Source organism: Lynx rufus, unplaced genomic scaffold (assembly GCF_022079265.1).
Source record: "Lynx rufus isolate CCGP_SWC_20201006 ecotype Redwood Valley unplaced genomic scaffold, mLynRuf1.p SCAF_5, whole genome shotgun sequence".
Taxonomy (NCBI): domain Eukaryota; kingdom Metazoa; phylum Chordata; class Mammalia; order Carnivora; family Felidae; genus Lynx; species Lynx rufus.
In genome coordinates this window covers 148,941,078-149,013,166 of record NW_025814867.1, presented here as the reverse complement: position 1 = coordinate 149,013,166, position 72,089 = coordinate 148,941,078, and the positions used below count along the sequence as shown (strand labels likewise).

General features: G+C 43.0%; 1 long non-coding RNA gene across 1 annotated transcript; it reads right to left on the bottom strand.

The window, feature by feature from the left end:
- Positions 1-63,066: 63,066 nt before the first annotated feature.
- LOC124526643 (uncharacterized) lies at positions 63,067-71,692 on the bottom strand. Its single transcript, XR_006965709.1, has 5 exons — positions 71,307-71,692; positions 70,497-70,576; positions 66,924-67,036; positions 63,815-64,722; positions 63,067-63,137 (listed from the first exon to the last, which is right to left on the bottom strand). It is a non-coding gene; the product is annotated as an uncharacterized LOC124526643 (long non-coding RNA).
- Positions 71,693-72,089: the final 397 nt, after the last annotated feature.

The following is a 72,089-nucleotide window of genomic DNA, read 5'->3' as shown; positions in this document are numbered from 1 at the left end:
AGGTGTTAATTTTGATGCTCTGCAAAAGTAGCTGAAGGAGAGAAAATAAATTTGCAATCATGATTTTCAAGGCCATATGTGTTCTTCCTTTTCAGGTTGCTTTTGAGCTCTTTGGTATAGACCCCGTCTCCTGTTTTACACGGTATTCTAAATTCATTTTCTCCCTGAATAGAGTCTACTGATCAGCCAGGTTTACTTGCACACCAATTAAATGGAAAACCTAGAGTATCCTGTCCAGGCTACAGAAATCCACATTACTTTTGTCTTAATTGTTTTGTATTCCCATACGATTAAGTTCAATAGACATCAGTGCACCTAGGAAAGGTCTCTTTAAAGTCATTATAATATAGCTTTACAATTGATTCTGTAATTTGAATGCAAGCTTTTATGCTCAATCATGTATTAAATACACCCCTCTGGTTTCCTCACTTTCAACTACTTTGGCTGAACAGGTGGTGAAGAGCAAAGTCCAAATGCTGCCATTTTGGTGACAAATTGGTTATACAAAGAAATGAAATGAATAGTCTCTGGTGAATATGATGCTATAATAAATATGGAGGTTGAATGAGTCCATTTAACAGATCCTTTTTTAAAATGAACTTTTAAATTTGAAATAACTTTAATTTTGCAAAAGTTTCAAAGATAGCTCAGAGTGTTCTTGTATACCCTTCATCTAGTTTCCACAACTATTAACATCTTATGTTGCTATGGTTTGTCACAACAAAGAAATCAATATTGGTTTATTACTGTCAACTAAACTCCAGATCTCAGGTGGATCTCACCTGTTTTTCCATAAATATCTTTTTTTTTTTTTTTTGTCTGTTCCAAGATCCAATCCAGGGCACCACAGGCATTTAGTTGTCATGTCTCTCCACTCTTCTCTGCTCTGTGATAGTTTCTCAGTCTTTCCTTGCTTATCATGACCTTGAGAATCTTAAGGAGTAGCCAGATATCCTGTAGAATGACCCCCAATCTTGGTTGTGTCTTGTTTTCTGCCTCGTGACATAGGGTTTTGGGAAGAATGGGTGAAGTGCCCTTCTCATCACATTCTATTGGGAGTACATGGTATCCACGTGACATCACAGGCTTTTTAATCTTCATCGCATGGCTAACGTAGTATTTCTTAGGTTTCTCCACTGTAAAGGTAATATTTTTCCTTTCTGTCTACACTACCCTCAAGGTTGAAGGGAGGGGAGGGCAACTGAACCTCATCTACTGGAAGGGGAAGTATCTACATATTTCCCTTTAAATTTTTCTGAAAAGACTTGATCTTTCTTTCTTTCTTCATCCATTCCACCATCTTTTTATTTATTTTATAAAGTTTATTTATTTTGAGAGAGAGAGACAGACAGAGACAGAGAACATAAACAAGGGAGGGTCAGAGAGAGAGACAGAGAGATTCCCAAGGAGGCTCCATGCTGCCAGCAGGGAGCTTGACATGGGCCTCTGTCTCATGAACCGTGAGATCATGACTTGAGCCAAAGTCAAGAGTTGGGCGCTTAACCGACTGAGCCACCCAGGCACCCCTTAATCATTTATTTATATCAGTATGGGTTTATGGATAATTTGGGTTTATAATTCAATGATATGTTATTTATTTTGTTGCTTAGACTATGTCAGATATAGCTAGTGGGAACTCTTTCAGGTTTGCTATAGTCCCTTTGACATGCCCCTATCCTATATATATGTATGTAGTATGTATGTAAATTAATACTTTTATATGTATATAAATAACTTTTGGTGCCCCAAGGTGCTCTTGGCATACCTTGCACATTTCCTTCCTCAGCCCCCAAATCAACAATTTCCCCGAGGAGCTCTGACTAACAGATTCCTTTAACATATTAATGAAAAAGAAAACAAGTTCTCCTTTCAAAATATGTTATTATAATTTGATAGACACATTATTTTAAAACTTTCTAGAAGTTAAAGGACTTTTAAAAATTCATGAATTTGCATTTGCCAAGATAACTATATAATTTTATTAATTCTTGTTTTATTAGGCTATAATGATTCAAAAAATAAATTTTTTTAACTTTAAATAATTTTTAACAATATATACTTCTAAGGAAGTTCTAAAGGAGTGCAAATGAAATAGTTGATCACGTTTCAGTTTTCATACAATTTCTCTTTAGCACATTTACCTCAAAGATTAACGCATCCGTCAGGACGTACCAGATTACGCTACAGTGACGGAAAACCCCCAATCTCAGTGGTTTGAGACAACGATGGTTTATTCACACTCAGGATCCATGCCCACCTTGGGTGAGTAAGAGGCTGTGCTCCATGGTGTCCCCCCCCCAACGCTCTAGGCTGAGCAAGTCTCTACCGGCTGGACTGAGATTCATCGTCTTGACAAGAGGAAGAAAACATTCTTGTGACCAGAAGTGAAACAAGTGACTTCTCAAGTCTCATTAACCAAAGCGAGTCACCTGGCTGTGTCCATCTCGCCATGTGTCCTGAAGGAAGAGAATTAGAAATATGAACGGACAGCTCAAATGATAACCATACTTGGGCGCGTGTCTACTGCTAGGTAACCCAGGTCTCCCCAAGCTTTCCTGACAAGTAAGAGTCACTGGAACGCCTGTGCCACAAGATGGGAGGGAGTCCCATATCTTTCCCCAGTATTTCTAACGCCCTCCCAAGGGGCCTCTACTTTCTTGGTTGTCACTTGTGACCTCTCATCATAAGCTGCTTCCTCAACTCCAAAACGCTGTGTGCTTTTGGAATTATTCTACCAACACAACGATCTTTGGAAAGAGTGCAGCTCAGGGAAGGCCCATTAATTTATCCCAGGTACAGGCACTGTCCACTACTCTAATTCTTTACAGGAAGTCTAAAGCTGGACAAAGGTAACTATGAAGGTTTACTGAAAAACCGTGGCACAAACTTGATAAGAGGTAAAATTAGATATTCGCCATTTTTAGTTGCCCATGCTCTTTCCAGAGACAAACACAATTAATATGCTACTGCATTTCTTTGCTCTATTACTGTATTTCTTCCATAGATACCTACTTTAATAACATAGTTTTGGATTCTGCTCTATATGCTAACATTATAGAATTTTTAAAAATCCTGCTCTAACGATTCCATAATACTTTATCATATGGAGATTCCACAATTTATTTATGTAATTTCTCTGATGGCTAGATCCTCATACTGTGAATATCTGTTTTTATACTGAAATAAAGTACTCTGTGATAGATAATTTTGTACATATATATTTATGTGTATCTCTGATTAATTTCATATCATAAATTCCTGGAAGAGGAGCTACTGAGTCAGAGAATTAACCATTTTCTGCTCTTAATACGTACTGTTAAGTTGGTTACCAAAGAGATTGATTTCAGTTTATGTTCTCACCAGCGGAGTATGTGACTAATTCCTCATAGACGTTGAATCATCTTGGGAAGATAATTGTTAGTTGTCCTTTGAACAACAAGCAAACCCTATCAGGGGAAATAAAAAATACAGAAACGGGCATGGATAGATTGTGAGCTAACATGGCATCATCTTGTATTTTCATGGAAGATCAGTAGAACACCTACTGGGCCGACAAATAGCTGTGATGAATATTAAACAATACTTTGGTTATAATAGACCTAATGTGAAAATAGCCACCTTTGTGAAGTCCCTGTAATGTTGTTACCTGTCTGCTGACATGCTAGTTTTAATAACCTGCTTTCTCAAACACACACAAAAAAGGCTTCTTTGTATGGTTTCACTTGATGTTAGAGGAAACTACATTTTTATGTAAATAAAAACTAATAAACACAACACAAAGGAACATGACAACAACATAAATCAGCAATTAAGAATCTGATAAAAATGTCTTGGGCGTGGAAAAATAATAAAGTTAAAGATAATGGAACAGTTAAAAAAATTGACACTGTCCTAAAAAAAAAAAAATCAGTCCATTTGAGTGAACTAAAAATGTCATAATTAACGTAGAAGAGTTGAATTTCACCCTTCATATAAAGGAGGAGATTTCCATTCTAAAGTTGCCATCATGGAAATCACCTCTGAAACTTAATAATGAGGATTTACTCTCTGTTTATAAGACTTGGAAACAGTTTCAAGTTCCTGCTAAGGGTTATGATTCATAGGACAAGATTTAAACCAGAAGTAGAAGTGACTTATATGATTCCCACATACAGGCTAGTTTCATAGATTTCTGTGGCTTAGTTACAAAGCCCTATAACTTGTGTGAAAATCACCTACAAATACACAGAAACACATACATACACACATAGCTGTTAAAACAAAACTAGACAATAGAATTTGACCACAAAATCCACAGTTCCTAAACACCAGTACAGCCCCAATTATTTAACCACAGAAATAACAGAGTAATTGAAGCGCAGTATACAATGCACATAACCAGAAATATTAATTTAATATTCATATCCAAAATAGTTCATATCATTAGAAAAATGATACTATATCTTCTCTTCCCAACCGAGCTATCTGGAAGATGCCCTACTACGTTGAATCCAGATTTGACAGACGACATTATCTACTGTAGCGGTATTCCTGTGCCTGTCCTTCTGCAATGTGACATATTTCAAGTTTCTTTCAGAAAATTTGAGGTGTCAGTACTTTGATTAACATATGACAATTCAGGGAAGTATTAAAGCAATGCCAAATAAGTTCATTTTTGCCATGAATATTTCATCTTGCCTACAGGGAAAAGAGTTGATGGGGAAAATACTACATAAGATAAGTGATACCGGGGCTATGCTATCTCAGATGATCGCTGCGTCATTGTTTTGGTGTCTCCAAAATAAGTGAATATAGAATAGGGGTTAACTTTCAAGCTGGTTATATTTGTGTTGAATGATAAGTACATAATGTCCTATATCCAGTGCCGTATCTTGTTTAGGAGTATGCTTTTAATAGGTACTGGTTAAATGGATGACAGAGTGGATAGTGTATCAGTGGTCTATTGCTTTGGAACAATCGTACCACAAACTTAATGACTTGAAAACAATACACACTTATTGTCACAGTTTCTGTGGGTCAGGAAGAGCCTGGGCACAATTTTCCTGGGTTCTCTGCTTCAGGGTGTCGCAAGGCTTTCCTGGAGGTGTTGGCTGGGGCTGTGGTCTCATCTGAGGCCATACTGGGGAAAGATCCACTTCCTAGCTCACATTGTTGTTGGCAGAACTCAGTTCCTTGGAGCTGTAGGACTCAGGGGTTTATTTCATTGAGGGTGTCAGCTGGAGGGCTTTGCAGGCCAGAGACCGCCTCCAGCTACTGGAGACTGTCCCTAGTTCTTTGATGTGTGGGGTTCCCCGACTTGGCTATTTACTTCTTCAAAGCCGGCAAGGAGAGAGAAGCTCCCACAAGATGGGTGATACAGTTGTATGTATTGTAATCACAAAGCACATGCATGTAATCCCAATCCCCTACGTCCTATCATCTTTAGTTCATTCTGTTGGTATTAGCAGCAAGTAATAAGTCTAGCACATTCTCAGGAGGAGGGGATCAAACCGGGATGTGAAAACCATGAGGCCGGGATCACGGGGCCACCTGAAGAGTCTTTCCATTTCAGGTGGGCATTCAGGTATCAAATGATGACTTTCGACATGAATGGCCGTATACTCTTCCAAAAGGAAATAGAATATATGTACCTTTTCAATGGTGCATTCTTGTTTGCTGCGTAAAGTGGCTAGTGGTGTTTTTGTTTTTAATGAATTTTGTATTTTATAATCCGCATATTCCATGCAACATTGGCCATGTGGAAATCAGAGACTGATGTTCCCGAACTGTGGTTGCTTCTTTAGGAAATCTTTGATGGTCTAACCTGGTGTCAGTTATGAACTATGATATCAATAGTAGGAGTGGCAGTAATAATGGTAACATACGATAGTAGTTTGCTGAGCGTCAACTTTATGTCAGGCGCTGGGCCAGGTACATAAACGTTCTAGTCCAGACAAATGTTGGGAATTGCTGAGTCCAAGGGCAGTCCCACAAGGACCCGCACACAGGTGGTCTTGGGTTGACCATCTGACTCTGACCCTCAGCCACACTTGATTGGCCCAGAGAGTCAACGTGTGCCTTCTCACCGCACTCTGGAGCTGCCTGGAAAGGGCAGGCGTATATTCTCCTTGGGCTTTTTGGCACCACAAAGAGAATATGTCACTCAATGAGAGCTGATGCTTAAAAGCTACCTTGAGAGACATTAGCACATAAGGAAGCAGAACAGGATAAGTAAGACGAAGAAACAGAAACTGAAGGAACAGCCTGTAACACTTTGTTCAACAAATGTTGGCCAAGCGCTTAAAGACGTGCCAAGCACTGTGGTGGATGTTAGGAGTTGAAAAGGAGGCAAGATAGATAAGTTTCAGCCTTCACAGAGCTTAATTCTACTAGGAAAGGTAAAAGTCAAGATCAGAAATTAAAAGAAAACTATTGATATCACCCGCGAAAGCAAAACATATGCCTGCCCTACGACCTAGCGATTTCGTATCTAGGTGTATGCTCAAAAGCAGAGATGAGTTCATATGACCACCAAAAGGTGCGTGCAGCTTTATGCATAATAGGCACAAACTGGAAACAGCTCGAGCGTCCCCCCTAGGTAGAATGAATAAATAAGCTTTGTTATAATCACACGGTGGCATATTGCCATAAGAAAAAAAGAGCAAATTATTTTACGCACAACTACATGCTGAATCTTAGAGTGTTCTGTTGAGTGAAAGAGAGGCCACACGCAACAGAGTACGTGCTGTGTGGTTACCTTTCTATGAAGTTCAAGAACAGGAGAAAACAATCCATGATTGAGAGAAGGTAGAATGCTGGTTACCTCTGGAAATGGGAAGTAGGTGCTGTAGGGATTGACTCGGAAAGGATATAGGGAAATCTGGAATTATAGTAATGTTCTATTCCTTGATCTGGGGTAGTAGTGACATAGAGAGGGCGATTCATCAAGGTATACACTTAAAAATTAGTGCACTTTATGTTATAATGCAATAAGAAATGATGCAGGTAAAAATATTGTTTCTGAAAGAAACAGTAGTAGGGCTGAAAGGGGGAGAATGCTGGAGCAATGGCCTGCTTTTGGTGAGTAATCTGCAAAATTATGGCCAAAAAAATGCCAAAATCCTGCAAAAAATGGAGGTGCCATTTGAAGGACCTTTCCATGAGGAGAGCAGGCAGGAAAGCAGTCCGGGCAGAGGGCACTGCAAGTGCAAAGGCCCTGAGGCAACAATGAACTAAGCATGAAGTATAGCTCAAAATCAAGAAGTGGCCTGATATGAGGTGAAGAGAGAGGCAGGGAGGGGATCTTTCAGGGCTGTGGGGGCTGCCATAAGGAGTGGAGTTTTACCCTAAGTGCACTGAGAAACCACCGCAGGGTTTTAAGCAGGAAAGTGAAATGAGCTCTTTTACAGTTTGAGAAACAGTGACTCTGGCTGCAGGGGGCTGCACGGATGCGAGGGCAAGGGTGAAAAACAAAGAGACCAGTGGTAAAAATACAGGAACCAAGAGTCTTGGGTAGTGGCAGAGGAAATGGGGATGGGGTCTTGACATGGCATCGACAGAACTTGCCAGCGAATTGAGTGTAGGATGATGGCTCTGGCTTGGATTGGCCAGATGGCCATGGCACCATTTTCTGAAAGATGGAAGACCAAGGAGGGATGGGGGTGGGGTAAGCAGGAAGCAATCAGGCCACTTGGGATATTTTCATTTTGAGACCTCTGTGCTTCAAGTGAAGGAGGAGCTGGGTGCATTAGCCTGGGACTCAGCAGGGAACCACGGCCATTAAGGCGGCATAGTCATCCTTGGGGATGGATACGCTCCCCCAGGGGTGTGTATGGAGGGAGGGGGGAGAGGAAAGGGGATTACAGAAGAGGAGGATAAGCATGATCATTCCATCATTTGACGGCGTGAACCTGCATCATCTAAAAGGGGCCCGGGGCAAACCTCGCTGCGCCCAATCTGGAAAGGTCCTGGGATCTGACTCCTGACCTCAGATGTCCCCTCATCGCTCTGGGTGAAGCCCCACCACCCCCGTCCCTCTGAAAGTGCTAGTATGAACACGTCTCCCATTCTTATAAGAGAACACCTTTAAAAAAAATGTCTCATTCAATGCTTACTACAGCTCTGAGATATTAACATGCTCATTTGACAGGTGAGAGAACTTAGTTTAGAAGCTAAGCGATATATCTTGTGTCAAAGAGCTATTAAATATCATGGCTAGCACTTGACATTAAGTTACTTCCAAAAGATGTGCACTGGGCCATAGAATGAAGCAAGCATCCGGTTACAGATTATACCTTAAGCAAAGAAAGAAAGCCTGTCTCCCCAAAGTGGGAATACAAAAATCACCCTTGCACTGAGACAACTGGAAAAGCAGAAAACCAACTCCTCTGGCTGTGCAGGCCAAGCTGGCTCCAGGTAGATGGACCAAAAGGATGGGAGAGTCCTTGGGGCACCGGCGTGGCTCAGTCGGTTAAGGGTCTGACTTCCGCTCAGGTCAAGATCTCATGGTTCATGAATTCGAGCCCCGCATCAGGCTCTGTGCTGACGGCTCAGAGCCTGGAGCCTGCCCTTGATTCTGTGTCTTTCTCTCTCTCTCTCTCTGCCCCTCCCCTGCTCACTCTCTGTCTCTTTCTCTCAAAAACAAATAAACATTTAAAAAATTAAAAAAAAAAAAAGATGGGAGCGTCCTTGAGTTTGGGTGGAAACAAAGGCAAAGCCTGATACAGGTTCCTGAGAAAGCGGACCGATTTCCTGGCCTAAGGACAACATGGAATGAAGGGCAGAGTCCCCAGACCAGCGCCAAGGTGGTTCTGAGGGTCACCCTGCAAAGGCGTCTCTCCAGCTCCTTCCTGGGGACGAAGCAGTGACTCATCTCAGAATCAGCCCCATGCCCTACAGAGACGGTTTCATGTAAATCTGCAGGGTGAATAATACACACTTCCCCTTGCTGTGTATTCGGTAACAATTATCCAAATCTTCTGTGATCTTCATAAATTTCTGAGTTGAAGAGCTCTGAGGGCTGTTTTATCGACATCTGAGTTGAAGGAAGTATTGTCAACGTGTGAGACTTGGGGTGGGGGAAAAATCCAGTAAGAACTTCTCTAAAACATGTTCTTTCTTAATGAGGCTTAATCCTATCAAGTATACCACATTTTACACACACACACACACACACACACACACACTATGTGATATTCGTTTTAGTAATTATAATAAATGATGGGTTCCATTTTGTGAATTATACTTTTTTTTTAATTAATCTATTTTTTTTTTTTAATTTTGAAAGAGAGAGAGAACGCATAAGAGGGGAAGGTGCAAAGAGAGGGAGAGAGGATCCCAAGCAGGCTCCGTGCTGTCAGTACAGAGCCTGACGAGGAGCTCGATCTCACAAACTGTGAGCCTGCCCTTGATTCTGTGTCTTTCTCTCTCTCTCTCTCTCTCTGCCCCTCCCCTGCTCACGCTCTGTCTCTTTCTCTCAAAAACAAATAAACATTTAAAAAATTAAAAAAAAAAAATGGGAGCGTCCTTGAGTGTGGGTCACAAACTGTGACCTGAGCCCCCAGCCTCCCCTTATAATATCTGTTTTGACTGAACCTTCGACATCTGTGCAGCAAGATTTATGTGTGGTTCCCCTGATTATGTCTGTGACGCCCGATTCACATGAACTGTTTTTCTCCGTATTTTGAATTCTAAGAAAATCAGAACAAGAAAGTAGGTGCATCATTAACTTCCCCTTTTTCCACAACACGTCACCTCTTTCCCATGTCATTGCTATTTCTCTTCCCCTTTCCTCCAGTGTATGCGATCATCCTCTTCTCCCGCAGCTCCTGCCCCTCCGCTGCCTGCAGCCTGAGCCCCCACATGTTGCTTTCCTGAGGCCACCATAACCGGACATTACAAACCGGGTGTCTTCAAACAACAGAAGTCTATCTTCTCCTGGTTCTAGAGACCAGACGTCCAAAATTAAGGTGACAGGAGGGCCATGCCCCTGTGAGGCTCTGAGTAGAACCTCTCCTTGCCTCTTCCAGCTTCTGATGCTTGATGGTGATTCCTGGGGTTGTTTGTTTTGCAGCTACTTAATCTCATCTCTGCCCGTGTGAGATCCTCCTCTGTGTCCGGATCTTCCTTTTCTCATAAGGACACCAGTCCTATTTGGATCAGGGCCCACCTTAGCGATCTCGTCTCTTATTTTTATGATTAACTATTTTTGAAAGACAAAGAGAGAGAGAGTGGGGGGGGGAGGGGCAGAGAAAGAGGGGGGCAGAGGATCTGAAGCGGGCTCCACGCTGACTGTAGCAAGCCCAGTGCGGGACCTGAACTCACAAGCCGTGAGATCATGACCTGAGCTGGGGGTGGACGCTCAACCGACTGAGCCACGCAGAAGGCCCAATAATCTCGTCTCAATTTGATCGCATCTGTGAAGACCCTGTTTCCAAATAAGATCACGTTCACAAGTACCGGGGGTTGGGACGCCCACATGTTTTGGGAGCCACGGTGCAACCCATGACACCCTGTGCCACTTATGTCTACTTGTAGTGTGAGTTCAAGACCCAAAAGAAACGTGGCTTAAAATTTCCTTAGGGAGCCGCCTATTGAAGGCCTTATAACTGATGTTCTCCCGAGAACAACTAATCACAAAAATTCCCTTTTCAAAGTAAAATGTCAGTGCTTGGAAGACACCTTGGTATTAACGTGCATGTGTATTACGGAATGCTCACATGCGCACATACATATAGTCTCTTTCTCTCTCTCTTTTATTCCCTTCTTAAGGCTTTAATAATGAATTATAATACATGTCTTGAATTATCATGCATTCAAGAATAAATTTGATTCCGGTTGTGCTCTTCTCCGTTTAAAATAAAACAAAGAAAGAAACTAGAATGTCTGGCCAATGAAGTCAGCCACCTGACGTGACCCGACTCCCCCTTATTTTCCATTCTGGCCTTCCTATCAGCGCTTGCGATCTTAAGCCAAGACACTTTGTAGGGTTCAATATTTTGTTGGCAGACTGGCGTATTGATTACGAGAATGACCTTTGGAGGCCAGAACAAGATAGTGGAGTTGGGTTCTCACTGACTCGTGGTATGTTTTGGGGTCTGTGGCTCACTCATCCTTGAGGGGTGGCTTATAAAGATGACATAAGGTGCTACCTGGAAAGTGCTTGGACCAGGGCCTGGCACCTAATCGGTGCTCAATGATTACTAGCTGGTTATTGGGGCACCTGGGTGGCTTTTTCAGTTAAATGTCTGACTCTTGATTTTAGCGCGGGTCATGATCTCACTGTTCGTGAGTTCTAGCCCCACGTCAGGCTCTGCGATGACAATGCAGAGCCTGCCTGGGATTCTCTGTCTTCCTCTCTCTCTCTCAATATTAAATAAATAAACATTAAAAAAAAAACTAGCTGGTTATCAAGCAGCATATACGTAATATGCTAATGGACTACTGGCCATAACTTTAGAAATGTTATCTATAAGTGTTATAGAAGGGGTTCTATAATTATGCTCAAAATCTATTTAGAAAACCTGTATTTTAAATTCTTGAGTAGGAAAAGGTTTGGGAGCTTGCCTTTAAAGAGTTTCTGGAAATTAGCACATTTTATTTTATTTTGTGTGTGTTTTAAGTCTTCAAAAGCTATAGACCTTGATTTGGGTGGGACGGTTTAGTATATGACACTTCCTAGTTAGAGTTTATGAAAAGCAGCCAGATTTGATATTAATCTTACTAGCATGAGACTTCCCTTTGCTTAGAAGGATTTGGAGGCAAACAGACATGAATTTGCGTGTGACGTTGGGCAATCACTGAACGTTTCTAAGCCTCAGTTCTTCATCCTGAAACTCGAATTGTTAAGAGCTGAGACGACTGGAGTTTAAATACTATGACTCAGATTTTTAGAAAAATAGAATGTTCCTTATTTTCCATAACTAATCTTGCTGTCTTTTGGAGCTTCCCTATTTCCCCATGAAAGAGGAAGAAAACTCAAACTGGTCAGTATGAAAACTCAGTCTCTTCTGGTTTAAAACATTTTCTTTCATATTAATTCAGTTAACTTCTGAATAAATTCAGTCAACTTGGGATTTCTCCGCAGGCCCATCAAAACACTCGCTGGACTTGCACATCATCCAAGTATCAGGGTGGAAAACGTGGGTGCTGGGACCACACTGGGTCCTTGGGATAGCTCATGGGTCCTTTCTGGCCTATGAAAGAAGCCTGGTACAAAAAGCCACACACTGTAGGATACCACAGGATGATATGACAGGCCCAGAGTAGGTAAACCCATAAAGAGAAAGTAAATTAGTAATTGATAGGGGTTAAGAGAAAGGAAATGGGGAGTGACTGCTAATGGATATGGAATCTCTTTGGGAGGTGATGAACATGTTTTGGAAATAGCGGTGATGGTTGCACATCTTCATGGACATGATCAACAGCACTCAATTGTGTACTTTAAAAGGATGAATTAAAAATTTTTTTTAATGTTTATTTATTTTTGAGAGAGAGAGAGAGAGACAGAGTGCGAAAGTGGGAGGGGCAGAGAGAGGGAGACACAGAATCCGAAGCAGGCTCCAGGCTCTGGGCTGTCAGCACAGAGCCCTACCCGGGGCTCAAATCCATTACTTTGAGATCATGACCTGACGCTTAACCAGCTGAGCCACTCACAGCCCTGAGATAAAAACCTGAGCTGAGATCAAGAATTGGATGGTTAACCGACTGAGCCATGCAGATGTCCAGGGTGAATTTTTGTCCAGGGTGATATGTGGATTATAACTCAATTTTTATTAAAAATCACTCATGATCAGAATTATAATTGCGATTATTAGTTCATGTGCATGCTTTATTACAATAGGAATTCACAAGTCACTTGCTCATATTTGTGTGGGTTTATTTCTGGATTTTCTATGCTGTCACACTGATCTAGATGTCTCTCTCTCACTGCCTTGATGCCAATATCTTGATTACCGCAGCTATACAGTAAGCCTTACCAGGGAGTACCGATTTCTCCCACTTTATTTTTCTCTGTCAAGGTTATTTTAGCTATTGTAGGGCTTGTGCCATCTACAAAAACCTTGCTGGATTTCGATGGGAATCACATTAAATCTCTAAAGCGATTTGAGGAGAAGGCTCATCTTTACTATGCTACACCTTCTAATCCATGGCCCTAGTAAGTCTCTCCATTAATCTAGGTATTGTTTAATTTCTTTTATTGGCATTTTGCAGCTTTCGGTACAGATCCTTTGCACATTTATAGCCAAGTATTTCATTTTCTTCAACACTATTGTAAATGGCCTGTTTTTTAATTTCAATTTCCACATGTTCATTTTGATGTATAAAATATGCAGTTGATTTTTGTATATTGATTATGTATCCAGCAACCTTGCTCAATTCACTTCTTAGTGCTGGGAGTTTTTCTTTTTCTTTTTCTTTGCTTTTCTTTTTTTTTTTTTTGTTTTTGTTTTTGTTTTCTTTTTATTTTCCTTTTCCTTTCTCTTCCTTTCTTTTCTTCCTTTCTTTTCTTTTCTTTTCTTTTCTTTTATCGATTCCTTGAGTCTTTCTAGATAGACATTCACGTCATTTGCAAACAGGGACAGCGCCATTTGTTCCTTTCAAATCTACGTGCCTTTTCTTTTCCTTTGCTTTTTTGCAGCAGCTAGAACTTCCGGTCCTATGTTGGATAAGAGTGGTGAGAACAGATATCCTTGCCTTATTCCCAGTATTAAAGAAAAAGCATTCAGTCTTTCACCATTAAATATGTTATTACGCATGAGCCATTTTTAATCACATCTTAGGCAGAACCATGTTGCTCCTATGCCATGCTGAATGATCAGGCTCTCCTCAGGAAGTTGATGTTTTTCTGGAATATGTCCTTAGAAGTAGAAATGAGGCCTCTTCCTTGGGGAAATTCCTTCAAATCTTCCTGAATACTTCAAACACCATGTTCTTACCTTGTGTCTCCATCTTGAGAAACAAGAGTAAATGAGCCCACCCTTTCTCTCCCCTCTTTGTTCCACACAGAAGAGACCAGAAGACCTACCCTCCTTCCTAAAAGCTACAGTGAATGCGGCACCACGTCTTTCTGATTACTCTAGGGCAGCAGTCTTGAAAGTGTGATACGTAGATCCCTCAGGGCTCTGAGACCCTTCGGGAGGTCCGTGAAGCATCGGACGATTTTAATAAAGATTAGAATATTGTTTCCCTTTAAAAAAAATATGTCGACATTTTCACTAATGTTACAAAAAAAACTTGTGGATCAAAATGCTAGCATTTCAACAACAATCAAGTCAATGGCATCAAATACCGGTAGTATTCATTGTGTTCTTCACCGCCATCTACTCACAGTAAAAAAAAAAGTCAACTTAATTAAACAATGTCCTTGATGAAGCAATAAAAATTATTAATGCTATTAAATTTTAACCCCTGAGTATACATGTTTTTAATACCTTATGTAACAAGACAGGAAGTATGTATAAAACACTGCTGCTAATTCCTGGACCATGGTGGTTTTCTCAAGGGCCAGCAACAAATTGTGAGTGTTCTGAACAAATTTCTTCTTTCATAAGACACCTCATTCACTCGAAAGACTGGCAGAGACAAACCCTGGCTCTTCAGACTTGAGTATTGAGAAGACATTTTCCCAAAACTGAACAAAGGGAGCCTGTCAGAAAAACAACTGAGAATATTTGTTGCTCAAATAAAATTTGAGATTTCAAGGGAAAATTAGAATTTTAGAAATCTTGTATCTACCACTCTGAACTCATTTCCCATTACTTTAATGCATTTCTGATGTGATGGCTAATATTAACAAATATTATTTTTTATTTATTTTTTTAATTTTATTTTTTAAGTAAACTCTACACCCAACCTTGGGCTCGAACTTACAACCCTGAGATCAAGAATCACATGCTCTACCAACTGAGCCAACCAGGTGCCCCCGACAAATGTGATTTGTTTAATATCAAGTAAGGAAGTGTGTCAATATTTGGAAGATATGCATAACTTAGTCAACTAATAATTTTCAAATGACCAATGTATGGTGTTCCAAAAATAGACATGAATAAAAGATCTATTCAAAGCGCCAAAAGGATCAATTAATTTTTATATAACAGAGAATGAAAATTCATTGATATGGCTTCAGATTCCATATTGTAACCAAACTTTGAGAAACTGTAGAATTTCACGATAATCTAAGATGCTTATTAACATACTGTTGCCTTTTTAAACTATATATGTATATGAGTCTACATTTTCTTCATATTCTTCGATCAAAACATTGGATTGAGAGGTGCCTGGGTGTCTCAGTCAGTTAAGCGTCCGACTTTGGTTCAGGTGATGATCTCAGTGGTTCGTGGGGTCGAGCCCCGCATCAGGCTCTGTGCTGACAGCTCAGAGCTTGGAGCCTGCTTTAGATTCTGTATCTCCCTCTCTTTCTGGCCCTCCTCTGCTTGCACTCTATCTCTGAAAAATAATAAATAAATGTTAAAGTATTTTTTTAAAACATTGGAATGATACAGATTGAATGCAGAAGAAGATATGAAAATTCAACTGTCTTTTATTAAATTAGACATTAAAGGGATTTGCAAAAATGTGAAAAAATCACTTTTTGTTTTGGACAATATTATTATTTTCATCAAAATAAATTATTTATGTTAACATGTATTGGGCTTAATTTGTTATTTTTAAATGAATTAATAAGCATTTTAAAAACTTCTAAATTTTAATTTATAAATATAATACCTACTGATAGAGAGAACTGATGGGACAAACCAACAACCCCCCCTTTTTGGAGGTCACCCTGATTTTTAATAGTACAAAGGGGTTCTGAGACCACAAGTTTTGAGAATCTACTGGTCATTCCAGCAACCTCTCTCACTTCTATTGAAGGAAATATTTGTGTATTTATCAAATGCTTTTCCTTCTTCACAACCTAGCTTTAAGGATCTTGTCTCATTCAGGCTCAACAAATCTAGTTTGCTCCACAAAGCTGAACAAAATTGTCTTTGTTTTAGTCAGTATCTACCTCCACCTTATGCAATAAATGTCTGATTCACCCTGTGGGGAACCATAGAGAAAAATGATTTGCAAACAATAAGAAAAAAAGTGCATTGGTTTACCATATCACAAATATTATCCTGGTTATGTGGATATTAAATGGGGTTTGTATCTTGAGTGGCAGAGTACTTTGTAGAGAGTAGCTATGAAATCCTTGTGCTTTCACTCTCCAGCCATCTTTCCCCAAACAAGGTACAGATCTGAATCCAACCAAGCAATATAGTATTGAGGTGTTTCCAGTGTACAAATTATTCTATTCGCTAAAAGTAGCATTTCCTAAAGCACTGCTCAAGAGATAGGGGTTAAGTCATTGAAATGGGCAAGGTACTGAGCTAGTGAGGTGCTAGCTAGGAACACAAACATCATTAGAAGGCAAACACTATTTTATATGCCTCAGAACAATTGTTCTCAGCTTTGGTTATACACTGGAAACCTCTAGGGAGCTTTTAAAAAGTGCCAATTCCTGGGCTCCACTCTAAGAGGTTCTGATTTAGGGTGTCTGAACATCAGTATTCTTTAGATTTCCCTTTTGGAATTTATTGGGCAGCCAAAGTGGAGAAGCATGGACCCAAACTTTAGGGTTTCAAATAGACCCCTTTATACTTCTTTATTTGTTCGTTTATTCAATGTATATTTATTGAGCACCTACCATGTTTCAGATACTCATCAAGGTACTAAGGATATAGCAATAAACAGAACAAGGCTTCAGCTCTCATGAAGCTAGTGCTCCAACAGAGGATGGACAGAAACTACACACATAAATAGTATTATGTCATTTGTGGTAAGGGCTCTGAAGAGAAGTAAAGCAGGGGAAGGGAATAAAGAGAGCATGTGGATGAACTTTTGAAGCTAAGGCCATTCAGAAGTCCTCTCTGACAAAGTGGCGCAAAGACATCGAGAAAACCGAAGGAAGCAAGGAAGAGATCCGTGCAGCCACCTGAGGAGGGCCGTGCCAGGCAGAGGAAGAGAACGTTCTGAGGTGGGGGAACGCTTGGGACATTCCAGGAGTGAGAAGGGAGACATGGCTGGAACAGTGGTTGAGAGCAGAGGAGCAGGGCCGAGAGAAGCCTGGGTAAGGACTTCACATTCCATTTCGAGTGAGGCGCTCGGGCCCCAGCGAGTTCTAATCAGATACCTTCTGATAAATGAAAGGTCACTTGTAAAGGGATCCTAGGTAGCAGCAGGTGAGGGCGGAAGCAAGGAGATGAGTCGGGGGGGTACCGCAACGTTCCAGGTGCGATGTGACGGGGACATGAGCCAACGCGGAGTTTCTGGACATGGTGGGAAGTGTGCAATCCAAGATGCGCGGCGGGAGGGAGCCAGCAGCTTTGGAGTTGGGAGTGAGGGATGGTGGAAAGTCAAGGGTCACCCGAAGGCTTTCTGCCAGAGCACGCACGTGGTCCTCGCAACAATTCTGGGAGGTAGCTGGAAAACTGTACCCTGCAATTTATTAATGAGAAACTGAGGCCAAAAGAGGGTAAGTGAATAATGCAAGCCTGATAGGAAGAATGGATAGTGGATAGCTACAACCACTCACCACCCGCCAGGTCCTTGAGCTTCAGGTCCAGTACGCCTACCTTGTCACATTGTGAGCAAATTCCTCTCTCTTGAGATTCATAATCTAGCTGTGGAGTCAGGACCTAGAGAGAAATACTGTCTTAACTGACTCAGGGTTCACCGCCGTCTCAAGGTCGGAGATGATCCCGGGTGAGCTGGGAGAGCTGGGGTAGGAAGAATATAGTGGAAGCAAGTTTTAATGGAGCAGTTTCAATGAACAGCATCATCACTCAAAGAGTCAAGGCAAGGAGCCTGATACACGTACGCGTCATGACCACACTTCAAAGTATAAAGCGATTTGGTTGCGCCACAGGGTTTCGAACGTGTGCGGCGGGCGGGGAGGGGAAGCAAGGAGGTGAACATGAGGTGAAAAGAATAATTTGGGACCAGGTCATAGGCAGCTTTAAATGCCCACTTAATAGTGAGTGAGCCCATAGCCTCTTACTAGAGATAATAGAGATTAGAAAAATATTAATGATATTTCAAGGCGATAATTAAGCTTATTAGGAAATCAATACTAAAATCTTCACTCAAACAGTCAAGAATATAGTTCTAATTTAATAACAAACTGGATTAATCAGCTCGTCCTTAGAAGAGGTTTCATAATCCAGAGAGCCTTTGAACTTGGTGGGTAATTATTGTCAATAAGAACAGAATGCTTTTGAAATTATAAGACATTAAAATAAGGTGTAAAAGCAGTTGAGTGGCTTTCATTTGCACAAAAGAGCAAAACAGCTTGAGGCCAAATGTGTGTCTGACTCGGGAGAGGCTGGAAGAGGAGCTATATTTGCCCACCCGGCTCTAGAACATTTTCATTTGTTTTGTGGGTGCAGCCAAGAAAGAACAACTGGGAAAATATTTGAATGGCAAAACTCTCTCAATAAAGCCTGACTGGTTTGGGGAGTTTGGAGGGTGTGTTCTCAATATAAACCGGGGGTATTTAGCTGGGCCTTCAATCCACCATAATATTCCGTTGGGTGTTGAGCAAAGAGAATGAGCCAGGAAAATGGTCTAGACGTTTCAGGGTATTTTTTGTCCCAGGAGACCGTAATATTTTAAAACCAAAACTTAAGAAAGCTGTGGCCACACTGAATATGTTTAAAAAACAACATATATAACAGGTTTTCTTTGGCCTTTTAAAATATATAAGTCTACTTGATACCTTTTCTGCTGCTTTAGAGGAACAGCCAACATGAGCAACATGGTTTAGAACTGGAAGTATCTTTAGCAGTTTAGAAATGCTCAGAGACAAAGAATATAAAGTTCAATGGGGTAAAGAGTAGGTGAGAGCAGGTGTAGCGTGAAAAAGAACGGGTCCAACAATTCTGACGCCTGCTTTTCCTAAGACGCTTGGGTAAGAGTATTGCATGTTAAATGTGAGTAAATCTTCAGTTGGCCAAGGAGAGTCTTAAGTGAAAAAAACAAACAAACCTGAAATCCTATAGATAAAGTGTAGAAACATCAGAAGAAGAAAACAAAAAAGAGGAGAAAAAGAAGAAAAAAACTTATCTTGGACTAAATAAATGTAAGACGACACAGAGACATCTAGATGTCGGTGTGTGAGATGAAGGGAGGGGTTGTTTTCCAATCACCAAAGTGGGTTGGTTACACACTCCTTGGGAATCCAAACTCCAGGTAGAAGGGAAGATACAGGAGTGCTTGGACCCGAGCACGATGTGCGGGATGGGAGAGGATTACTTTGCCCTTTGCCTCAGTGTACATTTCACAGACCCTCCAGATGGCTTTGAGAAGAGTGACCAATCCAACCAAGTGTTTCCCCTCTACAAACACCTCAATCTGGGGAGGGGGTGGGGCCGAGGAAAACAGACTAAATTGCAGCCTTGATGGAGGAAGGAGTGCAAGCAGGAAGGGGAGGGAGGCACAGACCCACCCCACTCATTCTGAGGCCTCTGGGGAATCCGGAAAGATTTTTAGACGGGGAAGAGAATCTTCAAATCCAACTCTCCCACTTACTTGTGATGTGATTGTGGGCCAATGACTAAATCCCCCTTGCCCTTTAGCCGCATCTGTGTATGTTTTTGGTTTATTTTCTTGGCATAAAAGTATGTGAGAGCTTTATGGAAAGGAGAGTGAGTTCGCCCTATTGAAAATCAGAGCAGCGTCCACGTGGGAGGTACGGTGGTTCTTTTCATTGGTGGTGGTTGGGCAGGTAGAGGTGAGGAGTGACCATAGGATCCCCGGGACTGGTTTACCCCCGGCTGGCAGAGTCTCCCCTTTCCTCATGCCTACGCCCTCTCAATGCTTGGGAGAAGGCAAATAGTTTTTTGTCCTCTGGAACTTCCTCTGGATTTGTCAAGGGGGTGAAGGATGCCAGGGAGATGGAAAGCTGTGAGCTTCACATGGTCTGCCTTTCTGGTCTGCTCACCAGGACCTAAAAATAATTTTTTGAGGGGCGCCTGAGTGGCTCAGTCGGTTAAGCGCCTGACTTCGGCTCAGGTCATGATCTCACAGTTTGTGAGTTCAAGCCCCGAGTCCGGGGCTGTGCTAAAAACAGCTTAGAGCCTGAAGCTGCTTCAGATTCTATGTCTCCCTCTCTCTTCGCCCCACCCCACTTGCACTCTGTCTCTGTCTCTCAAAAATAAATAAAACATGTTTAAAAATGTTTTAAAATCATTTTTGTTTATGTTCAACAGAGAAAACGGCCTACTTCTTCTAAGTCTCCACTGCAAATTGCTATTATATGTCATATTCTTAAAAAAAATATTAGTGTTTATTTATTTTTGAGAGAGAGACAGACAGAACATGATAAGGGAAGGGGCATAGAGAGAGGTAGACTCAGAATCCAAAACTAGGCTCCAGGCTCTGAGCTGTCATCACAGAGCCAGACATGGGGTTCGAACCCATGAACCACGAGATCACGACCTGAGCCGAAGTCAGATGCTCGACTGGGCCACCCAGGTGCTCCTATATTCTTAAAAGTCACAGTGTTGTAATAATATGAGAGAATTCATGTTGTTTCTTTGCATTTATAACAGAACAAAATGACTTTACTTAAATTCCACACAAGATATTTTGCTTTGACACTAGGAATAATTTCTTGGTGTTTTGGTTGAAGGCCCTATGATGAGTTCTTAACAGGTGGCTTGTCCGGCCGGAAAGTACTGAGAAATAGGGCAAATTTCCACCTAATGTTAAGAAGACAGATTCTATTTCATTTGTGCTGGTTTATCATGTTTGGTTTGTTAGTCAGTATAATTAATTGTTTTCTTCTGACAGAAATGGTACGTCACTAAATTGCTTTGTCACCACAACATCATCATATTCATATTGCAATGCAATCAAAGGACACAGTTGAAATTGATGACATGGTGAATACACGGGTCACACAAAATGGTTTTGAGGTCACCAGATCTCCATGTGCCGTGGCTGAAGGATGAAATCCAGTCTGCTCTTTGCTGGCCGACAACTGCCAGGAGGAGAATTGAAACAAAAGCATCAAACAGGCTAATGGCTCCCCTAGAAGCTTCCACAGATCACTACAAATATCCCAAATTCCTCTTCCTTATCAGAACCCACAGTAATAAAACACAATAATTTTGGTCATAATACATCTTTCTCTCTACAAAAGGGTGCTACCAAATTTATATTCGGAGGAGGCAATGGTCATAAGTGATACATTTTTTTTAAGTTGACATTATTGGGGCCCCTGGGTGGCTTAGTCGATTAAGCATCCGACTCTTGATTTCAGCTCAGGTCATGATCTCACGGTTTGTGAGATTGAGCCCTGTGTTGGGGTCTGCTCTGACAGCACAGAGCCTGCTTGAGATTCTCTCTCTTTCTCTGTCTCTCTCTCTCTCTCCTTCTGCCCCTCCACAGCTCTCTGTCTCTGTCTCAAAATAAACAAATACATTTAAAACAAAATCAATTGAAATTATTCTCTTGGCCTCATTTATCTCCAAGTATTTTATGATGGAAAGAAACCGTGATGAGAAACTTTATATGTTAATTTCAAGTGCATTTTTGGATGAGATTAGCACTTAAATTGGTGAACTATGAGTAGGGCAGATTATTTTCCATGTGGGTGGGCCTCAACCAATCAGTAGAAGGCTTGAGTAGAACAAAAGGTTGAAACTACTTGAGCAAGAGGAAAGTATTCAGCAGATTGCTTTCAGACTTCATCTGCATTATTGACTGTCCTAGACCTCTAGCCTGCTGGCCTTCAGACTAGTACCTCGGGCACTAAGTGCTTTCAGGAAGCAGTAGAGTCTCTTTCTGGTCACAGTGAGGACATCTGGGCTCCCAATGTTTTGTCAACTCTAATACCCACTGTGTGTCCTGGGGTGGCCCACTCTCCTTTGTTGGGGTTCCATTCCGTGGAACGGGCTGAATAGCACCACCCACCATCTCAGTGATGAGTTGTGAGCACTTACTAGGCAAAGCTTGTAAAGTACTTTGAAGATGAGAAGTGTTGCACCCATGCTGTTTTATTGTTGTGTCTTTCACTTGATTATATTCCTCCTAAAGTATCTCCACAGGACTTGATGCACTTTGTGTTTTAGTGGCTGATTTCTTTGGCGGATTTTATATCTCAATAAAAAGACTATGTCATGTTTTAAATTCTTTGAGATGTCTTTCGTAGGCATCAAAGCCACGGTTTCTAAAACCTCTAAACCAGTCAGTTTCTTTTGCTTTCTCTTACATGTTAACGCAAATAGTCAGGGTCCAAGATGTAAGTAAGGAGCAATAGCAGTCTATTTAAAATATCATTTACAGAAGCCAGGATATCACCCCTAGTTCAGAGAGGCTGAACCAACTGAAGGTGAAGGATGTCTGTCTCTTCACTCTATTACAGGAGAGATAATAATTCACGGTGATAGGTCTTCTTCAGTTACACTTGGCTCTTCAGGTTTTTCCACATTATGAAGAATATTGTTCTTTCTAGAACCTGAGGCATAGTTGAGAAGTATAAAAGGGTGCGGGTCCAAGAACTTTAAACCTATATGCCAAAATTATTCATTCTTCCAAATATAGTCTAACAATCTGAATATGTATTTGGCAACCTTCATTTCCCAGATACATATGAATTCTTGTATTTTCTTTCAAAGAGTGCCAGTAAAAAGAAGAGGGTGCTCTGTGGGTGCTCCTCTTTATGAGGACGAACATGGGAGGGGTATGAAAACATTTGCCAAACCCTTCCCAGATTCCCACATTCCCAGGGGCAAGAATCAATGAAATTCTGGATGAGACAGTCCCAGAGAGTCTCCCTAATCTTGAGCAGTAGCCAGAGTCCAACCTGTACCTCAAAGTGCTCATAATCTGTCTGTTGTTCTTTATTTGACACTCTAAATTCAAATTCTTTGTCTTCTTGACACTGGAAAACGTGTCAAAAGAAAGACTTACTGGGGTCAACAAGCAAACATCAATAAAAATATTAATCATAAAATCATGCCTCTGGACATTGATTTGGCTTCAGGCGAAGACAGGATGTCATCTGAGAGGATTCGTTTCTAGGCTGAATTATTTCCAAGTGATGCTAATTGCACAGCACCTTATTTGACACTGAAGACTGGTTCCATTTACATGAAACATGCAAAAGGCATAATGTCAGATTTTTAAATGACATAGAATCAAAAAGGAAAGTTACTCTGGTAGGTGACAGAATCTGGATGTTGGAGTATCTCAACTGGCCATGACGGTGAACTAAAACTAATGAGATGAAATCTACCAGGAATAACCAGGAAAGTCTGCGTAGAGGTTCAGAAAATCAACTACACAGAGATAAGATGGAATGACCTATTTAAATGGAAATCCCTTCGGTAAGGGAACCTGGTTAACTTCAAACTCGGTTCAGGTTAGTGTGACCAGATTGACAAAAAAAAAAAAAAAAAAAAAAATGAATGTATCACAAATTACATTGTAAGGTTTTTAGTGTTAATATCAGCAGATGTAATGATATAAACCATTTATTTACCTCTCTCTCCATTTAGCTGTCAGTACTTTATAGGGAGTGGTAGAGATTGAGTAATCAGTAAGTGTCCAGTCTTCATTCAATTTAAGCCAATGGTGCTACTGTAGGAATTTGGCATCTGTGTTCCAAATTTTCACTCTTTTTCAAGAGAACTGGAAATTTGGATTCTAATAGAAAAAAAAAATAATTTTACAAACACCCTGAAATTAAAAAAAAAAGCGATATCTAGCCAAAAAGCCTCTCATTTTTACCTCTGTGTTAGACATATTGTCTGAATCTTAGGAGAGGGATATGGAGTGGAGACAGAGGTTAAGGCTTTGTCATTTTATAGGTCATCTTACAGGTGGCAGTTGAATCAATGAAAAGTGAATCACCAGGGTGTGTTCCTCTTCTATAAAAAGGAAGTTAAAGTCATACCTGTGCTTTATTTGGGGCTATCTTTTTAGAAATTATTTTAATTTATCTGTTGACTTTTTAGCTATCCTTCTTTATATTACTTTTATAGCTGTTGCTGTAAGTACTGTTACTCACATTCTTAAATTCTCAGTATGCTTAGAGTTAATATCATACCACTTCATATATGAAATATACAAACTTTCCTATTTATTGGTTCATTCATGCTATAGTTCTCATATATATCATTACCTCCATGCTTTCTAAATCTCATGATACAAGGGCATCATTTTTTGTTTTGAATAGTCTTTATTCACCCACACCTTTACTATTTTGAATGTTCTTCATTCTCTTCTAAAGATTCTCTTCTAAGAAAGTATCAATGTCCAACAGTCTAAAAAATGTACCAAAGCATGTCTTGTAGTATAGATCTGCTGACAATAAATTATTTTAGTTTTCATTTATCTCAAAACGTCTTTATTTTTCCTTCATTCTTGAAGATCATTTTCATTAGAGCAATTAGGTCATTTCACTAGCTGTAGAACGCTAACTTAAAGTTCTTTTTTTCTTTTATCACTTCAACGATATTGATCCATTGTCATCTGGGCTTCATGGTGTTGGATGAGAAGATAGAAATTACTTATATTGTTGTTCCTCTGTATATGAAGTGTTACTTTTCTCTAGATGCTTTAAGAATTTTTTGTTATCTTTGTTTTTTTCTGGTTTTTGTTTATTTTTATTTTTTTAGGTGTGTGTGTGTGTGTGTGTGTGTTTAGATTAACTATGATGGGTCTCGTGGTTTTCTTTGGATTTTGATTAAATCTCTTGAATCTGTAAATGCCTTTTACCAAATTTGGGGGAATTTCAGGTATTACTAATTTAAGTATTTTTATGCCCTATTCTCCCTGTCTTCTCTTTGTAGGACTCAAATTACATACACATTCAGACTTTGGATATTGTCCACAGATCAATCTCTTTCCTTCCAATTCTTCAGACTTTATAACTATTCATTTACCTTTTACCTTCAACTTCACTGACTTTTCCTAATGTTGTCTTCTAGCTGTTAAACCCATCCAGTTAATTTTTCATTTCAGTTAATGTACTTTCAGTTCTATGTTTTCTACTTTGTTACTGTTTATAGTTTCTATTTGGCACTTATTCATTTATTACACATATTTTCTTTGTTTTTGTGGATCATGGTTAATATATTTACTTTAAAATCTGCTACTTGCAATGTCTGAGTCATTTGGGGGTCAGATATCATTAAGTCTTTCTTCTTGGGCTTCTATCATATTTTCTTGTTTATTTCTACGCTTAGTAATTTTACCTTGTATGTCTGGTGATCCTGGACATTGTGGATACTATGCTTTAGAGGCAATGGATTCTGCTATATTCCTCCTTCAAAGGGTATTGAGTTTTGGTATTTAAGCAGGCTGTCAACTCAGTTAAAATGGAATTCCAGTTTTGTCATTCTTGTGGTGGACTGCAGCTGAAATCAATGTTCACATCGCTGTGCATGGATATGTCAAGAGTTTAGGGATATTCGGGGTATCCAAATATTGGGATAATCCCAATATTAGGGATATTCCCAGATATTTGGGAAGAGTTTAGGCACAAAACTTTGTGTATATTTATCCGGCTATATTCTATCATTTTTGGTCTCTCCAAGATGTGTCTTCTGGTTCTTTATGCCTGTAAGATTGCTGCTTCCTATTTACATTTAGTTGCCCAGTGTGGTCCAAGCTGGGACTTGTTGTCTGGCAAAAACTGTAAAAAGCAGAAACCTTAGCAGTGCTATTTCCTCCTTCCAAGTATCTACTGCCTCCCGGTCTCTGCCTTCCTTTGGTCTCTCTCCAATATCTTCAGTAATTTATTTTTGTATTTTGTCCAGAGTTCACAGTTGTTCCCTGTGATACAGTCTGTCTGACAGGAGCTACTCTGCTATTATCAGAGACAGATATTCCAGACAAGCAGAATATGAAGCTTAGAGCAACTCATCAATTCAGGACCAACAGGCAAGTTGACCACAACTGAGCTATTTACAATGGTCTAAGATTCCTTCTCTCTAGAGCTCTGATTACCAGAATATCGTCTTCTCAGCTGTAGTCTGAATATCATCTTCTCAACTAAACTGTCAACACACAAGCAACTAGCTTCTTAACTGAGATCCCACCACCACCTCAAATCCACCCCAAATCCACTTTCTACACTGAAGAGAGAGTGATTGATAGAAAACAGATCTTATCGTGTCACTTCCCTACTTAAGAAATCTTCGGGGGCACCTGGAAGCGTCCGACTTCAGCTCAGGTCACAATCTCGTGATTCCTGGGTGGGAGCCCTGCGTCGAGCTCTGTGCTGTGATAGCTGGGAGCCTGGAGCCTGCTTCGGATTCTGTGTCTCCCTCTCTCTCTCCTTCCCTTCTGGTGCTCTCTCTCACTCCCTCTCTCTCAAAAATAAATAAGTAAACATTAAAAGAAAAAAAAAAAGAAATATCCCATGGATCCTGATTTGCCTGATGTAGAAGAACACACAAGTTTCTTAGCAGAGCTTATAAGATCGTATCTGAACATTCTGCCCCCTCTATAGTTTGTTTCTCACCCCTGTCTACCCCTACCTCTACCGAGCACCTTGTGCTCTCGGGACAATCAGATCTTGCTGATTCATGAAATACTTACCTGCATGTTTAGAGCTCTATGTGTTTGCAAAATTAATATCATCTTATCCTCTTTGGCCATTTGACATTATATTTTATGGGTTAGGTGATAGATTTGTTATAACATGAGAGACATTATTTTATAAGGTCTATTTGGCATTATAACACGGGTCCTATTTTCTATTTATTATTATCATTATTACATGTCTTTCATATTGGAATACAGGCGGCACTAGGTCAGAGACTTGGTGCGGTTCACAGTGGTATCCCCGCCATTCAGAATAGTGCGTGTTCCATGATAGCCACTTCAATGAATACTTGTTGGATAAATATTGCTCTTGTTGGCCAGAATTCTCTCTCACTCCCCGCCCAAGTTGGCCTTGCAAAGGTATAGTGAGAACCCAGCTCAACTGTTACCTTCCCTTTGGAATCTTCTGTCAACATTTCCTCACGCATATAGAATGACTTATTAAGTCGTCTTCCATTTTTCAAAAGGACCATCTTCCTTATTTCTCTTTCTTGTTCCTCTATTTCTGTGTTTCCCATTGCACCATGGTATTTATAAAGTAAGCTCACTCATGAGCTGACTTATAATCTCATCCATTGTACATACTCACCACACGCGTCTTAGCTTTCTTCAGAGTAACTGTCTTTCTGGCTTGGCTTCCCATTTAAAGAAAACCTCTTTTGAGCCCACCAAGCCCATTGATAAGGTCTAAGACAGACTTGATTGTACCAAATTCTTGATACATGACACGTCTTCATTGAGTGTGTTTTTTCTTTTCTTTTTTTTTTTTTTTTTGGCATCTTGGGAAAACTGATAATAGTTCATTAATTATTCCGTCTTAGATATGAACTGGGAAATATTATTTTAAAAACTGTTAATTGGTGTTCGGGTCTCAAATCAAAACATTCTTTAGGATTTATTACTTTCTAATATTTGCAAACCTCCTCAGGATTAAAACCTCAGGCTTATTTTATTTTATTTTATTTTTTTACATTGAGTTTGTGGTCAAATCTCAATCAGTGATGTTAAGATTGATTAAATATCCCCACTCATTCAATAAACAAGCTATCTTCAACCCAAATCTACAATGGATTGGAGTAAGTAACATAGCGAGAAATAAATTGTTCACGGCCCACGAGATGGCTGATAAATATTCCCAAGACTACAAGTACGCCCTCACCTCCTCGTGATTCTGGGAATATAAGAGTTTTTAAAAAACGTATGCATGTGCTTATGCACACAACAAGGTACATATAAATCATGGACTTCCCCTGAAATGAAACTGAGGTCATGTGAACATATTTCAGCCTTTAACTTAGACACTTAGGCTGCATGCCCAGCTATGACACATAGCCCATGTTTATAAAGTCAATTTAATTTCAGTTGTTAGTATCAGTTACCATCATTCCAGATTTAAAACCACCGGCCCAGAGCCTCTCTCTGAGCTCTTGCGGCCCCTAGTAGCTGTACCAAGCATTTGGCACGTTTACACACACTCCTTCATATTGTTCCTGGACGATCTATTTAAACGGGCCTTTTCTCTTCATTTTATTACAAATTCTTGAATCCATGGGTCACGTCTGATATTTCTCAGAATCCTCGTTAATGTCTAGTCCAGAAGCCTGTTCTAGCAAATGCTCCAAAAAAGTTGTTGATCAATTCAAAATGGATTTTCAATTTTATGAAAAATATTTTTAGAGTAAAGGAAATATTCACTTGTGTGCTCGGAAAATAGGATGGATATGTTTAAAAAAAGTGGAGATGAGGCGACGTCTTAGGGGCCACACATTTCAACATCAGCACATAATTTCAATATAAAATCCCAACCCAACTTCATGAGAAAAAAAAGACAAATTAAAGAGAATATGACAAACTGGGTTTAGCATTTCCACATCTTCAAAATTCGTTTCCAGCATCATTGGTGGAAAAAACCAGAGTGGTCAGCCTTCTGTGAGAGGAGGTATGCGTGCTTTCTCTCCTTGTCTCCTTCCCTCCCCCCCCTCCTCACCCCCCCTCCCCGTGTCCCCTTCTGAAACTGAGTCAGACCAGGCCATATTTCCAGTTAGAAGGAGACATTGGAGCCAAGCAGCTGTTCAGAAATGTCCAAGTGGGCAGCAAATGGTGTCGATGGAGTTAACGGTGGTGACTCACTTGGGACATTCACAGCAGGTCAGCTGAAACCGCCCCTTGCCGTAAAGGGAATTTAGTCCCTGTCGGGCGAGCACCCAAGAATACGAGCTGGGGTTGATAACAGGATAGTGCTTCTTCGTTGCCATTGGTTGCTCGGCTGTTCTCAGTTTTCACAATTTTTTTAAAGGTGGATTTTTTTCTAACGCAATCATGACCATGATGGGAAGAACAGGCCGTGCAGCTGTTGACTGTTTGAAATAACAGAGAGAGGTTTGGTATCTGGAAATGCTCAACGCAAGTTGTCTTGCAAGCTTTGATGATGAGTTTCACATATAAAATTATGGGTCAGGAGCAGGAAGCTGAGTTCGCGTCTTGCCAGCAGGTTTGGCCTGACCCGTGTAAGATTTGGGGGATTTCAGCAAGATGTCGTTCATCTAGGGATCCTTTTCTACAAAGTCGTTGTGACGGTTTTAAATGTACTCAACTGAACAACAATAAAAACAAGAAGCCACCCAAACAAAAAAACATGTGAGAAATAGAACGTACTCATATTTTGTGAGCTTATACAGCTTTCTCGTCAACACAGAAGGGGATATATGATGAAAAGCTGTTGGGTGGGTTGCATTATAAAGTACAGTAGGAAGGACTAATAAAGACGATTTTGGAGAAAAACCATCATTACCTGAAATCAGACAACCTTGACACAAGGCCTGTTTTTATTTTTGTTTTTTCTTCAAATTGTTTTTTTTAACTTTTTAAAAAAACCTTTTGAGGCGCGGAGTTTAGATTTGTTCTCCAAAGGTTGAAATTTTGACAAATAAGGAATAATAATTACTGATATTAATGGTCATTTGACTTAAACTCCATTTCCCTAAAATTCTGGTGTGAGCTCATGCTTTCCACATTTAGACGAGACCTTGTTTCCTTTGCGCTTATTTGGGAGAGAAAAAAATCCGATCTGGCGATTCGTGTTCACTAAAATCAAGTTCCTTTTTGTGACTGGACCAAAAGCTAATTCTGATAGTTTCAGACCAGGCTGAAGCCAGAATGAAACATAAATTAGCTTCCTTTCCCAAGAATAAAGTCTTTGTATTAAAGAGAGCTTGGGAAAATAAATGACTGTTTATCAGTCAGTCTAGTTTGCGAGGTACTTTAAAGCCTGAAACAGTTTTAAGGTGCGTAGTTTTAAGTATAATCAACAAGCTTTTCAGTTCTGCCCCTTTGCGAATATATATTCTAAGTTCAAAGGGGAGTAGTTGTGTGTCTGCGGTTTCATAGACAACTGTATGTGTGTGGGGTGGTTTGGGAGGGCAGGGATTTGTTGGTCTTGCTTGCCCATGGTCTACCTCATGATAGAGGCTTCATAAATATTGGTTGAATTAATTAATTTTGGCCACAGGAACTGGAGGGATGACGAGGAGTGTCATCTTTTCTTGGCAGAAGAACAGATTAGTCATTAGGGTCAAGTTGAAGGGAAAGTGGGATTTAGCATGATTTAAGTCAAGAATACCAAAGCCATTTGAAGTCGAGGCTGGGAGGAGAGTTGGGGAAGAAAAAGACAGTTGGATGAATAAGTATGTGGTGGCCTGGGCTGAACTCATTTCTTCACATGGCATCAAAGGCCAACCAAAAATTCCACACTTGGAAAAATAAAAATGAAATAAGGCATGAAGGTATCATGGGGTGAAGAGGGAGGGATGAGAATAGCATAGTGACAGAAACACTTGAGCTTTGAGGGTTTATTGCTTTGTTTCCCTCGCTTCTACCTTGTTCCTACTCGCCATCTTGGTGTCTTCTTTTTCCCATCTTTCCTTGATTTCCATTGAAATGGGACTGCCAAATGGAAATGACTGGTTAAGGGTTAGAAACTTTTCAACAACTCTTCTGCACTCTCCCGAGGATGCGCGTTTTCTCTCCTGGATACCGTTCATCTTTCAGACGCATTTCTGACCATGAACCTATTCATCTTACGATTATGACAGTGAAATGGAGATGGCACATTGTGGTTTCAAGGTGAGCGAGAACTGTTCCACATGTACGGAGATATATTTCCTATCTTTAAAAACATCAGTTCTATTTCTCACTATGTCTATCTACCGAGAGAAATAGAACTGATTTTTTAAAAAGATAAGAAAGTAAATTGCTGACATTTTTACGTTATAACTATCCTGTATACTTTCATTTTTTTCTTCGGGCGTATTTTAAATTGCTACTATTTGATATTTGCCTTTTAAGGTATTCTAATTTGGGGTTAATAATTTAATATTAAAGGATAGATTTTTTTTTAAAACTTAAGTGCATTTATTTATTTTGAGAGAGAGAGTGCACATGGGAGGGACAGAGAGAGGGAGGGAGAGAGAGAGAGAGAGAGAGAAACCCAAGCAGGTTCGATGCAGAGCTCAAACTCAGGAACCATGAGATCATGACCTGAGACGAAATCAAGAGTTGGTCGCTTAACCCACTGAGCCACCCAGGCGCCCCTAAATGAGAGCTGTTTTAATTCTACTAAGGGCAAATCACACTATACTAATTAATCATAGTGGAGTAGGCCTGACTAGGTCTTTTGGGTGCTATCAGATTGTTGAGAAATCCAACTTCCACACGAATGTGTAGAAAGGCATCTCTTCTGATAGGTGACGGGTAGATACGCACACACACACACACACACACAGACACACAGAGGCACACACACAAGTACTAAAAGCATAAAAAAATGACCCCACTGTAGAGGATATTTATTATAACATATCAACACATTTATAATGTTTAAAGAGCCGAAACTGGAATCCTACCCCTCCTATGGTCTTGTTTTATTACCTTAGTTTCACATAAAACAAGACAGAATTTCCTACATGAAAATCAGGCTGGTATTCGTCACGTCTGTATCGAGGGTCTGAGCTCATTTTTATTCACAGCCTCTTTCCCCACTGCACTTCCTGTGTTTGGTAATGCAAACAAGCAGGAGAACATTGTGTCATTGTGCTGGTGACACTCCCTTTTAGAGTCCAGAGTATAGAAAGCTGGAACTGGAGTTGATGGGACTTATTAATAAAAGGGAAAACAAAAAGGGTAGGGGGTGCCTGGGTGGCTTATTCAGTTAAGCGCCGGACTTTGGCTCAGGTCACGATGTCGCCGTTCAAGCCCCGCCTCGGGCTCTGTGCTGACAGCGTGGAGCCCGGACCCCACATCAGATTCTGTGTCTCCCTCTTTGCCCCTTCCCCATTCGCACTCTGTCTCTGTCTCTCTCAAAAATGAATAAACATTAAAAAAATTAAAAACTAAATAAGTAAAATGTTTGGGGACCAATCTGATGTGGAGGGCCCGCTGATCTCAAGGTGCGAGGTACCTTATACTCCATGGCACCTGCTTCCTCTCAAGAATAGCCCATACTTGGTACCACACCTTGTCTAATACGCAGACAGAATATTAAGTGCCTTGGGAACTGATTCGTGAGGCACTTGCAATAGGCTGGAAGAGATCTCCTTTCAGTTCAAGGAGCCAATGAAATTATACAATTTGTAAACTGAAAAGGGGAGATAATCTAATCTGGTTTCACGTCCTTATTTCGGAAACCGTCCTCAGTCCCAAAGTATGGCCTTGCACTTGTGAGGTGTATTCTTGAGGACCTCAAAATGAGTTGGGAGGAAAGAGATGGGAGAGGTGAACCCAAGGCTTAAGGCAACCCCAGGGTGTCGTTTGTGGGTCTAGGCAGTGTACTTTTCATTTTTGGTACAGATGAGGTCTTTCCAGCTATTGTGTTTAATTAACTCCAGAATCTAGAGTTGTCACTTACACCAAATACCTGCTTCGTGTTTCAACACCGTGCCTCAAATTGTACCAGGAGAGAATTTAAAATGAAGTTCTGGATGCTATTTTGAAACGCTCCTACGTTGTCTTATAAGGAAATATTTTTTCTAAAGATGACCTGATTTATTGGATTTTTTTTATTATTATTTTTCAGCAGCTGTATTTGGCATTAGAGCTTGCCTCAATGCCCATCCTTAACACTAGTAAAACTTATGCAAGATCGTATGACTGAAATCTGGAAATGTTCAGGGTTTAGACCCCCACGCTGAGAATGTCGTCGTGCTGGACAAAGCAGCGGGGGACCGTTGGGTACAGGGTATTGCTTCAAAGTTTACGTTATCAATGAGAGTCATATAATTAAGGCCCGACAGGGTTTAGGGCTTATATAACTTACCGAGACCGTTCACATCAACACTGCTTAAATGAGAGAAGGTAAACCAGCCATTCCTGCACTGGTTTTTTTTTTTTTTTTTTTTTTCAACGTTTATTTATTTTTGGGACAGAGAGAGACAGAGCATGAACGGGGGAGGGGCAGAGAGAGAGGGAGAGACAGAATCGGAAACAGGCTCCAGGCTCTGAGCCATCAGCCCAGAGCCTGACGCGGGGCTCGAACTCCCGGACCGCGAGATCGTGACCTGGCTGAAGTCGGACGCTTAACCGACTGCGCCACCCAGGCGCCCCCCTCCACTGGTTTGAGTATCAGCCTGTCTCTTGCCAGCTATGATTGGAGGCAATGAGGTCTGTATTGAAATTCTGGCTCCGTTTTCTAAGTGGATGCTCTGGGGCTCTGGTTCTCGAACTCGATGGCCAGGTGCATCAGAATGATCTGAATTATTACTGGGGGACGCCTGGGTGGCTCAGTCAGTTAGACATCTGACTCTTGATTTCAGCTCAGGTCATGATCCCAGGATCATGGGATTGAGTCCCACGTTGCCCCGCACTGAGCTTGGAGACTGCTTGAGATTCTCTCTCTCTCTCTCTCTCTCTCTCCCTCTTTCCCTCTCCCTTGCTCTCTATCTTAAAAAAAATAAAAAAATAAAAAAATGATTATTGGGCCCATCCCCAGAGTTTCTGACCCAGTAGGTCTAGGGTGGGGCCATATAGTGCGCATTTCTGGTAGGTTCCCAGGTAATGCTGTTGCTCCCAGTCTAGTGGCCAACACTGAGATCACCAACCTAGGGCAACAGACTGAATTTCTTTGTTCTTGAGATTTCTTGTCTGTAACATAATGAAGAAAGTGCTATAGGGAAGGTCTTAGAGTCCCATGCAGCATATTGTGTTAATTGAGCATTAACCATTGCCGCTAATGGTAACAATCATAGAACATCCTGTCGCTCAGATTGTTTAATGTTTCAAGACGTAAATTAGCTTTCCGTTGGGAAAATCCATATCAAACATACAAACATTTTCTTTTTTTTTAAATTTTTTTTAACGTTTATTTATTTTTGAGACAGAGAGAGACAGAGCATGAACAGGGGAGGGTCAGAGAGAGGGAGACACAGAATCCGAAGCAGGCTCCAGGCTCTGAGCTGTCAGCACAGAGCCCGACGCGGGGCTCGAACTCACGGAACGTGAGATCATGACCTGAGCCGAAGTCGGACGCTTAACCGACTGAGCCACCCAGGCGCCCCACAAACATTTTCAATAAAACTACCCCACAGTACTGAATATATAAGCTTAGGAAAAACAATTGTGCCTTTGGGTTTTTAAAAAAAGAAAGCACTTTGCCATCGTAAAACCTCTTTGGGACTCAGAGACCTTTTGAAAGCTATGGATATATACTTCAGGCTTGCCATAGACCTTCTCTCCACAAAGTTGCCCACACATACATACAGGAACATGTGTTTATGCAGTGGCTGCTTTGGATGGCCAGGTGAAGGAGAATGATGTCACAGCTGCCTTGGTCAGAGGGGCAGTGGGTCATACAAGAACGGTGAGCTGTGCTATCTCTTCATTATCTTTTATCATTTAAATTATGCAAAATTGCTTCCATTCCCTTTGATGATTTACCTCTAGATAGAGCAGAGAAAACAAAAAAGGATCCTGGAGTCAACCACGCAGTATCTCAGGGCCAACCTGGGGACTTTTCGACAGCTGCTAGGACCTTGGGCAAGCTCTCTGAGGATTAGGTTCTTTAAACAAAAGGGCTACCATAGATAATGTCTAACCCACTTCTAGAATGGATGGTGGCAATTATCTTAGAAGGTAAATGCTGTCGCATGGCCTTAACAACAAGACTTTCTCTCTCACCCATTTTCTGTAACAAGCTTCTCACACCACTGCTGAGTTGCTTCTGTGACCACTTCCTGTTATTGAACTTCTATGAATTCAGATTCTATAAACTCAGTGTGCTCTCTTTTCCGTAGAGCCTCTACAATATTAATTTTGATGCTTTACCATTTTTACCTGAGCCAGGTGGGGACATCTTATGTTTATCGTCACCTGGGTCATCGGCATATTTTATTTCATTCTCAGGCCTGGGTGCGTTCTATTCCCCCTGCCTGGCGCATTCTTTTCTTCCTCCTTGGCCCCCTTTCTAGCAGCTGTCTCCCTTCCTCAGCACCCATCTCTGGCTTTTCCAATGTGGCTTCATCTTATCCTGCAGGTTAGAGCTTAGATTCATCTCCTCTGAGAAGCCAGGATTGGGCTCGTGCTCCCCACCACGTGTGAACTCACAGCACTCACCCCTTTGATTGCATCTCTGTTCATGTACTGACTTTGGAATCTGATCCGCATGCACTTGTCTCTTTGTTCTGTTACTTATTGACAGTATGGCCTTGAGCAAGTTTCCTCACTGCACTCTAAATTCTTAATCCGGAGAAGATAGCAAATAGCTACCTCATTCAGCTGCTATGAGGATTAAATAAGAAAATGCACAATGCCTGGTTCAGGGGTTGTAAATGGTGACTTCCTTCATGAACGATTCGTCATTATTAGTCTTTCTTACATGTGAGATATCTGAAGTAAACTTTTAGAAACTCATGGATCCTATTCAAACTATGGTTGAAAGCCTTAGACATGATATCGGTCAAAAAGGGGGCTCATATGCTTTATATCAATGGTTTTCAATCCTCTCCTGCTTCACCTGGGGAGTTGAATTCTGCCCTCTCCCCCAAACCCTGAGAACCAGTCAACTGGCCTGGGGCAAGACATAGCCTTTGAGATCTACAAAACTCCCCAGATTATTGCAAGGAGCAGTGATTTTGGGAGCCATTGTTTAAGGTGACCCACTAGCAGAAAGAGTAGAAATTGACCTTTGTTGGGAGGCAGATTTGCATCTGAAAAAGCGCGTCTATGCCCTTGGCCGTACTTCAAGGGAAGCTGGGATGTAGAGGTGAGACCAGAAAAATCTTTACATACACTCTTGTACGTGCACACAGTTGGGACCTCCACCTCATTCAAACAGGAATATTGACCTAGTCCGAAATTTTTCTGTGGCAAGAGTTTCCAGGTGACCATCTTGGCCATCAGACTGTGGCCAAGATGAGGCCAGATGTGCCTAGGTCTGGCCATGATCTTGATCTCGGCCATGAGTTCAAGCCCCGGGCTGGGCTCCATGCTGGGCATGAAGCCTACTCACAGAAACACACACACAAACAAACAAACAACAAAACACCAGACCTAAGGTGGTGAATGAATTCTTGCATCCAAGAAGTATAGGATACTGGCCAGAGGTTTCAGGAATTCTGAACTCAGGATGCAAAATGGTAGGAGAAACATGTGATTCAGTGGTAATGGGGACAGTGGTTGAGGAAGGGGTGCATTTAGTCTGTGCACTTCTGCAGCCTAGAAGATGCTCATTTTCCAGGAACTGAGATCAGAGCCCAGCCTGGAATGCTTGGAGGCTTTCTGAAAAAAGAGACTGGTACCTTTTTTTCCCTAAAATCCAAGTTCCTGTAGACAGATGAGCCCAAAGCCAATTGTCCCTTAAACACTAATTTGCCATCTGATTGTTTCCTCTGATCTTTGTTCTTTTCATTCTACACCTTTCTCCTGGAAGACCTCATCTCGGATCATGGTCTCACCTCCCCCTAAATGCTTAAAGCTTTTCCTCCATCCAATCCAGAACTTGGAGTTTCCATGGTCACTTGAAACTCACTCTACCTGAAACAGGCGTCTTTGCAGTCACCCTGTGTCCTCACTCATCTTTCTCTGTCCTTACTCCCTCTACCTGTGCAACACTGCTGCCCTCTGCCCTCCCCCGTTTTGCCTATAATGGTCACCCCCAGATGCCCTCAATGTTATCTCCACAGTAAGACCTTTCTACACCACCCTGTCTTACAACTCAGCATCACTTCCCCCTCCTCAGGTCTTCTGCTCCCGCATACCCTCCCTTCATTTCCTTTGTGTCATAGTTTAGAAGGCTGAGAAATGCCTCCTATAAAAAATAATAGTAATAAAATAAAAATATCAGTGTCCTAATCCCTGGAATATGTGAATATCTTACCTTATAGGGCAAAGACCTTGCAGATGTGATGAAATTAAGATTTTTGAGATGGAGAGATTATCCTGGATTATCTAGATGGGCCCTTAATGTTATCCTGAGTCTCCCTATGAGAGTGAAGCAGAGAGAGATTTTATGCAGACAGAAGAGGACACAGCAATGTGACCCTGGATGCAGAGATTGGAGGGATACAGCCAGAAGCCAAGAAATGTCAGTAGCCACCAGAAGATGGAAGGAGCAAGGAATGAATTCTCTCCTATAGACTCCAGAGGGAACCCCACCCTGCTGGCACCTTGATTTTGGCCCAGTGATACTGATTTTGGACCCCCGTGTCTAGACTTCCATGAAAATACATTTCTATTGTTTTCTGCCATCCAGTTTGAGGTAATTTTGTCACATCAGCCAGAGGCAACTATTACAGTAACTGTGTGTAACCTCCTCTCACGCTATAAAAACTGCTTCATTATGTTTATGGTTCCTATTGTGGGTTTTCCATCACTAAAAGGAAAGCTCCGGTAGGCATAGATTTTTGTCTGGTTTGTCCCTCGTGTATCTCAAGTGCCTAGAACAGTACCTGCACATTGTGGACACTGAAGTCTTTGTTGGGTAAAGGGTGAATGAGTTGTGAATTCACCTGCCCACATTCTCCCATCTTCCCAACCCTCCACGAACCTGTTTTCTCCTAGAATCCCTGCTTTGTGAATGTCCTCCCCTTCTCCTCATGCTCCTCAATCTTCTCTCTTCCTTGGCCCCTGAATCCAGCCAGTGGCACATCTTGTCAGCTCTACCTCTTAACTGTCACTCAGTTCTGTTCTCTAGCCAAAGTCCCCAGTTATGGCCCTGGTTCAGTCATTTATCATTTCTCCCTGGATTGCAGCAAACTCTTAACTGTTTGTGGTTACTTCTGCCCTCTTTTTGCTGCCGATCCCCTGTTCTGAATCCTGCTTACTCCCAGCCTCTGTCTGTCCACAGTGTGCAGCTATATGCCTGCTGAACAGGGCACCAGAGAAGCCTTGAAGCCCTTCCTTTGTTCCCCTGTGAGCTTTAGGTCTGGAGCCAGGTGTCCCCTGGGACCAAAGCTGGCATTACAGTTTACTCAGCTCTCGAATGAACGCAATGATACTACCTATATCAGAAGTTTGCTGTGAGGCTTGAATGAATCACTGCGTGCTGCGTTTAACTGATGACACAACGTTTCCAATCTTCCACCCCTCTTGTGCCCATGTCCCTTTGCATTGAATCTGGCAACTTCTCCCATCAAGAGATGGAGTCTGTGTTCCCTCGAATCTTTTTATTGGTTGCCCTTGAATTTCATGTCTCATTCTACCCGGTAGACACAGCAGAAGTAGTGCCATGTTGGTTTGCTACTTCTCAGGGAACCCTGACATCTTTCTGTGAACAAGCCTGGGCTAGCCATCCATACTAGAGGATACAGGCCGTGTGAGGGAGACTGAGGCAGCCCAGCCTATAGCCAGCTGGCTCCCGACCTGTGAAGGAGCCCAGCCTAGAGCCGTGGAGCTGCCCACCTAACTTGCCGTTGACCACAGATGCGTGAGGGAGTTCAGCCCATTCCAGGAGAACCATCTGGATGATCAACAGACTAGCGAGCATGGACACGTGCTTGCTTTTTTAAGCCGTTAAGTTTCAGAGTGTTATGCGGTGGTAGCTAACCGATACGATGGACAAAGAGCAGCGAGCGATCATTATTAATTCATATAAATGCAGAATGTTAGCATTCCAGCAAGCATTTTCCATTTCTTTCTAAAAAGACTATCACTTTGACGTTCCATAGCACTCAGCATATAGCATGCCTTCCCTACTGTTGTCTTTATCATCTTGGCATTTGTACTATCTGTATATTATTTTTATGCGAGGCAGTGTGTTGTAATACTCACTGTCACAGGGTTTGGAACCGAGCTGTGAGGGAGTCTCTCCTGTCTCCACCATTTATTGGCTTTCCCTCTATCTGTGTTTCAGTTTTCTCCTCAGTAAGAGGGGTGTAAGGATAATATCACTACTTCCCAGAATTGTTGAGGAATAAATTACATCAACGCTACAAACTTCCAGATATGCACACTCCACTCAGCGAATGGGTGAGGAGGATGAGGAATTTGGACATATGGACAATTGACTCCTCAGGAAAAGGCTTACTGTTGTTTCGTCGCTGTGTTGCTAAGGGTAACACGATAATCTAGCACCCAGGAGGTTCTGAAACACAGCAAATATCTTTCTTGCGTGAACAACTACAGACACTGAAGTCAGATCCAGCTGGTCAAGAAGGACATGAGATTTTCTGTGTTTGTTTACACTTGAGAAACTCTTGGATCACCTGGGTGGCTTAGTCTGTTAAGCGTCCAACTCTTGATATCAACTCAGGTCTTGATCTCAGGGTTGTGAGATCAAGCCCCACACTGGGTGTAAAGCCTACTTGAAAAACAAAACAAAACAAAACTTGCGAAAGAATGGCTACCATATTGCTAAAAACTCCATAGAGTTGTTATAGGTGATGTACTAGTTTTCTATTGCTGCTGTGATAAATTGCCACAAACCTAATGGCTCGAGTCAACTCAACTCAATTGTTCTTACAGTTCTAGAGGTCGGTATCTAATGCTGGGCCTCCTGGGCTAAATTAGGGCATAGACATAGCCGTATTCCTTCTAGAGGGTTCTAAGAGAGAATCTCTTTGTCTTTTCTTGTCTCTTAGAGGCTGCCCACATTCTTTGACTTATGGCCCCTTTCTCCACCTTCAAAGCCAGCAAGCTGCCTCTCTCTGACCATTCTTATTTAGTCCTCTCTCCCTCCTATCACCACCGGGGAGAATTCGCCCCTTTTACCAGGATTGGATTGGACCCAGCTGGATTCTCCAGGATTATTTCTCCATCTGTTGGTCCTTAATGTATCCATATCTACAAACTCCTTTTTGCCACATTTAGGGTGACACGCTCACACATTTTCACAGGTTCTAAAGATTAGAAAGTGGAAATCTTTGAGGGGCCATTGTTCTGCCTACCGCAAGGGATAATAACATTGGTCAAATCTCTAAAGGCAACCATGGTGGGACACCTTCGTGGCTCAGTTGGTTAAGTGGCTGACTTTGGCTCAGGTCGTGATCTTGCAGTGTGTGGGTTTGAGCCCCACGTCGGGTTCTCTATTGTCAGTGCAGAGCCTACTTTGGATCCTCTGTCCCCCTCTTTCTCTGCCCCGCCCCCCGTACATTCTCTCTCTCGCTCTCTCTCAGAAATAAACATTAAAATTTTTTTTTTCAGTCTAAAGATAACCATGGGATTACCAGGGAAGCAACAGGAAGGAGTCATGATAACCATTTCATTCACCACTTTGGGACACTATGCACAGGAGTACAACATGAATGGAGACCTTTGGAGGCCTGCAGTCAACAGGGCCACCAGAAATAGGACCAGGGCTCTAGGCTTCCCCAGGCATCCATGTCATGATCTTGAGCTTTTAAATTTGAATTTGAAGTTAATAAGTTGGGGGGGTTTCTGTAATTCTAATTAGAATTTTGTAAAACTCCATTTAAGAAGTCCTCCTAAATCCTGCCTTGGTGGCAAGCAGGATTGGTTTAATCAGGTGCAGGCCAGACCACTGGTTCTCAAACTGTGTTCCAAAAAGGTACTTCATGGTTTTCATGTTTAAAAAAAAAAAAAAAATTATTTACTTATTTTGAGAGAGACAGAGATCGCACAAGTGGAGAGGGGCAGAGAGAGGGAGAGAGACTCCCAAGCAGGCTCCACCCTGCCAGCACAGAGCCTGACGTGGGGCTGGGACTCACGAACCGTGAGCTCATGACATGAGCCAAAATCAAGAGTTGGATGCTTAACCAACTGAGTCACCCAGGTGCCCCAGGGTTTTCATGTTTAATTCAATTTTCAGGTAAGAAATATTTCAAATGCTTAAAACTTTGCAATAAATCTGAGCACTCAGGTATGTTATCTACTAAATTCTGATGCACTGATTATTATTTATTCTTTGACATTCATTGATCTCAACTGAAGTGTCTCAACTGAAGTGTCTCCAGCCATCTCGGTTCCATGGAAAAGGGTCCTGATGCTACAAAGCAGATGGCTTTAAATCAATAAATAAATGGAAGTGAGAGGGGGAAAAAAACGATCTTTCATGGCTATTTCTGTGTCATGAGTTAAGAGGTTTTTTTCCACATCGTGTCACAAAACATCAACCAGCAGGGGAAAGAAACAATAGTGATGTTAGCAAGCACTCATGAGGCATTTATTATATACCAGGCACTGTTGTAAACATTTTACTCATACACAAATATCAACCTGTGTAAACTTTGCAATAATCCTAGGAGGAAGGAACCAGTTTTTCAGATGAGGAAATTGAGATAGCGGGAGATTAGGTGGTTTTCCTGAGGTCAACCAGCTGATAGATGGCAGACACCCCAGGGTTCTACTCTGTGCTTTGAACCACGACGTGGTCAATATTTAGTTATAATTCTGATTTATCAAGACAGCCTGCGTCTTTCTTCCAAACTGAACTTGTGGTAAGTAGATATAATTGTTTAAGATTGATGGAGGGTGAGAGAGTTTTCTCGTTTTCCCTGCCTAATTAAATGAGTGATAAGGGGGCGCCTGGGTGGCGCAGTCGGTTAAGCGTCCGACTTCAGCCAGGTCACGATCTCGCGGTCCGGGAGTTCGAGCCCCGCGTCGGGCTCTGGGCTGACGGCTCGGAGCCTGGAGCCTGTTTCCGATTCTGTGTCTCCCTCTCTCTCTGCCCCTCCCCCGTTCATGCTCTGTCTCTCTCTGTCCCAAAAATAAATAAACGTTGAAAAAAAAATTTTTTCTAATGAGTGATAAGAACGGGCATCAGACCAATGGAGATTACTGATGGACAAAAGCGAGGCTGAAGGAGGAGGCTGAAGTTTGTTACTATGGTACACAGCTTAGTACCCCAGAAGTGGATTCACTCACCCATGAGACCGGGCCTGGGGCAGGAAGTGTGTGGCAGGACTTGCTTGCTGGGCTGCGTTGGTGACAAGGCAGAGAGCAGGCAGATCACAGACAGTGGAGGGAGGACAAGGGATAGTCATGCCTGCCGGACTTCCTCTCCATCTCCAAGCCTCACCCCCTGAATCTGTGAGAGGCTGGAAGAGAACGTTAGCATGGATGTTTGGGGACCTGTGTCCACATCAAGAGAAGTGCGAGGGGAAGAAAAGTCCTCTAAACAATTACACACTAGAACTTGTTAAATACAGTTTTAAGTTTTTAAAAAAAGCCACTTAAGTATAGCATGTATTAGAGCTCTAGGTGACATCTTTATTTGAAAGGAAAATATGGTTCCATTGCTAAATACACTTGTAAGCCATATGCAAATCAGTTACATCCTTTTTCTTTCCTTGTTTTAAATTTTTAAAAAAGTTTTTATTTATTCTGAGAGAGAGAGAGAGAGAGGAGTGGGGGAGGAGCAGAGGAAGAATGTGAGCGAGAGAATCCCAAGCAGACTCTGCACCATCAGCGTGGAGCCCAACGTGGGGCTTGAACTCACGAACCATGAGATCTTGACCTGAGTTGAAGTCTGATGCTTAACCGACTGAGCCACTGAGGGGCCCCTCTGTTTTACCTTTTTCAAAGGATCATTTAGAATTTTTTTCAAGTTTTTATTTAAATTCCAGTTAGTTAAGGATCACTTAGAAATTTTAAGAAATTTTAATTCTGTTCTTTCCAGAAAACATAACTGCACCGATTGATGCAAGGCACCATCCCTGAAGTCTGACTTTCCACCTGATTTCTTCTCAGCTGATACTACTACCTCTGTTCTCAGGGCCAAGGAGTAATTGATACATGTTTAAGTTCTCCATAAGTCCTGGAACTACCAATGACCGATGAGGAGGCTTTCCCAGCGCCAGAAAATTACGTAAGTTGAAGACAAGATTGTCCCATTCCTTGAGCTCGAAACACTCGGTCGGTGGTTATGAAATTCGGCTGCCTCTCAGAATCTCAGGCTGCTTTTTAATTAGTCAGGAAGTCTAGGGCCCAGCCCAGGCTCACCTAATAATTAGAATCTCTGGAGGTAGGATCTATGAATCTGTAGTTTTAAATGCTCCTAGAAACCAAAGGAAGTGAAGTAAATTGGGACAAGAGATATTAACACAAAATGAAATGCTTTTTGAAAAAATGTTTCTATATTTAAAAAAAAATCCCTGAGATTAAAATAGTCTAAAGTGGTTTATCAAAACCTCTGTGCTCTTGAGGCAACAGAAACAACAAAGGAAAACACCATTTGAACCCCAGGGGCTGTGCCAGAGAGAATCCCTTGCCAAAGGCTAGACGTGTGTGTTTCTGCTTAGGTCCATCCAAGCTTGGGGTTCCATGCCTGGGGGAGGAGGCCCACTGTCAAATGCAAGTCGGAAAAGGCCTTCTGCAGCTGATTCCCCTGCCAGGCCACTCACTGTCAAAGTCCTGTGTCAACAAACCCAAACCGTCATCTGTGTTCCCCTCTAGAACTCTGGTCACCTACAGGCATCTATTATCTGCTTTCGGATGCCCAACTTTGTCCTGGGAACAGTGTGGATGCGTAGAATGTCTCTTGTTCCTGTCTGTACCTTGAGTAGAGGGCTCCAGGATGGGGGGCAGGAGCTAAGCATCAGGGATTCCAACTTACAGTCCTAGTCTTTCTAGAACTCGGAATACTGTGAATGATTTTTATCTAACTGGAGAGGAATGGGATTGGTACTTGAAAAGAATACTTACAAGCCCACTGTAACCAAGTATGTGACAACAGGCAGTGACTTACTAGATATCAAGAGGGAAGGGGGACGTGCCATTAATAAAGTCTTCTGTAACTACCACCCGTTAGCAAAGAATTAGAATACAATGCAATTCTTTGATGAGCATAATTTAGTCTTTTGATGAGTCAGAAAGTGTGCATGCTTCTAAACCATCAGTAAGACAATCATTAATGTTACGGCAACAAAGCTCTCACAAGCTTATTTAGCAAATGAATCTAATTAATCTATTAATCTAATTAATAGACTGACAAAATATACTTTATCAGCATATGATCTATAGTCTGCCTATTCCCACCAAGTGCTATTGGAAATATTGCATAAAATATTTTAAACCAATGCATTTCCTAACAAATGAGATCATACCTCCAATAAGGTATGACAGGGTAAGGAGTGAACGTCAAACGAACCCAGCAAATACTGGGAGGAGATAGAAAAAGAAGGATATTTACAGAATCACCGGGGAACAGTCCCTTGATACTGATGTTATTTTCTGTCTCAAATGCCAGTCTTCCCATGTGAATGATTCACTCGTACTTTGAGCAAACCAGGAATTTGGGTTGAACGATTGGCAGATTGGACCCACCAGGTGAGCTCTGACAACATACAGAAAGAAAGTGTCCTCAGATTTTTGGTAGGTTATTTGTAGTTCACATAAATCTTGAGTTTTGGCACATCTGCCTCAATTCAGCCCGAAGGAGGACGGCCAAAATCTTATGTGTCAATAGAATGGAAATACACCAGGGTGCCTGGGTGGCTCAGTCAGTTAAGCGTCCGACTTCAGCTCAGGTCACGGTCTCGGGGTCCGTGAGTTCGAGCCCCGCGTCAGGCTCTGGGCTGATGGCTCAGAGCCTGGAGCTTGCTTCCGGTTCTGTGTCTCCCTCGCTCTCTGCCCCTCCCCCGTTCATGCTCTGTCTCTCTCTGTCTCAAAAATAAATAAACGTTAAAAAAAGTTTAAAAAAAAAAAAAGAATGGAAATACACCTTGAGTCAGCTAATTACTGCATGTTGCTATAGCACGTAGCACACCCAGGCTGAATTTAAAGTAGGAGCTACCCACATGTTTTTGTTCAAACTGGGAACTAGAATCTATTTTCCTCAAAATGAAAATATCTTTGCTGTTTTTTTTTAGATTGTGACAATAATAACATGACTTATAAAATTCCAAAGGATACAAAAAATATATGAAAGGAAAAATCTCCTGAAACATTGCAAGCGATAAGAACCATTAAAAAGTTGATAACTACCTGTCTAGACACATCTCTGTGCGTATATAATTTTATATAAACGGAATCATACAGTTCATTAACTTTGTTACTTAATAATTTGTGGTCATCTTTCTATGTTAATGTGTACACATTTAAACCATGGTTTTTGATAACTTTCTAGTAATTCTTTTTATGGCTGTATTAATATGTTAATAACTATCCCCCAATTAATTAATTTAAAAGTTGACGAGCCCTGGGTGTTATATGTAGGTGACGAATCACTAAGTTTTACTCCTGAAACTAATATCACACTCTATGTTAACTAACTAGAATTTAAATAAAAAATTGAAACGGCAAAAAAAGCTGTCTTCACTGTTGTTAACAACGTTTTAATAACCATCCTTATATATACATTTTTTTGTGACCGTATCTGCCTTTATTCTTAGGATCGATTCTTAAAAGTAGACTTGTTGGGTCAAAAGGCATAAACATTTTTAAGGATTTGGTTCAAATCGCCCACCTCCAGAAAAGTCATCTTAATTTACTCTTCCACCTACACTGTTTGAAAAGCATGAGAACATTATTCTTTTTTTAATGTTTATTTATTTTGAGGGAGAGAGAGAGAGAGAGACAAAACACAAGAGGGGGAGGGACAGAGAAAGGAAGAGAGAGAATCCCAAGCAGGCTCCACGCTGTCAGCACAGAGCCCAGTGTGGGGCTCGATCCCACAGACCATGAGATCATGACCTGAGCCAAAATCGAGAGTCTGACACATAACTGACTGAGCCACCCAGATGCCCCCAAGGGAACATTGTTTCTAATAATCAGGCATAGTCTGCCTAACTTGAGTGTTATCTTAACAAATGGAGAATTGTTTGATGTCAACCTTCATGAAACTAACAAAGTGTTCTGTTGAGGATGGCTGGATTTGAACTCTGGAATGAGATCGGTTTACTCTCCACCAGCTATAAGGAGTATAGAGCCTGGGGGTGGGTTTCCAATTCATCCTAAGTAGGTGACCATCTCCTTATCTAGTCTGGCCAAGAAAAGACGAGAAAACTCCCTGCTCTGGTCCCACCTGGATCTTGCTTTCTCCACCTTGGCATTCCAGCTTCTTGATCTGGACTCATATTTCTGGTCACATGCAGCTCCCCATCTTTGCACGTCAACTTCAGGAGGCCCTTTTCTGGCCACGATCCCTCTACCCATCTGACCTTTACTGTCTTTGTAGCCAGAACGATATGAGAATTTCTAAAACTGCATTGCTTAAAAATGACTTCTTGTTTGAAATTTCACACAGGTGTAGATGTGCCACGTGCATCGAACCGTGGTTCGCCTTTTACAGTTCTTTAAATGCCCATTGTGGGCATAAAATTGGGACCCTTTACCGGACGCCTCTTACTACTAGGTTTTGCCAGCCATTTATTGCACCAGACATCTGCAGGCAGCTATGACCCGATAACATCTTGCCTCGGCTGTAGTGTTGTCTCTCGTTTCCTGGGTTTAACTCAATTGCATACCTTTGGATGGGCATTCCTTCCTTCCATTTTCTTCTGTCCTGTCTCCCACACCCGTCCCTTGGAACTCTTTCCCAAAATAAGCTTAGTGCAAGCCCTCGTCTCAGGCTCTGCTTTCTGGGAGAAACAAGGCGAAGATACTGCCCAACACCAACACTTGAAATGGAGCGAAGCAGCTTTGATTAGTGGCTAATATCTCCCTCCTAAGTGACCAGTGATATAAGATACGTCAAGTAGATCTTCTTAGAGCAAAAGGTTGGTATGGACCTTGCCATAAAGGCAACAGGGGTTCTAGAGTTGAGCTGCATTTGAAAAACGCAATGGCAAAATTGGATGAACACCTCTAATTCTATTTTGAGAAAACAGAGGTGGAATGATGCACCAAAAAAATTATTTCAGTGACCCTATACTAAAGAAATTTGTGTCCTAGAATATACAACGGAGGGTCACATTATCTATACACGCACAATAACTAATTTTCAATGGGCTGCCTCAGCTAAGTAAATCTGAATCCTTTAGGCTTTTTTAAGGAAATAAAATTGGATTAAGTTTCTTGTTTATATGCATTTTAAGACACTTTCCAAGAAGTGTTTTCTTTTTCACAAAGATGTCTAGGCTTGAATTAAAAAGCCCCAAAACAGAGGCTCAAATTGCAAATGAAAATATTTCTTTCTCAACAGATCATTATTGTGCTAGTTGTTCCCAGAATGGGGCAGTGGTGATGGATATGCCTCCTCGTGAATATGTTAAAATCACTCAGTTGTGTACTTCAGAACGGTGAATTTATTATGTGTGAATTATATCTCAACAGAAGTTAACAACAAAACCCGTTTTAGAAGTCGTTGGTATTTTTCCCGGGGAAATACTTTTGAGGACTTGTGTCGACACTCTTAGTTTTTGCTCTTTCTTCTGAAAAACGGAAGGCACGGCAGGAAGCTCCCACCCGACTTCCGCCACGATCGTGGTCACTTCTGGCCCTTTGCTGTGTTATTACAGGAGGGCAAACGCTCCTTTGGGCCCGGATCCTGGGGCTGAAACGGCCGTGGTACCGCCTGATCGGATGCCTCTGTGGTGCACTGCACGTTCTATCAGTCTGACTACCAGGAAGCTTGACCACATTCTCCCGTCTGTCAGTACGTTGATTTGGTGCTATCAGACATGACAGGGGACAGTAGTGCAAAGAGGACAGAAGTAGTCACAATCGCTGGGACCTAACCCCCCCACACCCACACTCGCTCTGCGCGCCACAGCGAGTTAATGGTCACCAGAGGAGTCCTGGAGGCTTGGCTTTTTATTCACGAGAAAAAAAAGAAGAAAAAAACAATCCCTATTGGCAGCTGAGGAGACAGTCCCTCTGGGGACCAATTATTCCATTTTGTGCTGCACAGACTGCAGTGGGGCTGTGCCGGCCCCCTGGGAGCCGCTCTGCTGGGCTTTCCTAACGGAGGCCAGGCTGGTGCTGCAGACCCAAGTAGCTCTTCATGTCAAAACTGCCGCTAATGACACAATTAAGTAACTGGGGACCACAGAGAAGCTCTTAATTAGGTAAACACGCTCTCTGAGAAATGATCGCCCAGTTTTAGGCTAGCCATTACTGTCAGATTGCTGCGAGATGTACGCTCTTGGATACACGAAGAAGCACTTTAAGGACCCAATTGCGCCCTGATTATTTCTTCTTCTTTAACGGCAGAGGATGTTTACCATTTTATTAGCGATGGCGACGGTTCCTTCATTCTCAGAATTTATATCCTTTGGATCTGCAAAACAAAAAGAATTGCATGGCGAGGTACCAACCAATTAGACTGTACGTGACCATTTTTTTTGGAATCTCTAAGCCACTGGTGTAATCTTACCGTGGCCAAACTAGAGTCACACATCTTTAGACTGATTTCTTGTTCGGAATGTCTCCTCCCCCCTTACCCCCACCATGAATCATACACTTCGATAATTTTTTTTTCCCTGATCATCCTTATTTAGATTGTCTTTAAAATCAGATTATATTCAAGGACTGTTGAAGATATGCAGCATATTCTCCATCGTACATCGACTATATTTTTATGGGCTCCATTCAGTGGAGTAGCTGGAAAAGCCACATCCCACCGGCAGGTCCGAACAGGAAGATCATATATGAGTTTGCAAAGCAGTGCTCACGTATTCTCCCTTTCTCTCACATTGTCTGTATATGGGTGTTGTTTTGTATGTTTTTAGTACAGAACAACGTGCTCACTTAACAAACTGAGGCAATGCTTCTTAAGGGTTTATCTGTGATGTTTTCTTTCTTTGGTGAACAAACCTGGAAGTTCAGTTAATTCCTCTTTCCACATTACAAGCTGACAAACCAAGGCAGTTTTGTCCAATTATTTATTGACCCAATTATTTAGTACTCTCAAATACTTATTGTTACGTAACAATGTTCAGAGGAACAATGCACACGCATGTCAGTTTTCATCATCTGTTTTACCGTCTGGGTTTATTCTTCTATCAGATTAGCTAAATCTATCCTAAGATTGATGGTTAGATGCTCATATTGAACGTGTGGAAGGGGCGGCATAATTAGATCGCTCGTGGGTAGGAAGATTTGGAGGTGAAGGACCATATTAAGGGGTAGAGAATCCGAGTGCACACGTCACCATAGTTCTGGTTGTCTACTTTTCAACTGCATCCAATTACCCACCATCGGTGCCAGTTCCGTGTGCTTTTATCAACGTGGTCTTGTGTCTACAAAATTCAGGTCATTGGTAGAGGAGAGAAAGAGTCCTCTGCCTTCTCTTTGCTTCCCACTGGTCTGTGAGCCCCACCCCACGTTCCCTCTAGGGCCCCTGCCATCTGGCAGCTCCTAGAGATCCTCTCCCTCATGTCCCCCTCCCCAATGACACTTCAGTGGCTGACGCCCAGGATTCTCTGCTACAACCCAGATGACTCGACTGATACCACACTGCATTCACTATCACCCAACATTTCGGCCACCACCTCTCACTGCTCATGCTCTTTGCTCCCAGTGGGGCCGCCAGCCCACATCTTCCCCTTCCTGCTTCACTTTGTTTTTCCTACTCGACACTCCCAAGCTCTGTTCAGCTGACATTCTGTGGTCAGACACTTCAATTTTGCTCTCACGCTCAACTGGGAGTCTCAAGGCCCCTTTGACCTACTTGTGGGCCTGCTGAGCCAACCACAATCCCAGATCGCTCCTAAAGTTGGCTTTTCAGTTCTTGATTTTAAATGTTTGTTTACTTTTGAGAGAGAGAGAGAGAGAGAGAGAGAGAAAGAGAGAGCGTGGGTGCGGGGGGGGGGGGGTGGCAGAGACAGAGGGAGAGAGAGAATCCCAAGCAGGCTCCATGCTTCCAGCACAGATAGGGGGCTCAGACTCACGAACCGTGAGATCATGACCTGAGCCAAAACCAAGAGTCGGACCCTTAACTGAGCCACCCAGGTGCCCCAGCGCGAGCTTCTTTAGCTCATATCCTCTAAGAATCAAAGAATTCACGCTCTCTGGCTCCATTTTTAATTCCATTCCAGCTTTAGAGGAAATGCTGCCCGTTCTGCCTTACTAGTCACCTCTCCCATCTGCTGCCTGACTGCCCTTTTTCTGGCCTTCTCAGGGGGCCCACCATGTCAATCATCACCTTTACAGAATACCAAATCTCTCTCCTCCTGCTGGCTACTTTCCCTTCAACACTGCACGGGTCAGCCCAGTAATGATTTAGTTCTGCTGTTTATCTTTCCAACAGCCTGCTGTCTCTACCAAGTATCTAGAAAGAATCTGACTCCAGTTCTCCACCCCATTTACTCCTTTTTCGCTAGGTTTTTAAATTGGTAGTAAGTATTTCTTCATACAAAAAGGAATAAAGGCTGGTATAATAAAATATAGTTTATTGATCCATTAATAAAATTAATTAATTAATTAATTAATCAAGATCGTATCGTGATGACTCTTGGGTTTACTGTCCATTGAAGTATTAGTGATTGCCCAGCCCATTACCTCCTCTGATATTATTCTCCTCCCAGGCTCAAGGGGAAAACAACAACAACAACAAAAAAAAAAAACCCAAAAAACCACTCTCTGGAGCTGGCGTTTCTCATCCCCATGCATTGATTTATAACTTTACTGCATGCTTATTATAGAACATGGCAGAGTATGAATTTGCATATAAACTCCAAAGAAATGGGTCCCTACCCATATATATGTCTTACCTAAAACTGTTACTTTCATTCAATACTTTGCATCTTGAGATATAACCGTGTTGAAACAAACATTTCACTCCTGAATTGTATTCCATTGTTTTTGTGTGCATGTCCTCACACACACAAACATCTAGACATATCCCATTATTTTTATGTATTAATTATTTTGAGAGACAGACAAAGAATAGAAAGAAGTGGAGAGAGAGAGAGAGAGAGAGAGAGAGAATCCCAAGCAGGCTCCACACTGTCAGTGCAGAGCCCGATGTGAGGCTTGATCCCAAGAACCATGAGATCATGACCTGAGCCAAAATCAAGAGTTGGATGCTTAATGGAGCCACCCAGGCGCCCCTACACAACCCATTTAGAATTCATTCTCTTGGTGTTAGAAATCTAGACTTCTAAAAAAAAATGTGTACAGTTTTTGGACATGGATATTCTTGTTTCTGTGTCCCTATGCACATGTTCAGGAGTTGCTCCAGAGCAGAGACTTGGGGTGGCATTTCTGGGCTGTTGGATTGAGTGAATGGAAACAATACGGTCATTGCCACCTTGATCACATATCACCTTGGAAGCATGGAGGCTGCTTTGTGGCTGCAAAAAAGAAAAAAAATGAAGCAAAAGGAGGAACTGCTGTGATGGCATAATGACAGTAGGATGTGAAACACAAATCTTGATTCCAAACCTACATGCAGTAGTCACTGACCCTAACTTCCACCGAGGTAGGTTGAAAGACACTGAAACCCAAAAGTTAGGCTTCAAACTTTGGATTTCCAGTTAAGGGGTTTTCCACTTGAAAACATTGCCCATGCATTCGATTTTCAAATGCCTCTTCTCATTTCTCTCTCTCTCTCTCTCTCTCTCTCTCTCTTTTTTTTTTTTTTTCATTTTAAAAACCAGAGAAGTCTTCTCTTGTTGAGCTAACCAGGACAAGGTTGGCCTAAACATTCCAGAGGGCATGCGTGATTCTCATGACTGGAGTCCAAGCTAGTCTAAATTAACCTGCTGCGGCAGTTTGCAAATTCCTTTCCCTACCCTGAGCAGTTTTTTCCTCTGCTCAAGTATGGTAACTAACAACTGTGCGATGGGTCTGAAACCAAAACCATAATTGCAGTGCTTAAATTTAGGCTTTTGCCTTGTGTTGCCAATTTAGAGAAGATGTGGTTAAACCAACAGTCACTTCGGCTGCTGACATTTCTGACATTTTGAATTAAAAATAAAATTCATTTTTTCTTCTATAACAAAATCCATTTGCCATTGACATACAGGTTAAAGGACACATTCATCAAGGTATTTCTCACTCAGACAGCAAATTGAACAACTCAACTCAGAAGCCTCACGGCACAGTAATTTGCCAATATTTAATACTTATTCCCTTTCAGTGCTTCTGGTAAATATAAAGAAATCTTTTCTGTTTTATAAATTTGCTGCTTGTGACATTGTTTGTATAACTGGCATTAATATATTATAGTTTCTGCCTGTTTCTGATGCTTATCGAGGAGGAAAAGTCAAAACACATTGAGATGACTGGGTGGCGGGGTGGGGGGAGACTCCCCATGGAATATGAACAACACTGATTTAACCTCTCCTTCCTACCTAGCAACATATATTAATGGGCACAGAAAGACATCAGTGGGAAGGCTAGCACATCCATAGGAGAAGATTTCGAGGCTTTCCTGTCTAAAGCAGAGTGAACAGACATGTTGTAATTCCCACCACAGAACATAGAAACGTTGGAAACATACCTTTTCCCCAGAGCCACTTCTGATGTGACTCTTTTGAGGTTTTCAGAAGGAGACTCTACTCTGTGTTGGGAGGCACACATCTCTTGCACAATGGAAGCCATGTGAGACTGGAAGGTATTCCGGATCGGGGATTATAAAGGGGCGGTATACATATAAGATAGTTGGAGATGGAAAATAATGCCAATTGATTTGCAAAAAAAAGAAAGGGGGGGTATTATGTTTTTAGAAGGAGTCTCTTTGCAAGTGAGCAGACCCGATTCTGATTCGGTTATTAGGGCTAGAGTCATAATCCCTCCTACCAGTGATAGCTCTTGTGAAACCAAACCAAAGTTTGATGCATTGACATAGGGTTCTGGTCCCAAACTCCATTCCTTCTTATTGGGACCTGAAGGTCAGAGATGGATTTTAAGTCCTCATTAGCCTGTCTTTATTCTTTCCATGGTGGCTGATGGTACAATTAGCTCTAGCTCTTGAGTGGTTAGGAGCAGCTATAACAGAATCTATGGAAGACCTTCTCCCTCTCCCGTGTTATTGACCAAAAATGGTGAAATTGGGTCTGCAAGTAAATGTTCATGTTACTTTGGTTTTCTATTTGCCCATTTTGCTTTTTTACGAGAGATGGGTGCCACAGAGGACAAATACTTATGCCTACTCTCGGCAGCAAATTTTCCTTAGAAGCTTTAAGACAACAGGAGTGTATTTCTAAAAGACCTGGAATTAAATCACTAAAAATAAGAGAGATAAATTGAACAAAAACGAAATGTGGGTAAAAAATGTTTCAGTTTGAGTTGGATACAGAAGCAATAAAGGATTAAATTAAAAGAATATAAACGAATTAGGAGAGGTTTTGCTTTTAGATTAAATTATTGAGACAGACCTAGTTTCCTTTAATGAAAATCATCATCATTTTTTTAAGAGCTGATAGACTGCAGAAAGAGTAACAACTTTCAAAAAAGAATATAAATGTACCTAAATGGTAGCTCTCTAACCATCACTGGGCCACTTCGGGTACCACTTTATAAAACCCATCTCCTAAATAATTGTCTCACTAAGAAGAGAAGTTGAGTAAGAGATAATCAATGACTGGGTGTTAATCATTCAATAGATGCCAATCCCTTTGTTATTGCTGGCCAAGATTCTCAGCAAAGTTTTAGGAAGCTTGACTCTTTGAAGTCTTTTTTTTTTTTTTTTCCAGACTTAAAACCATTGCTTTGACCTGGTTGAGTCATTCGAGAAAATGCCTTGAGAACCTTAGATCTACAGGAGCCCTGACACCAATGTCTTGACCACTTCCTAAGTCAGAAAATTACATTCTGATTATCAATGTTCTCCTCTTGTGGCTCTATTTTTAAAAGATTAATGACTCTGGTTGGAATTTAATTTCCTCTTAGAATTAATGCTGCAAAATTAATGGGCCAGCTGGTCACGTTTCAAAGGGCAAATAAATGGCTGTCCTTGTTGTGGTCAGGGTCACAGTTATGACTCTTCAGTGACTCACAAGTCAGGGGTGTACATAGATGATCAGACCTGTGGGCCGAGAAGCCACCAGCAACAATGAGGGTACCCTGCGGGTGTAGCTGACAATGTGTTTGTCATCTTTCAGCCAAGCTATTCAACAGTCTGATATTTCCAGGAATCTTTAGTGCTGAAGTCGCTATGGGAGAGATGCACGGATGGCTCCATGAACCCCTTTGCTTTCTCAGGTTGCGTACGTGTGCACATGAACCCACAACCTAATCTAAGTTCTGTGAGGGCGGGGACTGTTTTTCCCAAATCTGGAACAATGCCTAACACATAGTACGTGCTCGATACATGTCTGAGGAAGAAAGAAAGGGAGTAAAGAAGGAAGAAGAGAAGGAAGGGAGGGAGGGGGAAGAGAAGGAAGGATAAAGGAAGAAAGGATGGAAGGAAGGCAGGGAGGGAGGGAAGGAAGAATGGAGGGAGAAAGGAAGGAGGAGAGGGAGGGAAAGAAGAAGGGGAGGAGGAAGGAAGGAAGGAAGGAAGGAGGGAAGGAAGGGAAGAATTGAAAATAAATAAAGCATCATAAATTGGAAAGCCTTTCCTTCCTTTTTTTTAGCTCCCTTTCCACCAGTGCAATCCTGAAGATTGTCTCGATTCTCATGTGCATGCTTGCAGCTACATAACCCATCACCAAGTTCTACATATATTTGTTTTGGAGAGCAGTGAGGCTGCACTTTGCGCACACTCAGACTTGCTGGCTCACGGGGTAACACACACACTCATATCCTCATAGGTGTGGCGAAGGTTATCGGGAGCATTTTCTACAGGCGTGACAAACACAGATTTCCATGTGGAAGGATTGTCCCCCGTCTGAAACCTCCATGACATTCAATCATGACTCTTGGTCTTTCTTCATTCTTTAGTTTTAAACCAAATAACATTTATAAGTAAATTCACTTCAACTTCTATGCTAGTATTTAAATTTTATAAAATAGGGGCACCTGGGTGGCTCAGTTGGTTAAGTGTTCGAGTCTTGGTTTCAGCTCAGGTCATGATCTCATGGTTCATGGGACTGAGCCCGGCATCGGGCTCTGGGCTGACAGCACGAAGCCTGCTTGGGATTCTCTCTCTTTCCCTCTCTCTCTCCCCTTCCTTTACTTGTGCACACTCCCTCTCTCTCTCTCAAATTTATAAACATTACAAAAATAATAAAGTAAAATTTGCACGTAGCCAGCAAAATTATTACACCTTGTTGTTTGTACTCCGTTTCATCATTTTAAGTTTTAAACATGAACAGAAGATCCAAGTGGTCATCTAAAACATAGAAATTGGAACAACTCAAGTTCTGTTTCTACTACTTTATAAGCAGAGTGCTATCATCATGATTTTGAACATGCTCTTTACATTTTTTTTCAAGTTTATTATTTATTTTGTGAGACACAGAGAGAGCAAGTGGGGGAGGGGCAGAGAGAGAGAGAGAGAGTGGGAGAGAGAGAATTCTAAGCAGGCTCCACACTGTCGGTGCAGAGAACGATGTCAGCTCAAACTCACGAACCATGAGATCATGACCTCGGCCAAAAACTGAGTCGGACACTTAACGGACACCCTCGAACCTGCTCTTTAAAGGCAAGAATATTATAAAGGCTGGAGAGAGAGAGACAGAGCCCAGCCAGTGATAAACTTACTCTCAAAACAAATGTATATAGCAGAGTCCTCCAAAGAGATTATATACCTGGGAGTCATTGAATTCACTTCCCTTCTAGAACATACTGTTTACTAAAGAAAAAGTAACAGAAGTGTGCTGATTGAAGTTGACATATATATTATAAAAACTCAGTGGTAACTGCAGCCATTGTTTATAACTTAGACCAAGGGTTGGCAAACTTTTTCTGTAAAGGCCAGATAGTAAATATTTTATTATTGCCTAAAGAGAGACCATCTGGTCTCTGTCACAGCTACTCAACTCTGCCATCACAGCATGAAAGAAAGAAGCCGTGGGTGACGCATATATTAATGAACATAGTTGTGTGCCAATAAAACTTTATTTACAACCACAGGCATCTGGACATGGGTGATGGGCATGGAGGAGGGCACCTGTTGGGATGAGAACTGGGTGTCGTATGAAAACCAATTTGACAATAAATTTCATATTAAAAATAAAAAAAAAAAACAGGCAGCTGGGTAGATTTAGCCCACAGGCTCTAATCGCGACACCCTGGCTTAAACCAACAGAAGACTTTCTTGAGAGGAGGAGTATTTTATCACCAATTCTTTAGAATGACTGGCTTTTAATCAGTTTTATTATCATTTTTTTTTCAACGTTTATTTTTTTGGGGACAGAGAGAGACAGAGCATGAACGGGGGAGGGGCAGAGAGAGAGGGAGACACAGAATCGGAAACAGGCTCCAGGCTCCGAGCCGTCAGCCCAGAGCCCGACGCGGGGCTCGAACTCACGGACCGCGAGATCGTGACCTGGCTGAAGTCGGACGCTTAACCGACTGCGCCACCCAGGCGCCCCTATTATCATTTTTTTAATTCTCTAAGAAAATGCACCACCCGATTGCCCAAGCTGGGTTGTACCCCAGGGCCTGCCCTTGGCATCCACTGTCCACTTCTAACTGTGATGTGGGCTCCCAAAGGCAAACCACATGTCTAGTTTTTCTCGGTGGCCCCAGGATCCACCACAGGGCCTTGTACATGGAGCGTGCCTCACAATTATTCTTGCCATACATTGATCCAGATGTCCCTGTGATTTAAATCAAGCCTTACCTACTAATTAATTTCATACAGTTAATTCAACGTACGCCTCACAGACTTTTTAAAAACAATAGAATTTATGTATTTATTTACATTTACATTCATAATTGTCTTCCCACCGCTAAACAAGCTTCTCCCAATATTCCTTAAAAACGTGCCTGCATTTCTCGCAAATAATATTGATCTCTACACCTATGGGTAGCTTTGTTTCAACAGATGGGTTTCGCCTTTCCGTCCTTTTTTCTTCTTTGGCTTCCGCCTCATCTTTTACTAGACCCACGGCCTCCCAGTCTCTCCCTTTCTGGTTTTGTTTGCAAACATAATGGCTGCAGATCTGCTGCTGCTGCTACACTTGTTTTCTGCCCGGTCAGAATTCTTTGCTCTTTCTTATTTGTCTGCCCTTATTTAGCGTTCTCTGGGGCCAGAGCTGGCCCGTGCTTCTGTCCCATCATCTTGGCCCAGGGCCACAGAGCCTGTGGCCATGGCCCGTGGAGAGACAGGTGCTGCTGGGTCACCGTCTCCTCTCCCTCTGTGGCCCCCACACGAGCAGGTGCTGCTTCTCCTAAAACAGAAGCCTGGCGGCTTTTGCCATCAGCTTGTTTTGTACGGTGTCCCAGATGACATCTGCCCTAGTCTCACATCTCTCATTTTCCGAAGCCTGTGCCTGTCTTTTCCTTGGAGGTGTTTCTTCTCTTCTGCCAGTTTCTTCCGCAGTGTGTGCGGACATGGCCTTTTCCATGTGTTTTCCTGAGACCTCGTGGAGGGTAGGTTAGAAGCAGACCCCCAAGAGCCACCACGGTGGGACTGGATGCCAACTTCTCCTTGAAAGGATGGCCTTGAGAAAATTTCTTTTTTTTAAGCCTCCGTTTACCCTGTCTTTAAAATGAGAAGAATAATCACGGTTTCATAGAATTGATAGGAAAATCCAGGGAAACAACATCTATGACATACCTAGTCTGGTACCCGGTCCCCGCAGGAGCTCAGCGTGTGACATTTTAATGTTATTCTGGGGGGTGGCCATGTCCGATTGTGCAGTTTGTGCACTGTGCAAAAATGCGTAACCAGCTCCAAGGGGAGTGATTCTCCTTGTCCGAATTCGTCTTCCTCAAATGCCTGTGTTTCGTTCCATGGATCTGCCAGGAGGGGTGTCCTCTGTGATGTGCGCTTGTTATCTGTTGGCGGCCTTTCTCCTCTGAGCTCATTCACAGGCTGTTCCTCACCGTTCTCCTGAGAGTCCGCTTTGAGGGCTTTCTCCCCTCGAGCAGGACACGCATCCTACGCCAGCCCCTGGCGTGGTGGCTGACGCTCGTTCTTGGTTGGGCAGAGAGGAGCCGTTTTACCCTTCAGTTCAGGCAGATCCCAGCTGGGCCCTGTGCCAGCTCTGTGCTTAGGGGAGGGGACACTGAGGCCCCACCATGGCTTATGGTCGAGTGGGAGAATGAGCCGTGGAAAGGATCGATGCTCCTGACATGGGGCGTGTAGTGGGGGAGAGGATGCTCCCCACGGGGCTCTCGGAGCAGCACCAGGGCCCCGGCCCGGCCTAATTCTCGCAGAACCTGCCTGGGGGAGGCCACACCTGTGTTAATCTGAAAAGAACAACAGCCATGGCCCAGGCGTAATCAGGTAGACGAACGTGGTCCAGGCTGAATATTCGGGATAAAAATGAACGTCGTATCGGCGGGGCTCCGCACCTGGCCAGGAGCAGGGCCCAGAAAGGGTTCCGCTAGAGCTTTCGAACCCGCACAGGTTCCGTCTCTCGAGCTCCCTTAGAGGGACCAGGGCTGGCAGAGGCCCCCTGAGAGGTGAGGGGAGGGCCTGCCGAGGCTTGTCCCGCTTGGCTGAGGGCTTTGGGGCGAATCACTTCCCGCGCGGTTCTCAGGCCTTGCTTGGCCCCAGGCCTGGCCTTTACTCCAGCTCAGCAAGCCTGTAACCGGACCTCCGTGGCCACTTGCAAAAGAGCCAAAACTCTGTTCCCAGAGGAAGAGATCCCAGCGCCCATCCGACAGCCTCTCTCCATCAGAACCTTTGACCCAGTTCACCAGGGAAAACAGCACCCTGACATCGAGCTGCCCCTGGCTTTCTCCAGGAGCTGGGTGGGGAGCCATTGTGTCTCAGCTGAAGGGTTCTTTCCCCCAGCACACACGCACAGACACACACACACACACACACGCGCGCGCGCGCGCGCGTGCACGCACGTGGAGAGGAAGCCCAGAGAAGGCCAGGGAGCATTCCCTGAAGCTCTCTCAGCTGACTGCAGGGCCCTGCAGGGGCTCGGCACCAGGGCAGCAGCTGGGGACAGAAACACAGCACAGAGGAATACTATGTCGCTCTGAGAAAGCTCCAGACCTCCTCTGGGCGGGACACAGGGGGATCGGCTGGTGCCCCATTCAGGCCCCTTAAAGGCTCCACGTAGATCTCCAGACAGACCCCTCCCTGAGGCAGGGTCCCAGCGACAGGTGGGCACACGGGTCTCCTGGTCTGAAGCCCAGAGTCAGGTCCCCTGTTCTGCCCTCACCAGCCATGTAACCTTCGGCAAGCTATTTATGCTCTCTGCTTCTCACATCTCTCATGTGTAAGACAAGATGATGCCATTCCCTACCCCACAGAGACTTTGTGAGTAGCTTGTGAGATTACGCACGTAAGGTATTTCGCATCCTGCCCCGTGTAGAAAAGGCTCCCCGACACGCTGGTTCCTCCTTCCTTAAATTTCCATTGACATTTGCACTTAGGAAAGGAGTCCTTTATGACGCAAAAATCTTAAAAATACCGGACTCTGTACAGAAAGAATGAAAGAGAAAGAACGGAAGGGAAGAAAAGAGGAAGGAGAAAAAAAAAAAGAAAGCAATTTCCCCATTCCCTCTTCCAAAAGATGAAAACCACTGAAACTCGGTGTATCTCTTTCCAGTCTGCTATTCATGCACATACAATGTTTTAAATGCTTATTATGCATACATGCCCCTCTATTTTTCTTGTTTCTACGAAATGGAAACTCAGTATACAAACTATCCTGTAATTTGCTTTTTCTGCTCTACGTGAGATAGAGATAACTACACAGGGGAACATGTAGAGCAATCGCTTTCTCTCTTCACCAAATAGAATCCCGCTGGCTAGCTAGACCACCATCTATCCAACCCGTCGCCCATGGACTGACATTTGCTAGACGTTTCATTTTATAAGCAATGCTGAGATAAGCATCACTGAGTGGACCTCTGTGTGGTCACCTGGCTGTATCTCTTTATGAGAAAGTCCTAGAGGAGGAATCGCGAGATCAACGTTTTTAGAGAAATTCCTAAATTTTGCTTTCCAAAATATCGACTTGATCTCACAGCGAACAACGCGTGGAATAGGATGTGATCGCCATACCTGCACGAAATGGGGTCTTGACATTTTCTATTTCTTTAGAACCCTCACACAGACGGACCAAGATTCCTTCCTGGATCTAACTAATTTTCGATGTGCCAGCTTCTACAGCCATAGTCCATTTCCATGTGCCTACCTTGTTTGCCCTCCCAGAGGACAATGAGCTACTCCAATTAGGCAAACTCTCATCTGGAGAGTTTGGAGGGGAGTAAAGAACGCGACTCTTTGGGCTTGCGAATTGGATGTGTGTCTGTGCGTGTGTGCGTGTGCGTGTGTGTATGTGCGTGAAACAAGGTCACGTCCCATCCGCGGTGCTAAATGTGCACTTACAAATTAAGCATTGCGCTTCCGAAAGAGCCCAGGCTGCTTCACGTTGGCAAGAAAAGGTCACAGGATCTAGGGTTTCCAGGTCGTGGGTTCGCATGCACTGTTGAGTAGACTCTTTCCCTGCCTAAATCTGGACAATGCGCCTACCTTTCCAGAACTTGATTTTCTTCTCTAACTGACGAGGCTTGACCCCGTGGAAAGCAGAGACTTGAATTTACTGCACAAGAGACTCTATGACAAAACTAACTTTTTCCACAACCATGTCCTCATAATTCAGAAATATTCAGAAGACATGCTTTCTTTACATTACAATCCAGAATTTGTCACGTTTTCAAATTTTGGGGATGTTGACCCATCCAAATAATGACCAATTTTACTGAGAAAGGGAGAGAGCACTGGGGGGGTGGGGAATGGAAAACTCACCTGTGTCTTTGTAGCAGTATCAGAGTCAAATGGGCAGGACCGCAGGCGGGGCAGAGATGCGCCAGAACCAAATTGTGTGAAAGGAATCCCCAGAGTCTAGTCCCGACTCCTCCACGTGATGGCCGTGTGACTTGGTGCAAATTACTTAACCTCTCTGAACTTCAGTTTCTTCCTCTACAAAGCGGGCATGTCTCTTTGCACAATTCATACAGTGGTGGGAGGGGAATGCGATCATGGGTGTAGAAAAACATGCTGTCCACTGGGAAACACTTAAACATGAAAGGTATGGTTAATATTTGGTTTTTAACTCTAGCCTTCATTTTATGGTGTCTGATTTTCTTGGCATTCACAACTTTTAGAAACCGACAATAAAGCCAGGCTGTCAGGAGTACAATTAAGGGCAAGTTGGATATCTGCCCAGTCCCTGTGCATTTGATCTCAGTGAAGCATAGCACCATTGAAGGGCTTTTGATGCGGGTGCCAGATTTCTGGGGAAGTCCCTCCGTGTGGTCCTGTCCTTCCCACCTGTGCCACCTCTCTGCCCTCTCCTCTCTGCTCAGCACTTTGTTCTGTTCAGTCCCCTCCAACCCCATGAGTCTATGATCCCACAGTCCACGTTTGCCCCAGGGATTCTTGGGCCCAGGCCGCTCGACTTTTCATTTTCTCCTCTCCCACCCCCCGAACCTTCTTATGCTAATAAATGCTGAGAGAGGGGCACCTGGGTGGCTCAGATGGCTAAGCGTCTGACTTCAGCTCAGGTCATGATCTCATGGTTCATGAGTTCAGAGTTCGAGCCCCGCCTCGGGCTGTCTGCTGTCAGTGTGGAGCCTGCTTCGGATCCTTATCTCCCCATCTCTCTCTGCCCCTCCCTTGTTCTCTGTCTCTCTCTCTCTCTCTCACTCTCTCTCAAAAATAAATAAATATTTCTAAGGATGCCTGGGTGGCTCAGTTGGCTAAGGGTCGGACTTTGGCTCAAGTCACGATCTCACAGTTCGTGGGTTCGAGCCCCGCGTCGGGCTCTGTGCTGACAGCTTGGAGCCTGGAGCCTGCTTGGATTCTGGGTCTCCCTCTCCCTCTCCCTCTGCCCCCCCCTTGCTTGCTCTCACTCTTTCTCAAAATAAATAAGCATCCATAAATAAATAAACAAACAAGCAAACAAACATTTAAAAATAAATAAATCAACGCTGACAACAGCCTGGAAGGAAGTTTGAGGAAGATACAGGGATCTCTGGTTCAGGCAGTTTGTGGAGAAGGGGAGGGATGTTTATGAGAACGTCTGGTCTCTCTTGGCTATGATGGCGATCCACCTTGCTGACTCCCCATCTTTCCAGAAGCTGGTAGGGAAGAATCTCCCGGACACCCTCAGAATCTATTTCTGTGGACACATGGCTCATTGGCTGCCTTGCTGCTGGACTCCGGGCAGGTTGTGGGGTCTTTTATGCGCCGGTCAAATCCCAAGCAACTCAGCACCAGACCACGGGTGGAGAGGCAGCGTCTCAAGTGGTTCAGCTGCTGAGTCCTGTCCTCCCTGCAGGGCCGGCCCAACCTCTGAAGACCGCCCACCTATGTCCGCATCCCCTGTGTCCTGGCAGGGAGATGGCTTCCCCCAGCGGTGGTGACTCAAGAAGGGGGCACGAGACAAGACAGCAAGCCGGTGACGTGGCCATTCTGCGGAGGCCACGTCACCAGCTTGCTGTCTCCGAATGTGGCAGTGGTTCCGCTCCCTGTGGGCCTCTGACGGCAGGAGGCTCAGACCCCAGGTCTTCACTTCCCGGGCCCACAGTGCACCTGCTGCAGCGAGTGGTTCCGGTTTGTTCCGAAACAAAGGAACGTAGGTCGGGGTTCTCACCCAAAGCCAGGGGAGCCAGGGGAGCACGGGGCCGGGCGGTGAGACAGTCCTGGTGAACACGAGGACCTTGGCGGAATTGCTTTCTGAAGCTGCTCAGTGCTCTCTGCCTTCCTAGAAGTCTGCAACTGCCCTGGGGAGAGATCCCCAAACCTCCGGCCAGCACCCCTGTCCTGCCTGGAGTTAGCGTTGCTTTCCCATTGGCGGCTGCCTCTGCTCTCTTGCCAATTCAGCTTCAGTGTCTTGTTTTTTTAAAACTCATGCTCTTATGACCTTGTAACACGTGCAAAACAATTTAAAATATTTCATGTGATCCTGTCCTCAGAATCCTCAGACAGCAGCATGAAGACATTGTGAAAGTTTTGCTCGTAAATGACATCGGAGAATCACTTACAAAAGGTTCAGATACTCATCACGCATCTCGTCCTGGCGCACACATAAGACGAAATCTATAAGGACGACCAGGACTGCCTGGCCCAAGATGCATCACGTAGTCATGCACTTGATACATACTTATTGACCTCCTGGCAAGGGGCACCTGCCACCCTGCCTGTCTCACTGGCCACATGATGAAGAGCCACAGCGACGGGGTCCCGTCTTCAAGGAGCTTGCCGTCTGGTTGGGAGAAAAAGGTCATGACAGTACAGCTGGAGAAGTGCCTTGAGAGAGGACATACGGGCGACTCTTTGCCTCCCTTTGTTTGGATCTCCTTTCCTGGTTTACCCTCAACCTGACTGCAAGGCTCCCTTTACTACCCAGAACTACCAGGCTTGCATTTGGCCAACTTTGGGGTGCCATGAGGAGACATCAGCCAAGGGAAGCAATGCCAGGCCCTCGCTGTGAGAAAGCCAGAGCAGCTGAACGCAAACTGGGACCCGAGTTTCCAAAGGGCCACCGCAAAGAAGGGAACAAAAGACCACATGACCAAATTGTCCCATGAAATAATCTGACAGATCACATCATCAACTGGTAAAATCCCCCCTATGGGAATTTATCTATTTTCTAATTACTGATTTCAAGGGTTCTTAGATAGTACAGTCTTCTCTAATTGCCATGTTCTATCTCCATTCTTATGTTCCTAACTTTTGTAGGAACTAACACATGTTAGATTGAGGCAAATTTTGAATTTTTTTTTCTTCGAAGTGTGTTATTATCTGCAATTTTCCAGGTGGATTTTGAGGTAATATTTAAATCTTTTATGATAAGTCATGTTTCAAACATGCCAAAGACTATGTGTGCATATAACTGACATTCAGGTCTATAGAATATAAAATAGGCAGTCATGTACTCACCACTGAGCTCAAGTAGAACATAAAAATGTATCGAAATTCCCTTTGCTTCCTTCCTCGAGCAGGTAAACACTCAGTATCTGAAACTCAGCATTTATCACTTCTGGATTTTCTTTATAGATTTGCACTGCATTTGTGAAGTCTTTGCTCATCAATGCATCCGTATCCAACTTCTTTCTGGGGTCCATGTCTTCTTTCTGGAGCCTGCTTTGTGGGGAAGTTCCATGAGTGGGCCTGTGCAGCCAACAGATCCCCTCATCGTTTATCTGAAAATACCTTTATTTTACTAAAAGACGTGCCCACCGGGTACCCATTTCTGGGTTGACGTTACTTTCTCCCAGCCTGCTGAAGATGTGATTGTACTTCATTTTTGCTCCCTTTTGAGGAATCTGCTGTCTGTCTAACCATGGCTCCTTTTACATCATTTGCTTCTTTTCTGGCAACTTCTCAGGTAATCTTCGGCGTTCAGCTGTTTCGACACAGTAAATCTTGCGTGGCTTTCTCTTATCCTGCTTATGATTCCCTGAAGTTCCCAAGTCAGAGGATTCATGGATTTCATGAATTCAAGAGAATTCCCTACCACGGTCTCTTCACCACTGTGCCTCCTCTATCCGCTCTCTGTATCATCTCTTTCCACAAGCAGACCGAGGGCGTGTTATGATTTTTTACTTTGCATACATGTTCCTCACCTTCCTTTATTGTTTCCACCTCGTTGTCACTCTGCTCTGTGCTCGGCACAATTCCGTGAGGGTCCCTGACTTCACCGGTTCTCCCCTCAGCTCTGCCTAACCTGAGCTTCACATTTTACTTATTATAGACTTGTTTCTAAAAGATACGTTTACTACTTTTTCAAATCCTGGTCATTTTTCACGCTTTTTCTCTTCTGGTGTTTGCAAGACACTCTTTCCTTCCTGAAAATGCATGGAATACATTTATTTTAGATTTTTTTTCAATAATCTCAATATCTGATAGTCTCTGTGTTCATTCTGCTCTGTCTTGGGTCTGCAGACTCTCACTCATGGTGCCTTGTTTACTTATGTGTTCTCTGATCTTTTTTTTTTTTTTTAGCTCATGAATTTTGGAACTTCCTTTGAAGTCTAGGTTGAAGGCATTTTACTCTTTAGAGGTTTTCATTTACTCCTGGTGAGTCCCTGGGGCCACCACCAGTCTGGCACCGTAATGTCATATTCTTAGCCTGATATTTCGCAGACCACGTGTGTACCATGAAACAGATCTCAAAACTCCACGAGAGATGGTCAAAACATCTCAAAAAGTACTTCTCCCTGTCTGGCGATTTACACTCGCGGGAGAACACATTTTAGTTTATCCTTTCAGTGAAGGCACAGACTTTGAAAGACCCTAGTTGGATGTGGGGTCACCCTACCCAGTTCACCATTAAGTTGAACCCACAGCCAAGTTACTGGAATAGCCAAGCAACCTAGGCTGCTCTAGCCTCCCCTCTCTGGATTTGCTCTCTTAACTTAACCTTTTTGGCCTCTGATATTTTCCCCGCACCGTGCACTTAAAACACATTTAATATTGCAAAAACGCATTTAATATTTTATCCGTCATTGTTACATGTTTGAAGAGGGAGGGCTTTAGGGGCGCCTGGGTGGTTAAGTAGGTTAATCGGCCAACCCTTGCTTTTGGCTCAGGGTATGACCTCACACTTCGTGGGTTCAAGCCCCGTGGCAGGCTCTCTGTGCTGACACCACGGAGCCTGCTTGGGTTTCTCTCTCTTCTTCCCTCTCCTCCCCTCCCCCGCTCTCTCTCTTTCTCTCAAAATAAAAAACATTTTTTAAAAAGAGGGAGGGTTTTAGGGTGCCACAGATGCCCCATTTCCAGAGAACTTTATCTGCTCTGTCACAGACTTCAACATGAAAAGGCTCATTTTATGTATAATCCAGGGGACTGGAACCCAACCAAAGGGAAAAGATCTTGGCAAAGGACCTGATATTTACAGAGCGTCTACTGTGGGCCAGCCGTTAGAAAACGTAACCCTCACCCAAGCCTTTGAGGTAGGTATTTTTGTCCCTAGAGACAGAGCTTCTACTCCTTCAGAAACCCATCCACAGCTCCACAAGCTGAAGCTGGGACTCAGCCCGATCTCGCTACTCCATAGATTCAGTTCTTTACGGCTTTTCCTCCCCCATGGGAGAGTATTTCTATGGTGCTTAGAGATGTCTTGTGTCTCCTTATATAGCCAAGGTCCAAGACTTCTCTTTTATCAGCTGGTGCCAAACACCTCCCTCAAATTCTAGAATTCTCACCAATTCTCCGAAAAATTAATTAACAGCATCTTTATAACCTAGTAAAGAGAACATATATAAATATGCATGTGTGTATGTACCTATATATACACATATATACATATGTATGTATATGTGTGTGTGTCTATATTTTTTTCTTTGAAGATAGTCAGTAAACCCTCTAACAAACTTGGGGACAGAGACAGGCTTGCACGTCTCTGTAGCCTTCTCAAGTCCCAGCACGTGCCCTGAAAGGATAGACGTTCAATAAATACCTCTCAAATGAACAATTGCTATTACTTGTTACTGCAGCATGAGAATGTGTACACAAACGTCAAGGCCACGGGTGATTCAAAATGTGTCCAGGCGAAGTCTTGCAGCCCTACGAAGGCGCATGTCTCCAAGATTAGGGTTTGGACATTCCAATCCACCCCTGCCGTTCTCGACCACATTTCTTTTCCCTGAGTCAGTATGCAGTAGCTCCTCCTGCTGTGTCATTTACTTTGGCCCCCCACACCCTCCTCTGGGGCGCAGGAGAGTTTGAGTCACAGATGTCAATGAATCTCCTGTCGGTCTGCTCACATTCTCTTTCTCAGGCGCCATCACTGGTCTAGATGCGTGGGCTTGAACCCCATCCCAGCGTGTGCACCTGCCCCTGTGGGCACTGATCACCTGGCCCCCTCCCGTGCTGGGTTAATGCCACGTGAGTCACTGTTGTCTTGCCGATCTGCCATGCTTCCGGATGCATTATCAGTATGAAGTCTACGGGTTCGTCACTAGCCCCCTTTAATGTGCTCACTTAAGAAGAACAATACCTCGCTTCTCTTGCTCGTGTGGTCACCTAGTCTCGTTCCAAGGATTACCTTCCATTTGTGGCTTGGAGAGAGCCCGTGTGTTTCTCCGACTACTTCCTCTGGGGAAAGAGGTCACTCTTGAAAAAGTGAACCCACAGAGGCTCCAGCTTTGCCTCCGCACCCTAAAGGGACAAGAAAGCAAAGGACTCTTTCAATCTCATTTTAAACTGAAGCGTGGGACTGCCTCTTAGAACCAGAAAATGTTAATCCCCGAACACACAGCTCCTGGCAGATGTGCATCAGAAGACTCTATGTAGGGGGAAAGGAGGTGGAGGCAGGTTAATTGTCCTGAAAGAAACAGCCTAGAACATTACCCTCCTTCCTCTACCAGCATGTAGGAAGGGAGAATCAGGTCAGAACTGAGGGCACTTGCCTGGATGCTTGGGAGCTCTCATTTGACGGCCCGCCCATGTCTCAGGGAGACTGATCTCTAAGTTCTTTGAATACCAAGAAGCAGATATTCATAGAGCCTGTGCTGGCTTATTAAAGGAGTTTCTTTTTTGAAAATGTACTTTTATTTAACCTCCTTCTCTAGACGTTTGATACGAACTAGTGACAAGAGCCAACAGATTTAGTTTTCCAGAACACTAAGCATTCTCCAAAAGGTAGTTTCGGTAAAATGATTCTTAATTACCAAGAAAAGTTAGGTTTGCATCAGGTGAGCAACAGGACACTTAAGTAAAGACTCAGATTAGAAAAAGGAAACTACGGTTTTCAAATCAGTAGCAGACACAATTGGAAAATATCAGACTAAATTAAAAATAGTAAATGCATACTATGTTTCTTCATGAATGAGCTCTGAATAAATTCGGATTTATTGTGATGAGTGACATCTGCTTTTTATTTGGGGACGGAGAAAACTTCAGCTTTTTCAATTGCTATGTATGATTTTAGAGGGCTAGCAGAAAAATAAGACACACCAGGAAGCAAGAGTTGCCTCATTCAATTTCGTGAGGTTTTTTTCCTCGACCAAAAGGCGCCCTAATTTGCTGGTTCATCAACCTTACCCTTTTCACTGTCATCCTGCTTGAAATTCTGTTCTTGAGGTTCTCATAGGTGAGCACGACTTCCATTCCTGGCCATGCCCTCCCTTCGGTCCCAGCCCAGGCTGACCTCTCTAGGACCTCCGAAGGCACTCGATGTCACTCACAAGGCTTCAGTTCCTTCAAAAATCATTGTCCGGCCCCCATGGGGTTCCCAGCTCTGCACTGGGTCCTGGAGATGCCATGGTGAACAGGACCTGGTCCTTGCTACCCAAGAGGAAGAGGTCCCTAAAATGCAGGGTGAGTGCTGGGGCCCCTGTGTGGCTCAGTCGGTTGAGCGTCTGACTTCAGCTCAGGTCATGATCTCACGGTGCACGAGTTCGAGCCCTGCGTCGGGCTCTGTGCTGACGGCTCAGAGCCTGGAGCCTGTTTCAGATTCTGTGTCTCCCTCTCTCTCAGCCCCTGCCTACCCCCCACACTCTGTCTCTGTCTGTCTCTCTCTCTCAAAAATAAATAAACATTAAAACAATTTTTTTAAAATACAGGGTGAGGGGCGCCTGGGTGGCGCAGTCGGTTAAGCGTCCGACTTCAGCCAGGTCACGATCTCGCGGTCCGTGAGTTCGAGCCCCGCGTCGGGCTCTGGGCTGATGGCTCAGAGCCTGGAGCCTGTTTCCGATTCTGTGTCTCCCTCTCTCTCTGCCCCTCGCCCGTTCATGCTCTGTCTCTCTCTGTCCCAAAAATAAATAAACGTTGAATAAAGATATATGCACCAAAGAATAAAAAAAATAAAATAAAATAAAATAAAATAAAATAAAATAAAATACAGGGTGAGTGCTACTGGAGGGGCGAGATCAGAGGGCACTGGGAGCCAGACTGAGCCTTCCTGGGCAATGAAGGATGAACCCAGAAGAGAAGAGTACTGTGTCCCCGTGGCCAGTACTTCTGCATGCTCAGTGCCTCCCAGCTACGGGGGCTCCGTTCTCAGGAGCTGCTTGCATCCGGGAAGAAGGAAAGGCAGCTTTCTTCTCAAACCAGAAGTTTCCCAATAACAAGATAGTGTCGTTCGCATTAAGCAACTTCTGTGCCGAATCACATTAAAAAGTCAGCATCACACCAGAAAAACCTAAATAGGTCTACTCGCGAAATGAAAGGCTGTCATTTCTATTTGCACCAATTCAAGAGCTAACATCTGCCGCGTCTTTCCAGAGGTGCCCATATTGCTTCAATTCTATGCATTCAGCTCATTTCTTAAAACTGTTTGAAACTGAACTGAAACATAAATAGACTCCTCTGTGTACATATACCACCATTCCAGTGGGGGAAGTTATTTTTATAGAGAAATTTTTGGTTAAGTGATAATGCGGCACCTGGCAGTGAACTCAACAGACATTTCTGTTAAACTGGGTATAAAATAGTGATTATTTAAGGGCATTTATTTGCTATTTGGAAACCTTCAGCTCATGATTCGGGAACATTTGGTAGTTTTTACTTGAGTCAAGATTGTGGAGCGTGCCTTTCTAATTCTTTGGTGACAAACAGCTCAGGGGCACAAAGCCCACCCTCCCCAGCCCCCACAGTGGTGATGGGTGGGGGTGTGGTTGGTGCAAGGAGGGCTGGTGGACAAGTAGCCAACATTCCTAATTGCCTGGGGCCTGATGGAAGTGGACTTTTACCTCCTGGGTCTGCTGCTTCTCCATACCTCTCTGTCCCTGGAGGACCTATCCCCACTCTATCACTCTGGCCCAGGGAACAGAGGGCCAGAAACTCAAAGTGCAGATACGCACTAAATATAACTTAAAAATTGGGGGCGCCTGGGTGGCTCAGTCGGTTAAGCGTCCGACTTCAGCTCAGGTCATGATCTCACCGTTTGTGAGTTCAAGCCCCACGTCGGGCTCTGTGCTGACAGCTCAGAGCCTGGAGCCTGCTTCGGATTCTGTGTCTCCCTCTCTCTCTGCCCCTTCCCTGCTCATGCTCTGTGTGTCTCTCTCTTAAAAAAAAAAGTTAAAAATTGGCTTGGGGACGCCTGGGTGTCTTGGTCAAGGGTCCGACTCTTGGTTTCAGCTCAGGTCATGATCTCATGGTTCATGAGTTCAAGCCCCACATCGAGCTCTGAGCTGATAGCATAGAGCCTACTTGGGGTTCTCTCTCCCTCTCACTGTCTTCCAGAATGAATAAATAAACTTAAAAAAATTGGCTTGAACAATTTTGAAAGATTTTGTATAGCCAGTTGAGCATGGGACCATTCAGATTATAATTATTATTAGTTTTTTAATTTAGATTCAAGTAAGTTAACATATAGCGTAGTATTAGCTTCAGGAGTAGAATATAGTGATTCGTCACTTACATACAATGCCCAGTACTGATCCCAACAAGTGCCCTCTTTAATACCCATCACCCATTTAGCCCATCCCCTACCTACCTCTCTTCCAGCAACCCTTGAGATTATAATTATTTTTTAAGTAAAACAGATACTATGCTTGATTGAGCATTCAAAGCTAATCTAAGTTTATTCCTATGCAAAGCAAAAAAAAAAAAAAAAAAAGAACAAAATGAAAAAAAAAAATCCACTGAAACCAAAAACAATTTAAACTGGACTCACATTTTGAACGTTTCCCTTCTCATAAATTCAGAAAGCCTTTTGCTGAACAATTCCCTTACGGAATGGCTGGAGGAACAGATCTATTGGATGAGGAAAACCAAACAAATATAGAAACGCAAGCAATGATTCAAAACGAATGAACAGTTGAAATTCTAGCTCTTTCTATGTATGTAGGGTATCCCAAAAGAGCATCGGCCAGTGCTCCCTGACAAAGTAATCAATTCCAAAACTCTTGTAGTTCTCTACACATAATTTGAAGGGCCTCCGTGGGCTTTGCGTACACTGTTCCTTCAGTTTGAAATATTATTCCTCCCTTGTCTGACTGGACGTCTTATTCAGACAAGAGTTCATTCTTCGAAACCTAGCTCTGTCACTCACTCACAGACGCTTTCCTGGTCCCCTGAGAAGAATTGATCACTTGCTCCCTGTACTCCTTTGGAATCTCTTGATGAAAGAGTCTCTTGTGGGACATGTCCTGATGTTTTCTTGTTAATTCTTTTCATATATGTATCTCTTACATGAAGCAACTACAGCCTTCTTTATTTTTACAACATTGTACATAGTAACCAGAGTATGGTAGGTGCCTCACAGATGTTTCTTGAACTGAATTGTATTAACCTTGAACTTATATTATATGTAGTTCATTTTCCTTCCATTAACGCTTCCTTACATTGACCCCAATTCTACCTCCTTATAAGTGCCCCTCACTTCCCCTGTTTCACCCGCAGAGGCAACACAAAATAAGTCTACTTCTTCTTCCAAATAAATGCAAAATGCAAGGCACCTTTCGTGGCACCTATAAAGAAATACCTTTCAGTCTTTCCCCCATGACGTTTCTGGGACCTCCCCTGTGCGTGGACACGGTCGCTCGTACGTCACTCCCTCCACAGTGTGGCAGCGAGAAGAAGAGCCTGGGGAGCAGAAGCGGACTGATGAGTGAAGAGCACAAAGCATCACACCTCTATTGGAGCAACCCCTCGTTATATAGGGACCTTTCTAGCAAACGCTACTGTGCTAGTAATTCAATAAAGTTCCATTTCCTCGAAGCCAAAGATAATCTGGCATTTATGTTATAATTTCTCATATGCAAGTGAACAGTTTCAGTGTTTTTGTTGTTATTGTTATTGAGCATCTTAAACGAGGCTCCAGTATGGACGAAAGCCATCTGGCAATTGCCAAATAGGGATGAGAAATGCCCAACTGTGGGTCCTAACATAAGAAGAGTTGATAAAGACCATGAGGGTAGATAAACAAGATGATTATTAATGCTGAGGCTGAGGATTCCCCAATTCTTCCATATTCCACAAATACGGAAATATGTCTCGTACCAACTGGCAAATAGTAGCTTCCCCGAGCCCCCAGAGTCTACGACAAGGAGCCTCCAGGAGCCAGCTCAAGCTCTGTGGCCAGCGTCCATTCTGACTGGATAAGGCTGCGGCCTTAACAGTTGTTAAATTCGACCAGTTGTTAAATATTTTGATCACCCGTCCCCCCCTGAGCTGAAGGGGGATTTCTCTACTGGCCTCCAAGTACACAAATGACTATTTCAGTGAATCATAGTTAGTCCCCGAATCCACAGGGAAGAAAACAAAA